At 34.9% G+C, this 71,684-nt stretch overlaps 1 protein-coding gene across 1 annotated transcript; it reads right to left on the reverse strand.

Annotated features, from left to right (window-relative positions):
- Positions 1-27,248: 27,248 nt before the first annotated feature.
- Positions 27,249-39,952, reverse strand: ETAA1 (ETAA1 activator of ATR kinase). Its single transcript, XM_008699932.2, is given in 7 exon segments — positions 27,249-27,747; positions 32,539-34,586; positions 34,840-34,952; positions 37,954-38,030; positions 38,299-38,427; positions 39,617-39,679; positions 39,682-39,952. Coding segments are annotated over 7 exon segments (2,682 nt in total). The 5' UTR covers positions 39,815-39,952; the 3' UTR covers positions 27,249-27,628.
- Positions 39,953-71,684: the final 31,732 nt, after the last annotated feature.

Below are 71,684 nucleotides of genomic sequence, written 5' to 3' on the forward strand. Positions count from 1 at the left end.
TGGACAAGTAATAGATATAAAACAGATGCTCAACTACTAATCAAAGCAATGTAAAATGAAATTACAAAATAATATGTTTTGCCTCTTGTAAAATGAATTGTTAGTAGTCTGAACTGAGCAGGGTGTGGGGGGAATGATAAACTCTCTTAGATGAGAAATGAGATTTTAAATTGGAACATTTTTAGAGGGTGATTTAATAAGATAAATAAGAAATTTAAATGTATAAATTTTGCCTCAGCAATTCTACTCTTAGAAATATATTCCAATGAAATAATTAGACAAGTACACAAAATTTGTGTGTACATATGTGGAAATTTCATAATAAGGAAATAATACAGATTAAAAATAACCTTAATGTTTATTGGTCAAGTTTGGTTAAAGAATGGTAGAGTTATAAAATGGAATATGGCAAAGCCTTCAAAAGGATAAAGTGATTATTATGTAGAGTTTTCCCTGAATGCAAGCATAGTTGGACCCTAGGAGATTGAGTAATGTAACTTTCTATATTAATATATGAAAAGACCATATATCTATAAATGTTTGTTATAGATTGAATAATGCCCCTCACAAAGGAGATTCAAGCAATGTGACCATGGAGGCATGGATTAGAAAGACACAGCCAAGATAGGATTATTATTCTACAGAGAAGCAAATTGAGCCTCAGAGAGGCCATGTAAATTTCCCAAGTTCATATAGTGACTAGTAAGTGACAGAACTGGATTCCAACCAGGTTGTCTGACTTCAGAGTGTCCTTGTTCATGGGCATAGGATAGTATGAGTTCAAGGTTCAACTGACTGACTTCTCTTTATTGAGGATCTATGTGTGGGTCATATACCAAGCAAGCCCTGCCCTTGGGAAAGGTAATCGTTTCTTAGATGCATATATATTAATATTGTATATTAACATATAATATATTTAAAAAGGAAATAGTTTTCCTTTTTAATTACTACATAGCATTTTTTTTTTGAACACTTACTTATGCCAGATGTTATGTTAGATGCTGGAATGTAGCAATGAACAAGAAAGGGAGCTCTGTACCTCTGGAGCTTAGAGGAGGAGATAGACAGTGAATCCCTAAATGACTTCAGCCAAGCAAAGAGGCAAGGTAAGAACATTCCAGGCAGTAGGAATAGCATGGGCATCAGGCAGGAAAGGTATGCATTTATCCAGCAAATCCCTGTAGATCACAGGGTTGTCTCCTTGAAGAGGAAACAGAGAAAGGAATTGAGTTCCCATAGAATTTAACGAAACTCCCACAAGTTCTTACTCAACATATCCCATTTTAATGATTAGCTTCATGAGGTCAATCTCTTAAGATAGAGGACTATAAAATATTCCTTTGTTAGAACACTATAGTTCTATACTGTCATCATGGGATTATTTTAATTAAAGTACTTGAATAAACCTTAATTGTTAAGTATTTAATTAAAGTATTTGATTCAAATCAAATCAGAGAAGTCAGATTTCTCTAATAGTCTTAAAATACATACACGCACACACACACACACATTCACACATTCACACTGATACATTCTCACATCCATACACAGGCAGTAACACACCCTTACACACATGATCACGGGCATTTCCTCATATACATTCACATACTCTCATGCATATTTACTTGCAGTAGAGCACCCTCATACTCATGTACAATCATATAAACACACACATGCTCACACACTCATCTCACATAAACCCACACATTCTAAGGGAAGGTGCACAATTCATTTATTCAATAGTTTAATGAATACTTATTATTCGTCTGCCAAGTGCCTAGAGATACAACAAAAAACAGGATTCATCTCTGCCCTCATGGGGCTGACCTTCTAGTGGGAGGTACGAAACTCAAGAAGACAACAAAAAATGTAGATTGTAATTCCAGGTTGTGATGAACACCATGGAGAAAATAAGTCAGGTGATGAGACAATAGTTACTGGAGGGTAGATGATTTAGGGAAGATGGAGAAGCCTTCTCTGGAAGACAGCATTTGAACTGAGGCCTGAATGACAATAATGAGCCAATCCTTCAGAGAAGGGGAGAGAAGACAGTGCAGGCTGAGAGAAGAACAAGTGCCTGGAGAAAGGGCTTGGTGTAGACAAGGAACCAGAATGTGGTCCTATGGCTGAACTTTAATGAGCAAAGAGGTAGTGAAATAAGAGCTAGGAAGGGACACAGAACTTAAATTAAGCCAGCTCTTATAAACCATGGGGCTGAATTGGGATTTATTCTAAGAACAAACAGAAATAATGGACAGAATACAAGCGTCCCCACTTGATAGGGTTTGTAGTTTTATTAAGTCCTCTCTGGCTACAATTTGAGGAATGTACTAGACAGGACAAGGGTAGAAGCTGGAGACCCCTGGGGAGGTGGAGGCAGTTGGCCAGGAGACAGTCATGATGGTGGTATGGGTATGAATGGTCACAGTGGAACTGAGGAGAAGGTCATAGATTTAGGATGTGTGTTGGAGGTAAGAAAGCCAGGACTTTGTCAAAGCTTTGATGAGGTGATGAGATAGGGTAGGGTTAAGGATGCCTTCCAGGTCTTCTGCTTGAGCATCTGAGAATATTGTAGTAGCTGGCCTTTATTTAATCACTGCCTGTGTCATAGTAATCGCTTCTATTTATCCAGTGCTTACTGTGTGCCGAGTATGTGCTTTATACGAATTATCTCATTTATTCTTTCCAGCATCTCTATAAAGTAGGCCCTATTTTTATCTGTGCTTGAAATGAGGAAACTAAGACTCAGTGACTTTCACTTCCTCAGTCCAAGGACTTGTATGTAAGTGTTGGAACCAGAATTTAAATGCAAAAACTCTGAACCCAGAGTCACCTCAGTGAGACATTGAGTAACCATTATTTCAGAAACCTATCACTTCACATTTGAATTGCCATGGTCTTTATTACTAGTTTCTCTTTTGTCCTCAAGTTGACTCAAATGGTGATCAGTTCACTACAATTTGTATCCTTGCCCTAGACACGGAAGAACAAGTGAAGTGCTAACCATTCATTTTTCTATTTATGCTGTATAAAAAGGTAGTACAGGTGGATTAGAATTATAAATGGAAATGAAGTTTGAGGATTATATTTGGATTATATTTTGTCTCTAATAAAATTGAGAGATTTAGTTATATAAAATTTTATCTATATCAAATGAAAAATTTCAGAGATGAGTGCTTTGCATATATTTTTCCCCATTACTAATTAGGGTTTGGGGCACACTGTTGGCAGGAATCAGAACCTGTTATTAAATATGATATTACTCTTGCTTAATTGGCTTATCCCTTTTCTGGTACTTCTAGGATGGTCCCCTTCCCCATTCAGCAATGTACATGTCCTTGACTTATGATCTTCTTTTCTTCACACTTTATCCTGATATCATCAGCTTCTGTGACTTCAATTCTCACCATCTGGCCAGTCCTGACCCTCTGCACCATTGACCTCTCTCAGAGCTCTGTGTAGCATTTCTTGTCCACTGGCTCCAGGCAGGAGGGAGAGAGAAGGAAGAGTGAACTCTAGAGAGCAGAGTGGGGAGAGATGATGAAGATGATGTTGATGACGATGATGATTATAAGGTGTAAGGGGAGACAAGCCAGATTCAAGGTCCTATTTAAGACATTTAAGGAAAATTCTATCTGCACTATTCATGTGGGCCCTATGAGCTTGGAGACAAATCTATACTCAGTTTCTGAACACTGAACTGTTACTGTTTATAGAGGACATCCACTGTTCTGTGCTCAAGTGAATATATGTAATTGCACAAACATTACATAGGGACAATAATCCCTATATCCAGCGCTCTAAATATAAACCCTAACCCTTGTATAATAAGAATGACAAGCATAATCCAACCAGAGACGGTCCTGGGAGGCCAGAGAAGCCACGGAGTTTGCTTGGCTAGATGGTATATAGGATAAAATGGGTATGTAACCCAGTACATACCGTTCAGATTTCTAAACAAAATAGGCTTAGGTGTTAATCTAACCTAGAGGAAAGAATTTGTTCTTTACACTGTGTCTGACCCTCCCAACTCCCACCCCTATACCATGATATCTTTCTTAGTGAATAAAACAGGCAGCAGAAACATGAGGTGAGATATACAGAGGGAGGTAAAAATAGGAGAGAGGGAGGAGGTGAAAGACACAGATCAATTAATCCTCCCATTTTTTTAAATCAGAAAAAACCTTGGCATTCAGTGATGATGAATCAATGCTGCTGACAGATACATCATGTTAGGATCTCAACAATCTAATTCTTCCATCAACAGAAAAGGCAGGTAATTACCACATTATCAAAAGGCTTAAAAAATACAGGAGGGAATGCCACACAAGTACTAGTGCTGCATTATCTGACTCATCCTGTTAAAGCACCATGTTCCAAACTGATCAGCACTCCTGGACAGTGGGGAGCAGAGTAGGTTAAAATCTTGCCAGGCAGTCCTTCTTAGGAGAGAAATGTCTTTTGGTTAGAAAAACAAACAAACAAAAAATATATGAAGCGTCATTTCAGTTGTGGAAAGACAGGCCTTAGGACATGGCCAGTTGGGAGATAAGGATACATAGAGAAAGCATTGCATTGTTCTTCATAATGAAATGGGAAGAATTTTTAATTTTCAGGGACATGTGAGAGGGACAGCTCATCTCTTGGACATTCCAGAGATGAAAGGAGAAGGAGGAAGATAACGTTCAAGGAAAAGTCACAAAATGACAAATTCTCAATAGCACAAATAGCCAAAGGACTTTCAAGAACATCAGTATCTAATATTAATCTTATCTGTTTTGCTATAACTCATTGTAACTACTCACCAGATCGACAATAAAAGTCTATTGCACGTAACTATCTTTGATAACTGCTTTGTTTGGATTGTGTTTTGGAGAATTTAAAAGGGGGTCTGATCTCTGTAGAGCCAACTAAAAAAAGAGAGCTTACACAAGAAGTCAGAGATAAATGAGTTAAAAATTCAGCAGAAGCCAAAAACTAGATGTGACTGTAAGAAATAAGTTTGAGAGGATCCTCAAGGAGACACACTGTGGTATACATTGAATTTTCCACTATAGGGAGATGGAATTTAACATTAAAACTCGTAAAGCTAGGGGCGCCTGGGTGGCTCAGTCAGTTAAGCCTCTGACTGTTGATTTCAGCTCAGGTCCTGATCTCAGGGTTGTGACCTTGAGCCCTGTGTTGTACTCAGCACTGAGCATGGAGCCTGCTTGGGATTCTCTCTCTCCCTATCCCTCTGACTCTCCCTCCTCCCTCTCTCCCTCTCTTAAAAAACAAAAACAAAAACAAAAAAACCCAACTTGAAACAACTTGTAAGGCTAGAAAACTGAGGCTTACATCTAAGTTATATTGCATACATCAAAAAATTGTTTAATCTGTCTCATTGTTTAGAATAGCTTGAAAGGGAAATAAATTAAATACCCAATAATAGATGATTAAGAAAAAATGATAATGTATCTGCTAGATGAAAAATTATGTAGTCAATAAAATAATATTTACAAAGGATTTAAAATAAAATAATAAGGTTTTGGTATGTTGTTTAAGATGAAAATAAGACGAAAATAAATGATATTCATTATGTATGCTGTATGATTGGAACTCTGCATTACCTAAATTCATCCTAGGAATACAGAGATGACTTAATGCTAAGAAATTTATTGATGTACTTTCACTAGTTAATACATCAAAGGGGAAAATGCATACTAAAATAAAAATAAGATATCTATTCTTTATTTTTATAATTCAGTAACATAATAACAGATGGATACTTCCTTAACATGATTTTCTACCTAAGGCCAAAGCCAGGATCTTGCTTAATGTTGAATAACTAGATACATTCCTATTAAAGTCTAGGAACTGTTTAATATTATTCGAGCTATACTAACTAGTCAGGCCAATAGGCTAGAAAACTAGCTAATACATATAACCTAGGTATATGTCAGTAAAGAACTGATCAAGTAAATGATAGAGCGCACATACAGTGGAATACCAGGGGCCATCTGCAAATAAAAGACTAATATCATATTGTTAAAATAAAAGTGAGAAGGTATAGAACACGTAAAACAATGTATATAGTGTGCTTCTGTTTGTGTAAGGGAAAAAAGCAAGTGTGTATATACACAGACTATTTAGAAAAGAAGATTTGAAATATGATAAGGGGAGGAGTAGGAATCTGGAAGTCTGAGATGTGAAGGAAATTTTTCATATAAATCCTTTTTTTTTGGATTTTTAAGTATTTTTTAACAGGAACTAAGAATTAAAAGAAAAAAACTTCATAAATCAAAATATAACAGGAAACTAAACATCCAATAATAGAAAAGTGCTTAAATAAACTATGGTAAATGCACTTTACGGGATTTAAGGCAGCCATTAAAAATTATATGTGTAAAATTAAAGTTAAATGAGAAAATATAGTATTTTGCTCAATAAATATTTGTTGAATGAATGAAATGATGAATCCCAAATGGGAGGAGAGATAGCATAAAAATTGTGGATACTGAATCATCATAATTATATAACACCACCACATATATATATAGATATATCAAGAGAGAGAGAAAGAGAAATGTGAGAAGAAAGAAAAATGTAATAGTGGTATCTTCTGCTTGGTGATATTATAGTGTACAATGAAAAACAATGTCTTCTATTTTTCTGAATTTCAGAAATTTGTATAATAAATGTGTATTGTTTTAAAATGAAAGCGTTTGTTTTAATTTAGGAAGCAGGACGCTCTATCTGCTTTTCTGAAGAAATGTGGATAATAGCAAATAAATTACCCCCAGAGGTGGTTCATGCAGACCCTGCAGTGTGGACACAATTCCCTTAATACTCACCTTAAACTCTACTGTTGATTTTGAGTTTTACTTGCAAAATAAACAGTGAGCCAAAAGCAAAACACTGATACAATTGAACTTGATCTGATTTATGCTAAAAGCAGAGACTTGCCTGAGGCAAAATTCTTTAGGAAAACGTTCCAACAAGTTAAGAGAAGGTTGTGAGCTTGTACTTAAACCAGGTGAATTTTCATTCATAAAATTATTTCCTGCTCCTATTACAGCATTGTAAAAAAATAAGTTAGAAACTGCTGCCCTTGGACTTTAAATTTAGTATGTATTTACTTTGTAGGAAAGAAATAAGTGGCTGTGTGAAAAATGTCTAAAGCACTCAGTTGATGTTAATGGTGATGTTTTAGTAAAACTATTTGAAGTCAGTTGGAATCATTATTGGAAATCAAGACTTAGTAAAGTAAGGGATTTTGTTGTCTCTCTAGCAGCTATTTAGATATTTTTGAACACCAGGCTATCGGTCTATGGTATACAAATTTGTTGTTAGTTTCAGTGGTTACTAGTAATTAATAAATGTTACGTCACATACCAAATCTCCTATTCTACTCAAACCCTTTGCCCACTTAAACATTTTTTACAAGAGTAGTGCTCATCTTTTTTTAAACAAGACAGCTAGTTTTTCTTTTGCTAATTTTCAAACAACAAAATATTTTCTCCCCTGCATTTGAATTATGATTTTTTTTTAAAGTAAGTTTCCAAAATTTTGAGAGGAGAAATAAAGCAAAAGCTCAATGGCTTCTTATTCCCTCACATTAACCATTTAGTATATCTTTCAATAACCTCAATAATCTATGTTTCCGCCAACACGCACATTATTTCCTGGGCAACATACCTGTGTCTCTTGCCAGAATACCACAGCGTACCGTTTCAGTTCCCCTTCATCTCTTTGCTCATCATGTTCTTCCCATTGCCTTGTCTTCTGCTCTTTTTTTCTTTTTCTTTTTTTTAAAAAAGATTTTATTTATTTATTTGATAGAGAGAGACAGCCAGCGAGAGAGGGAACACAAGCAGGGGGAGTGGGAGAGGAAGAAGCAGGCTCCCAGCGGAGGAGCCTGATGTGGGGCTTGATCCCAGAGTCCTGGGATCACAGCCTGAGCCCAAGGCAGACGCTTAACGACTGCACCACCCAGGTGCCCCTTGTCTTCTGCTCTTGGCCTGAAGTGTTCTGGTTCAGGCACTCATGAGGTGGCAAACTGTCAGCTGCTGCTGCTGTCATCTCAAGACTTGACTGAAATTAAAAAATCTTCTCATAAGCTCACTCACATGGTTGTTGTCTGTTAGGCAAGGCCTCCATTTCTCCCCACATGTACTTCTCCATAAACTGTCACTACCGGCTTCCTCCAGGGTTATTAATGAGAGAGAAGGAGAACAAGATAAAAGCCACAGGATGTGAATACCAGGAGTGGGGATTACTGGGAGTCATCTTGGAGTCTGGCTACCCTCAGAACTACCACACTTAGAAACCCAGACGAAGTCCCAGCTTTTCTTAGAAGCTTTCTTTAATCACTACTCTTCTATGATTTCTTTCTTCACAGAACACCTTTAGAAGTTCTCTACCATACTTAGCTCTTAATAACGTCGTTTTTGAAATTTTTTGTGTTTCATTTTAAGTAATTCTTCTCAGTGCAATGTAAACTCCTTAAGTACAGTAAGACTCAATATATTTGATAATTCCTATCTCAATTTCAGCAATACTGAGCTTAGTAAATATTGGGATGAGTCTGTTTGAGGATAGTGGTACTGAATACTTCATGCTGATTAAAATGGCCCGAGGAGCTTTTAAAAAATACCAGTGCTTAGGTGATATCCCCAGATGGACACTGGTATTCATTTAAATGCTTCTCAGGTGATTCCAATGAGCAGCCAGTAGCTTAGAATATTTCCTGCCTCAGATATAAAATTAAGAGGAACCTATTTTGAATTATATTTTGTTGTTGTTGTTCATCATCCTACAATTCCACCAAACAAAACTTTTGGCATTTTTTTTTAACATTTGCTATTTTTGATACAGTTCTCTTAATTAAGAAGATCAAGTAACCATAACTCCATTAGTGGTGAATCTAGTTTTTTCACATATATAGTTTTTACTTCATACTCTGTCCAAAATAGAAATATACATAATTGTTTTTCCAAAATGTGCAATTATCATGTGATCTAATAGAAAAATTAAATTACTAAATATAATAAAAAAAATTGCCCAAGAGTCACGACAATCAAATGAAATGGTTACAACTGCAGGTCATAAAATTATTTCCAATAGATAAAATTTATAGTCTGAAGATTGTTTTTAACCCAGCCATTTAAGATCTGTCAGGAAAGGCAGTGTCTATTTCACTTGAAGTCCTTACATTGTCTTTTCCCTTCTTTTACATTGTCCATGAGGCTTTTAAATTCTCTACCAGTTCTACTTCCAAAGTTCCCCACTAGGCATGGCTTCTGTGACTTAAGATGTCACAAGGAAGAGATTCTTTACTGCCTGGTTAGAAAAATCAACTGTTTTCAATTGCTTCTTTAATGGTATTAGCCTTAGTTCTTTTGCCACTCTAATTCCTATCCTCTAATTTGAAGAAATAAGTAGTGAGCTCATTTACCTCTTAAGAATGAGATGCTTCTGTGGTAGCAGAAGCTCTTTTGAAAAGGTTAACTAATTCAAATCAGAGGCTAAAGTTTAGGACAGTGATTCTCAAATGTGCACATCCTTTACATTTTTTTGTAAAGCACTTATCTGGGACCTATACCAGACCTAATCAGCATCTTACAATATAAAATCTGCACTGATGAACACTGAAAGAGGCAAAGACAGAATTAAGCTTTGCTCAACATCTTGGCACACAGGGGAATTTCTGAAATCCAGTGGCTTATCGATCTTATTTATTCTTTCAAAGAACCAGCTTCTAGGTCTGTTGATCTGCTCTTCTGTGCTCCTGGTTTCTAATTCATTGATCTCCGCTCTAATCTTGATCAACTGCTTTCTCGTGCATGGGTTAGCCTGTTCTTCTGTTCCAGCTCGAGCTTCTTGAGGTGAGAATATAAAAACTGCATTTTAGATTTTTCTATTCTTTTGAGTGAGGCTTGGATGGCTATGTATTTTCCCCTTAGGACCATCTCACTGTCCAGCATAAATAGATTAGACTAACAAATAAAAAGTACATGACTGTTGAAAGTAAAACAAGGGAAGGTAAGATTGCAACATTTGAAGGCAAAAGAAATTGTGGTTATCATGGCTGTTCCTGATTAATAGATGAAATAATGCAGAATTATAGAGGGTTTATAATAGTTTATAACAATAGACCAACACAGAACTGACCCAGAACCCTTTGTCCTACTATCACATAAAAAAAGAAATCAGATCCCCATGCTAAAAAGCATAAAAGCCAAATTTTACCCCATGAGTGAAAATGAACAGGACTTAACATATACTTTGTATCCTAACCTTATTGCTGGCTTCATGTCAAATTGTGTTGCAATTTCCTCTGATATTAGGCCACATTCTGTTGGTTGCAAGTTATAGAGAGCTTAATTTTTTTAAAAAAGGACTTTATATGCTTCCTCTAAAATAAAATTTTAGCAATTTCATTCTCTTTCTTCCCACTGAATTTATAAAATAGAACAATGTGCAATAAATTATTTACATAATTGTCCAAACATTGTTGCACAAGATCGCAATGGAGTCAAAATAAAACTATAGCCTGCAAACAGTTCCAGAAAAGAAGTGCTTTAATTGTTCATTCAACTGTTGAATGAAAATCTGAGTTGGGCAATAGAGTTCTAGAAGTGATGCAAAATATAAAAAAGTACATACTTTAAATCTGTACCCTGCAGAGACGTTTTTCCCCAAATAGTTGAAGTATAACTTGTTACCATTAAACATCACTACCATGTTACCTAAATTCATTTATTATGTATTTTAGGTCTAAACATTTGACTGGGTAAGAAAACTTAGAAGAAACAATTGTGACTGAAATAGTTAGAAGTCAGAGATATAACAGAGTTTCTTAAGCAGTCAAAAACAACTCAAATGGAGTTGTGTTTGAAAACTGTATTTCCTGAAATATGCTTTAATAATCTCTGTAAATTGGAACAGCCAAGAGAGGTAACCTCTATAGTGCTGAATATAATATCTCAAATGAACTGGCATCGAAGATGAAGATGATATTAAAATGTCAACATTTCCCCATTTTCTTCCTGTATATCACCCAAAGCAGCACAGAGAAGGATATAAAGTAACAGAAACTCCTTTTTTTGCAAAACGAGTACTAAACAATAAACTAAAAACTAAGTGTAGAGTTTCCCCATAATAATACAGGGATGTATGCATAAAGAACAAAGGGGAAGAATATTATAGCTTCAAACTTAAGGATTTAGCAAAACACACTTCTTAACAATAAGGGGCACTCTGAGATGCAAAATCCAATGCCTTGTTTACAACAATGGAAATAGGATCCATGTGCTAGAGGTAGGAACTACTCTGGATCCAGCTTACTTCTGGGAATCAAAAGGATGGCAACAAACAAGGCATCATGCAGATTGGCTGAATTTGCGGGAAGTATCTGCAGAAAGTGAGTGCAGAAATTTGGCATAGTGAAAAACCTCCATAGTGCCTATCCTCATTGACTTGGGAAAGTTAAAGAGAGACAAACTGATACACAAAATTCTGGGTCCTCAAGATAATTCTAGCTAACCTGGAATATAGTCATCAACTATCCCATACACTAGACTCCTGAAAATAATTTATCCTAGAGAAATTTATTTGCTTTAAAGATGAGTCATGAAAAAAAGAAAGTATCACTAGAGCCACACAAATATACAGCAAGAAAAAGAAGAAAAAAATAAGAATATCTTACAAAGAATATTAGGCAGAAAAATGATCTATTGTAGCAACAGTAATTTAAGAATCTCAAGCAAAACCTTCTCTGGAGAAGGAGCATGAAAAAGATATTCTAAAGCTCAGGGAAGAGATCACAAGACAATAGGAAGAAAAAAATTATAATGAAACTATAAAGTGAAAGAAAAAAATAACAAAACCATCCCCCAAATAAAGGCAAAATATAAAGCAGCACAATGGAGAAAAAATTGCAGAAAACAATTAAATAAATATAAGATAGATATAAGAAAAGGAAGGAAAATTAAATAAAGGGGTAAAATGGAAGAGGCAAACTGATTCAAGATTTGCATAGAGTCCAAAAAGAGAAAAAATGAAAAAGAACAAATAATTCACAATATAGTTTAAGTTTATTTCATGGAAATAAAAGATTTGGATTTACACAATGAAATAAAACCTTGTCCAAGAAATATATATATTCAAAATAATAAATAATAAAACATTTCCTAGCAAATGTATAGGATTTCAATGAAAAAGAAACAAGTACTTGGATAAACAGGCAATAAGCTCAAGTTACTTTTAAGGTATGGGGTATGGGTGGGGAATCAGGATGGTCTCTGAACTTTCTGTAGAAAAATTCAAAGCTAGAGATTCTGGAGAAATAATATAACATCCTCAAGAAAAGAGGAGGGGTGGGTAACACAGAATTTTATACCTAGCCAAACTATGATTTAAAAAGAAAGCGATATGCAAGAACTCAGGAAATACTGAAACTATAAGAACTCAGAAAATATTCCCATAGGTGCAGCTTAAGTAATCTACTAGAATAAGAAAAACTATGGGCAAAAGTATTAATGTTGAGCATTTATTCTATTAACATTGAAGAATGGAAAAAATGTAAGATTAGAGTTACAAGAGTATAAATGTCACAAGCCGTGACAGTATAGAAATAATGCAACCAACAAAAGATGGAAAGAGCATGAGCAAGGAAGGTGAGAATTCCCAATATCCTCATCTTTAATGGCTACAGATCAAAGCACATCACTAAAAGCCCACCAATCATTAATACAGATATAATTACATATATAGATGTTAATAGTATGAAAATAATATAATCAAGGAGAAGGCATGGAAAAGAAAAAGGAAATACAGTAACCATCAGTGCTTAAAGTAACAACTTAGGCATGTTTAAAGAAATGGAGAAATAGGGGATTAAGAAATTCATCCTATGTGATGTAATTGTTTTTTAAAAGATTATATTTATTTGAGAGAGAGAGTGAGCAAGTCAGAGAGAGAGCAAGTGAGCACGAGTAGGGGGAGAGGGAGAAGCAGACTCCCCAGGGAGCAGGGAGCCTGACACATGGCTGGATCCCAGGACCCAGGGATCATGACCTGAGTCAAAGGGAGATGCTTAACTGACTTAGCCACCAGGCACCCTGTGATGTAATGTTCTTATTAAAAAGGTATTCATAAGAACAAAAATATAAATCTCCTGATTATTAGAAAAAAATGAAAAATAGATGCATGGGAGGGGAAAAGGCTACATTTGAAAGGTTTTTTAAACAAGTATAAAAACAAAAAGCAAAACATAAAGTAATATGACAGCTAACCCAAATGTATTTATCATCATAATAAATATAAATAAGTTACCTCAACCATTAAGGGAAAGTGAAACCTAACTCTATATGAAAGACATTCCTGATTCAGAAGGGAAAACAGAAGCATGGGCAAAATTTTACCAAGAAAATACAAATAAACAAAAAGGAAGGTTACAATCTGGGGGGGTGGGGCACAAACTTATTAAAAGTATGAAAATAATATAATAGTATTATATTATATTGATCGAATTATAAGAATTATAAGATCGAATTCAGGCTCCAAATCACTAAATGAGACCAAAACGTTTACTTTATAAAACAAGAGAGTAAAATTGAAAATTAAAATATACTAGTTATGAATCTGTATTGTATACCAAAGAACTTGGATACACTATTTAAAGGACAGAAATTATTGAAAGGGAGTTTCACTTTTCTTTGGCATATAGGAAGTCACAAGAGAAAGTGTCTTCCATCCTAAAAATGATATAAAGCTGGATAACCCAAGAACAACAACACTTTTCTTGAACATATAAGAGAGCTGAGTTACAAGGCAACCTCCTGAACTGAATTTTAAGAAGTCACAAGTTCCTCTAAGGATTGGTGGAACACACGAACTACTTCTCCTTTGGCAGAGAACAAGAGGAAGATGTGGCTTCCATAAAAGAGGGTAAGAGAACATCTTGCTAATTGTGCTTTGTGTTACCTGTTCTTTGTTGTTGTTTTTCTTCTTTACCTGCTTTCTTTTGGATTAATTGGATATTTTATTAATGTTCATCTACCTTCACTATTGGCTTCTTAGTTTTACTTTTTTTACTTTTAGTTTTTCCTCTAGGTTTTGCAATATATATCTTTAACATCACATTTTACCTATATAACTTTGTATCAATTATGTATGTTGTAAGAAATTTATAATGGTATACTTAGATTTCTTCCCTTTTATACTATATATAACTGTTGAATTATATTTTAATTCTACATATTTCATAATCCTTACAACACCTTATTACTATTTTGCTTGAGACATTCAATTATCTTTTCATAAATTTTTCTAAAATTACCTGAGAAGAAAGAAAATCTAAATGACCAATTACCATAAAATGAATACAATTGTCAAGTAGCTATTTCTCCATAGTACCAAACTGTGAAGGTTTCAGAAATTAATTCTAAAAGAAAAAGATAAACCTATATTACTTAAATTATTCTGGAGTATTTAGTAAAAAAGACAATTTTCTAAATTCTTTTTGTAAGGTGGCCATGTCATTGATAACAATGTATAAAATAGATTTCACATACACAAAGGAAAACTAGTGGTCAACTAAACTGAAAAAAATCCTAAACGAAAAATTAGCAAAAAGAATCCATTAGCACATTTCAAGAATTATACAAGAATATAGCTGGAGTGGGGTTGGTTTATTTTAGTACTATAGGGATGATTTAAGATTAGGAAACCTAATAATTTAATATAAAATTGAAAACAGAAAAACAAGAGACAACTCACAGGGTCACTTTATTAAGTAGGTAATACATTCATTCACTGGCTATAAGAAATACTTCAAATAACAATGGCTTAAACTAAATGAAAATTTACTTCTCTTTTCTGGAATAGATCGAGCATAAGCAGTTTAGAAATGATATAGTGGCATCCTCATATTGGGGAGTTTATGGTCTCAACTAAAATTAGAGAATTAATAAATGAAGAAAGGTGGAATAGATATTGGGCAGTATCAAACAGTATCTGCCATAGTCGTCCCCATTAATGATGATAATAATACTTTTTTTTAAAGCAGCATTCCTTGATTTAAAAAAAAATAAGGTAAATAATAGGATAAAAATAATAAAAACTATTAGCAAGAAATGTGTCTCATTCTAAAAGCCTGAAATGTAGATATAAAAAATACTGGAAGCATTCTCATTAAAACCAGGAGTAAGGTAGGATACCCACAATGACCACAACTATTCAACTATTTTCTTACAGATATTATTACAAATAAAAATACATGAATGAGAGAAATAAAATTTGTAAAGGATGAAAAGACTTATCAGTTGTTTTGGTTATCTATCGATGCATGGAACCCACACCTAAAAATTATGGGCTTAAAATAAAGACATTTACTATCTCTCATGATTATGTGGCTTAATTAGGCAGTTCTTTACAGTAATTCGAACTTTGTGTTTTAAATCACCTAATTAGCAAACAATCTAATATAAGATTCTAATATTAGATAATGTTCAACTATTTGGAGAAAGATTTTCAGTACTGGGTAAATCTTATCTGTAGGTCTTTGAAAGTTTTGGCTCGCATGTTCCCTCTGACATGGTTCTCTAAGGAAGAAAAGTAGGACCAAAAAAAAAAAAGTAGGACAATATTTAGTTTGTCCTCTTTTAACTGAATGATGGATATGTTTCAAATCCAAGATTTCTGTGGTTAAGTTTTTAGACTGACTTTTTCAGCTTGTTTCACAAAGTAGCATTATGACTCACGCATATAGGGTTCCAGACAGAGTGCAGAAGCAGAAGCCTGATCAAGAGCCCAGCATCAGAGAAATAGAAAATGATATAAATGAATAACCAAGGTTGACATGGCAGGAGAAATATAGAGGTTCTATATGTGAACCTTCATTGGGAAGTTTCTGGGCACATTAAAATATTTTCTGGCAGTCACATGACACCATTTGAATTGACCGTTTGTTGTTATTTTAAGCTTAATTTATCAATTTTAGAACCTTTTCCAGACACATAGAACTGTTTCTATGTTTTATCCCATAAGTTGCTTAAAGTATTTGGTCTTCTTTGATGTGGACTCTATCCAACTTGGAAACTGAACTATGAGTTATATGAGATTTCAATAATACTTTCCTAAGGTAATCCACACCTTTCATCAGCAGTCTCCTGCCTTCTCTCAAATATAAAGACTATATCCAACATTTTAAAAAAGAGGCAACTGTGTTTGTGACATTATATAGTTGTCTGGTATTATTTCTTGCTGTCTCAGAAAGCAAAGGACAGTAAGTCTAGGATAATGATAAACAACATTTTTTGAGAGGAAAGGCCAACTCAAGAAAATAAAAATATGTTACTTTTTTTGTCTGTAAAAAAAAAAAAGTAACTTTTGGAAACTTCCCCTCTTGTATGTCACATGATTCTGATATGATTGTCAATTAAGGGGCCGCTTCCCTGCCCCAAAAGTTGTATATACACAAGCAGGGATAATCAGAGCTCTTGTTAGTGATTGAGATGGAAACTAGGAGATGGGGGGTACCTATCTCCTTGTATAGGTTGAGAAAAAGCATGTAAAAGGAATAAGATTCATTTTTCTCACTATATGGAGAGCTTGGCTAAAGATAGTCAACAGAGAGGGACACGCAGGGACACAGAAAGGGATACAGAGGTAAATGTAGAGTGACAGACTGACCCCAAGACAACTTTTACCTAAAGAATGGATTATCACAAAATAATTTAAATAATGGGGTACACTGTTTAATTTCATCAAACTATTTTCAACTGTTTTAGAAACAACTTATTTGCAGAATCCAGCTTTAAACCTAAAATGTTAAATACCACACATCAACAGTCTTTATACCTCTTTTTGTATACCACATTTATTAAAATTACATGTATGCACCTCCTGTTAGCATTACCATTCTTTTTTTCTTTTTTTAATAGAGGGAGGGGAAGAAGGAGAGGGAGAGAGAGAATCTTAAGCAGGCTCCATGCCTAGCATTGAGTCCTTCATGGGGCTTGATCTCACAACCCTGAAAGCATGACCTGAGCTGAAATCAAGAGTTGGTTGCTTAACTGACTGAGCCACATAGGTGCCCCTAGCATTACCATTCATATGAAATGGTGTTTGTGCAGTTATTTGAATATTTTAATATATTTTGCCCATATTTTACAAAATTGAGTGGAAAACTAATGAATGTGCTAATATTAATGGGTTTAGATAATTTTAAAGTTTGGAAACAAACCTCTTTTTAAGTTGGTTTAAATTTTCAGGACTTCAATTTTCACATATGTATAATCTTATACAACAAAGCTTATAGGTTATGCTACCTCAAATCATGGCAATAAATTATGGTTATTTCTTATATTTCTAACACAAAGCATATATCTGTAATCAGTTTTGTGTGTGTGAATGTACATTTACACAAAAGTTAAATTAGGAAGTGATTATTTTAACAAAAAGGACCTTAACTAAAGAATAATCCACACAATTCCGATAAATGATAGTCATCTGTTATGTACTATAAATATTATATAATACTAATTTATATGTAATCTTTCCGGGAACCATCTATTATATGAAGTTATATGATTAGAACCTCCTAATTAAAATTTTGATATTAAATTGAAGCATTATGATTTTCAAAGTATATTAATAATAATTGCACACAAACATAAAACCTACTCAAATAAACCTATTTCCTTTAGAAACATAGAACCTTGGGAGGATCTTAGATATCTAATTTAATCCCTTCATTTTCATATTGAGCACACAAATGTCCAGAGAAATTTAGTTGACAAATCATGACAAAACCAAGAGTAGAACCATGCTTTCCTAGCTAGTTTAGAAGTTGAAATATGGATTTCTGTATCTAAATGTTTTGTGTTAGCCTGGGTGGCTCATTCAGTTAAGCCCCTGCCTTCGGCTCAGGTCATGATCTCCAGGTCCTGGGATAAGCCCCGCATCAGGCTTCCTACTCAGCAGGGAGTCTGCTTCTCTCTCTCACTCTCCCTCTGCCCCTCCCCACTGCTCGTTCTCTTTCTCTCTCAGATAAATAAATAAAATCTTTGAAATAAAGTAAATGTTTTGTGTTATTTTGGCCTTGTGAAAATATGACATATTTATACTTAGATTGGGAGCTTCTCCTGAACAAAATCTGTATACTATTTCTTTTCTATTTCAAATATCTAAAATTGACAGTTCTTCCTTCAAATAAAAAAAAAAAAAAAATCTCCTAACAGACCATCTCCTTTCACCCTATAGGTAACAACTAAAAACTATGGACAGAATTAAAAGTTCAGCAACCTGAGGGCTCTAAAGAATTGACAAAAGCAGACAGATTTTAGAAGAAAACTAAAACTTGGAGGCAATAATATTCAGAAAGTGAATTTTCTCTGAGATTTTACTCTGAGGTCAAGCACAGTTGTAGCACAGTGCAAAGTGGTTAAAATGCTGAGAGAAAATCTGCTATCTTTTTGTTTAGAAGAACTAAGGGAAGGAGCTACAACAAGCAGAGTTGTGAGAGAGAAAACAGAAAGGAGAGAGCCAGATAAGGCAAATCCAAAAATTTGGGCAAACTCTGCCCAAATCGCTGGTTGGCCCTGGAACCAGAAATTAAGCAGTGAGCTGATTGAAGGCAGTGTGAATTGAGATCTGAGCTTCCACTCACCATAGGCAAGGCAGAGGTTTCTGTTTGAATATAACCAAACTAACCACTTGCCAAAACAAAAACATGAAGGCTCATCGGAAGAATATAACCAAATTCAGAGTCTCTACAACGTAACTGATATAATGTGCAGTATACAACCCAAAACCATTTGATATATGAAGATCCAGGAAATGTGATCCAATCTCTAGGGAAGAGATAATCAGCAGAGGCCAATTCTAAGATGATCACTATGTTAGAATAATCAGACAAGGATTTTAAAGCACCTATTAAAACTATGCTCAATAATACAAATGAAAATATGCTTTTAGTGAATAAAATGATAGGAAAATTAGCAGAGAAACTATTTTTAAAAAGAGCCAACTGGAAATTGTAGAACTAAAAAATGCATATCTGAAATTTTAGAAGTTCATATGATGGGTAAAAGAGCTATATGAAGTTGACAGTGGAAGAACTGTTAATTTGAATTCAGATCAATAAAAATTATTCAGTCGGAAGAAGAGAGAGGGGAAAAGGGTAGAAATAAAGTATAAAGAACCTCAGGTACCTGTAGTATAATATCAAAATGGTGGTTAGAGTTCCAGAAGGAAAGGAGAGAAAGAGAATGGGCAGAAGAAAATCTGAAGAAATAATGACCAAAAACTTCCCAAATTTAATGAAAGACAAAAATTTATAATCCAAGCATCTCGGTGAATCTGAAACAAGTTTGAAGAAAACCAAGCCTAGAGATATACTAGTCAAATTACTTAAGACTAAAATCAAAACACCCCCAAAGAGTTTTTGACCATACAAAGTTCTTAATAAATGTTATTAATTTAAAAAATAAATAATTCTGAAAATATAATTGAACAGAAAACTTTTTTTGTCCTGAGATTCCCACCACCCCCGAGTTTCTATTGTACATATTTATGTACAACTTTAGATAAGTTTAGGAAATTTCATTAAATAAGGTGTGCCAATAGAACTATTATAGAAAACTGAGGAAAAGTTTTAGTCATGAGCTTAAAGTAACAATGTACTAAAAGATACAGGAGTAAAAAGAAACTCATCAAAATTATTTTTATTTTAGTGGTTTTGGAACCTAGAATTTATTTTTCAGGCTTTTGAACATAGCCGAATTATTTACATTATTTTATTGCATATTTTAAGTAAATATATCTATTTATTTATTTTTTTAAGATTTTATTTATTTATTTGTCAGAGAGAGAAAGAACAAGCAGGGGGAGCTGCAGGCAGAGGTAGAAGCAGGCTCCCTGCTGAACAAGGAGCCCAATGTGGGACTCAACCCCAGGATCCTGGGATTATGACCTGAGCTGAAGGCAGACTTTTAACTGAGCCACCCAGGCATCTCTTAGTCAAATATATTTAAAAATAGACCCTTTAGCAGTGAAAATTCAACAACCTTATAGATGTATAAGCAATTTTGTATATTTCCTTACTCTAAACAGAAAATAGGTTCAGCCCTACAGGCATCATCCAGTGCAAAATTAAGTAGGATAAGGTTGGGAGGATCTGAGTTCTAGTACTGGTTCTAGCCATGAATGTAGCCTTGACTGAGTCACTTAGCCTCATTTGAGTTCAATTTCCTCATATATATGATGTGGATTTCACATTTTTTATGGGAAACAATAGAGTACTGATAAAGAGTGAATACTTGTTCCAGACTGGTTTGAATTCTGGCTCTCCCACATAAAGTTAACTACTTTATGTTTCCTTATATTTACATATTTCCGATATCTACAAAATGAAGCAATATCCTCTTCATAGGCATATTGAATTAAATGAAATAATGCATATTCTTATGTCAGTGCCCAACGAGTGTTAGCATTAGTTGTTTTTTAAAATGATCCTGAAATGTGAGGTACAAGTGAAAGTACTAATTAAGTGAATAATAAACACAATTCCTTTTTGCATATTAGAATTTTGAGGTAGGAACATACTAACGGTATGCTTAAGAAAACAGAGTAACTATAATGGAAACAAACAATGACAAATTAGATATTGTTTCATGTATAGGTGAAAATTCACAAAAATAAATCTTGAGACATTAAAAAATCAGTTAATATTTTATGTTTATTTTTGCTTCAAAGATACTTGGAAGTATTCAAATAACTAGTTGAGTACCTCTACCTGGTAGTTTTTTTTTCTCTACAATCATTTTGTTTTGCTTTGTTTTTTTATAATAATATTTTTTTATTATGTTAGTCACCATACAGTACATCCCTGGTTTTTGATGTAAAGTTCGATGATTCATTAGTTGCGTGTAACACCCAGTGCACCATGTAATACGTATCCTCCTTACTACCCATCACCAGCATATCCCATTCCCCCACCCCCTGCCCCTCTGAATACGATCATTTTGTTATAAATGAAAGTAAGCTATATTTCTTCAACTCCCTACCCCTCAAAATTACGTGTTTTTTTTTTTCTTTTGAATCACTAATAACACTTTCAACACCACAAAAAGTGCATTGGTAGAACCAAGTAAAAGGTGTAATTTATTAACATAAATCATTGAGTCTGTAAGTGTAGTACCACAGACTATAGAAAAATATTGTCAATTGAAATCTAAAGCAGAGGATTAACAGCTTGATGAATTACTTGAACAAGTTCATTAGTAAAAGCCATATCCACAAATGCTGAAAATGTCTAGAGTGCCAAGTACTGTGGTTCTCTTTCTAAGCACACTGTTAACAAGTTCTGGAAATGCTATTTCAATAGCTTTAGCAATAATTATAATTTAGAGATGTGGGGTTTTAATTCCCAAGAGTTTAAAGCACTATTGTCCCTATGGCTTAAATTTTCTTTTCTGTGTACTGGGATGTAGAGATAATGATTTGCATGTTTCATATCTTAAAGCTAAAAGATGCACATTTAAATGTGTATTTTTTCAGCTAGATGTAATATACTTTACTCAAATAGTTCACCTATTTTACTAGATGCCTTATTTCCTTTTCTTGGCATTTATTTTAAATATTGCTTGAAAAAATAAAAAAAATTACAATGCTAGGCAGTCAGGCAAGTAATTAGTTGGTGTTTTTACAACTAAATTTTAAAATATTCATAAGTGTCTTGTCATGTGAAAATACCCCTTATTGTAAAGCTCATTTTCATTGTTCTTCCCTTAACATTTTCTATTTCTTGCATGTCTTTGGGAGATTGCACAGCTGAAACTGCCCTAAACTAGAAAGAAATCTGAGGTTACTAAATAGTGTCCAGGATTGTTTTCTCCATCTGTTTCACTCTGCCTTACAGAGAATACTCCCAAACTATGTTATAAATGGAACAGGAGGGGTGCCTAGGTGGCTCAGTTGGTTAAGCGTCTGCTTTCGGCTCAGGTCATGATCCTAGGGTCCTGGGATTGAGCCCGCGTCAGGTTCCCTGCTCAGCAGGTACCTGCTTCTCCCTCTTCTCTCTCTGCCACTCCCCCTCCTTATGTTCCCTCTCTCTTAAATAAATAAAATCAATCTTAAAAAAAAAATAAATGGAACAGGAGCTCTTCAGCACTTAAACAATGTTGTCTATATCTGCATTTAGAATATACTACTAAATCCTTCATACCAAAGAAGGAAATGTTTTCCACTAAATTTAAAATCTTCATTCATTTAATATAAGTCCATTGTATTCAAAACAAAACAAAAACAAGAAGCCCTATATAACACCATAAACCAATCACAGCAAAAGAATGGATGAATTTACAAATAATGGTGAAGTGCCTGGGTGGCTCAGTCGGTTAACCACCCAACTCTTGGTCTTGGCTTAGGTCTCAATCTCAGGGTTATGAGTTCAAGCCCCATGTTGGGCTCCATGAGAATAATGGTGACTATCGAATATATAAAGTAGAAAATAATTATTGTGGAAAGACCATGAGATATGGAGTCAGCCTGAACTGGTCTTAAGACAGGGTATAGCTCAGAATAGAAAAACTGAACCCCCATCTCTTTAGCTCTTAAGTGGAAATAATGTCAACTGGGCAGTTGACACAATTAAATGACATGCTTGATCATGCATCATAATCCACATCTATTATTTATGTAGTGATTTGTGGACTGAGTTAGCTATAAGGTTTGTACTTTATCCAAGTATTCAGTTAATATACTGTATTAACAGAAATCTGAACTATGATGTTAGGAAACTTGTGTTATGTAACTGAAACCCATGCATGCCAAAATGTGCAAGACTAGGACTGTCTACTCTTTCTTTTTTTTTTTTTTCTTCTTACTGGCCTTTATGCTGCTGTCATGTTTAACTTTTATGTTATAAACCCCACAACATTGTTATTTTTGTATGAGTAATTATTGTGTAAAAGATTTAAATAATTTTTTAAAATCTTATATATTAACCCATGTGTTTATCGTTTCCAGTGTTCATCAGTCCCTCGTGTAAACCCATTTTCATTTAATATCATTTTCTGTCTGCTCGAAAGACATCCTTTAATATTTCTTGTAGTGCCAGTCATTCTTTCAGATTTTATGTCTGAAAGCAACTTTATCTCATGTTTGCCTTCAAAAGACATTTTGCTGGGTATAGAATTCTAGATAGGCGGGGGTTTTTCCTTTCAGTGCTTTAAAGATGTTTCTCCATTGTCTTCTATGATTGTTTCTGATGAAAATTCTGTTATATTCATCTTTGTTCCTTTGTTCTCATCTTTTTTTATTGCTTTTATGATTTTATACTGGCTATGATGTATCTCTTGTGCTTGGAGTTCATTGAATTTCTTTGTGGGTTAATAGTTTCCATAAACTCTGAAAATTGCTAGGTCATTATTTATTTCAAATATCCTGTATACTGTCCCCCCACTTCCTCCTTCAGAGACTCTAACCAACCATACACTAGGCTACTTAAAGTTGTACAACTCGCTGTTCATTAAATTTTTTTCAGTTTGAATAATTCCTATTGATATGTCAAGTTCACTAATTATTAATCTTCTGCAATGTGTAAATTGCCATTAATCCTACATAGTGTATTTTCACCTTAGAACACCATAGCTTTTATCTCTAAAAGTTTGAGTTCAGTCTTTTTAATATCCTTCATGTTTCTACGTAACTTTTTGAACACATGTACTAACTGTAGCTATTTTAATATAGCTAATCTGTTAATTTTAACATTTACATCAGGTACAGGTTTGTTTCAATTGATTCTTATTATAGGTTGTGTTTTTGGTTCTTTGCATGCCTAGTTATCTTTAATTAGACGGCAGTCATTGTTTTCACAGGTGCTGGGCATTTTTGTTTTCCTAGAAGCATTTTTACGCTTTGTTCTAGCATGCTGTTGTTATGTGGGAATGGTTTGATCCTTTTTGACCTTGCTTTTAGGTTTGTTTGGTGGGTCCAGAGCAGTGCAACCTAGGGCAAATCATTCCTCACTACTCAGGCAAGTTACTACCCAGTGACCTTGGTTGGTGAGAACTGGCATTGTTATTAGATGCTGTGAGCACCGGACAATGTTTGCTCCCTCTAATCCCTTTGGATGTCTTTTTCCAGCCTCCATTTCCTCACATATATGTCCTAATCAGTACTGCATTTAATTCTCAAGGGGGATATCTGCAGATCTCTGGACTTCAGTCTTCTCTTCTCACAGGTACTCCATCCTGTGAACTCTAGCTATCTTAGTCTCCCTAGACTCTCAGCTCCATTTTCTTGCTCATGATGTCTACTGGGCTCTTTTTCAGTTCTTCCTTGCATCATGGTCTGGAAACTCCCTCAAGGAAGTAAGCTGGGAAAATCGTAGGGCTCCATTGTTTCCTCATTCTCAGGTCTTGAAATCCACTTTTCCATGTAGTTTATTTGGTTCTTTCAGCAAGAAGGGTACATGCAGTCCTCATTATTCCATCTTGGCTGGAAACAGAAGGTAGAGCTGTCTTTTAAGAAACTACCACTTCTTGAGTTTTTGTGTAATATCAGAAAAGAATATCTATAGTTATCTGAAAACACTATTAAAATACTTTTCCTTTTCCCAACTACAATCTGTGTGAGCTTGGATTTAACAATAACATATCGTAACAAATTAAATGCAGAATACCACTCTTCTATATAGTGTGAATCTAACCAGAAACCTTGATTTTATTACTTGGATCAGAGTTTTACTAGCAGCTAGAGGTATGCCATTTCATCTTAGACTAGGCAATTAAGCTTTCCCTAACAGATTTAAAACCAGAACACCCAGAAGTTACTAAAATAGTGAAGTAAAATGAAGACATTTCAAATAGCTACACATTTTATGTATTTCTCTACTCTTTTGTTTAGTGGTTGAATGAAAAAGGAGAGATCTCTATGTGGATTCATATAATCAGTACACACCCAGCTGCCCATGTACACATAAAATTTAGGAGTCATCTGTAACAGCAACTGGGACTGTAAAAAAATTCTCCTGAGCTATACAGTTAAGCTATAGAATTCTAGTGAGTTTTTTTGGCACACTTGCCTGAAATGTAACAATTCTTTCCTGCACATATAATTTCCACAGATAAGTGTTTTTTATGAATAGTTTCCAAGAATGACAGTATGCTCAATAGTTAAGATCACAGTATTTGAAATTAGACTGCTTGGGTTCAAACTCTGGCTCCAATTACTTTCTAATTGTGTGACCTTGAGAATGTCACTTAATATGCTTACTTCAGCTTCTTTTCTTGTAAAATGGTGATAAAAGTGTTATTTACATAGTTGTTTTGAGAAGCAAATTAGTTAATGGTAATTTTTTAAAATCATGCATGGTAAATAAAACATTTAGCAACCTATAGAAGTTTAGCAATTACAGTTTCTTTTCAACCCTGTTGGCTATTATCCAAAGAACTTTAAAAGCACAACTATCTGAGATCTACCCCTAGATGTACTCATTTATGAAGTCTAAGAAGGCACAACACAAATTTGTTGTTTTGTTTTTGAGTCTCACAAGTAATTCTGATCATCATATTCTGGCAAGAATTGAAGATCATGGTTATTTAGATAAACTGTCACTTATACTAATCAGTATTAGGTTAAATTTAAATTGTTCCTAGAAACATTTTCTAATCCTGAATAGCTCAGGGAATCAGAGTCAAATTGCTTCAAGTAGGGGGAGGCAGAACTCTGCCATCAGAATGTATCTAAATTCATAAAATATTTAATAAGTAACTACTGAATATCAGTATTGGGTAGACAGAGATGAGTAAGGTGCCTCTGTTCTGAGGAATGTAAAAGTTAGTGATAATGGAGTATGATAAAGCATTGTTTCCCAAGGTGTGGTACATGCCTGCATACAACTGACTCTGTGTAATAAGCAACCCAAGTTTTCCCGGGATCAGGGTTGCCTGTCTGTAGCAAGCAAGAAAGAGTACTGATAGATGGGCTCTATTCTGCAGTAGACTTTCCTGCAATCATGGCATTATTAAGGTCAGTTTTTCTACAGCCATCCTGAGATGCATAAACGGCAGCTGAGCTTGAGCTGGAACAGAGCTGCCAGGCCTACCAACTGCTCCTTCTCTATGTAGAAACAGATTTCCTAGAGATTGGATGGCGCCAACCTAGAGAAACTATCCACACAGCCCTCTGTGTGTTCACTGAAGGGCCACTAACCCCTACTGTTTCCAATAATACCTAAAGGAAGAAGAATGTGTTACAGAATGCAGTTATCCACTGCATATATGAAAATACAATTTTCAGAGTGATATATCTCTATATAGCCATACCTTAAAATGCATTTAATTATTTTGATATTATCATAGCTGTAAGACACTGGAACAGTGGTGAATGCACTAATAAGTGTTTCACATCTATACCTTTCATCAGGTCTCCCAAAGTCATTTACGACAAATAAAGCATCCTTACTGCCCTTATGACCTCTGCTTAGATTTTCTGGCTTAGTGAATTCTAAACAGACGAAAAGAAAAAAAAATAGAGTAATAGAGATGATCAAGTTAGTAAAGTCAGAAAATTAATTAAGGGAAAATTAAATAGTTATAGGAAAACGAAAAGAGAAAGATTCTCTTTTTTATATCCTGGAATGAATTCTTTAATACAAGAAACAATGAGCATTATTATTAAACAGTCCTTAACATACTCTGAGTTACTATTTTTTTTATACTATGAAATAATTAATGCTCCTACAAACAAGTTATTTTATATACTAATTAATACTTGGAAGAAAATGGTACAATTGTCTAGGTATTCATTAGCATGAAAGCAATCATTCTAATCCCAGCACAGTTTTAACTTGCCTTGTGACTTTCAGAATAACAGTATTCATTTCTCACCCATACAATAAAGAAGTTGGACCAGATGATATCTAAAGGTTCTGACAGTTCTAAATGTTAATAATACTATATTACTTATATAGCCAGTCTTTCTTTTTTCTAAACTTAAATCAGCATTTTCCCTAAAAATAGTGGAAAGTTTCCAAAATACATCATGTTTTAGAAAACTAAAGTTTTCTAAGATCTATTTCAGACTAGGAACTGAAAATAGTGATTTCCTTACAAATAAATCGAAGTCCTTATTTCCCACCAACCATGTTCTTAAGAATATGAAAGTATATTTAAAATTCAGAAATGTATAAAAAACTTAGAAATAGTTATTGAATTGAAAGTAAAACTATAAAAAAAATAGTCCTATTTACTTAGTGAGTTGAAGCTTTGTATTAGGAAGTTATTACAATAAAAAAATTAGTAGATTACCTATTTTTGGAGGATCAACGATATTTAAAAATACAACTACTTTACTCTGTATAATTCTACAACATAATCGTTAATTCTCCTGAACTGCCAAAACTTATATGCAACTATTTTCACATACCTCTCCAAGGAAAGGTTTCATTGACCATTGCAAACATTGATTTATTAAATAAAATACAAGTCCATAAAAAAAAAAAAAAGAAGTCCATGCTTTATAAGTCAGCATTAAATTTCTCACAGAGAAATCAAGAAAAAATATTTCCTATCATAGATAGCTATTAACTGTCTTTGTTACATCTTACAACTAATATTTCATAAAAGAAATCAAGTTAAGTGGGAGCTGCCTTTACAGATGATGCTTGTGCTTTGGCCATTCTTCGAACCAATGCTTCTTGTTTTTTTCTTTGAATTTCTTCAGGAGAATACTTTTTATTTTTCTCTTCTTCCTCTAAAAATTAAACAAAATATAGATATTACATTTATAAAGTCATACTGAGTATGAATTTTAATTTTTACTTTTTTATTACCCAGACTTGTCATATTGGTATAACTATTAAATCACACTGAACTACTAAATATGATATTCCACATAGAGATACAGTGCTCTAGGCCAAAAGAAAATCAAGCACTGATCAATCTGTTCTTATTTTATATACCTTTTCACAGTGTGATAAAGTTCATTTGATTAAAACTGTACATTTTAACTTCCTAGCATATAATTCTTGTGAATAAGGACATCTAAAGTATATAATCGACAAATGAGTATTTTTTAAAACCTGGGATTTTAAATGTTATATAAACTTTAATAGAAAAGTAGTTGAAATATATATAATGAATTAAATACAAACATCTCAAATGTATTTTTACTATAAGCTATATTAATATTCACACCAACCTCTTTCCTCTATAGAGCTCCAAGATTTTCATTTTAGCCATTGAGGACAAATGTTTTAAAGTGTTCTAGTGAAATCTATCATGACAATAAGCATATAATTCACTGTCAAATGTTTTTATTTGGAGAATACATTTTATATAAACATTAGAAAATTATTTCAAAAAGAAGAATATCTGAATAAAATCTTCAATTTGAATGTCTTTTTAAGTATACAGAAATGTGAAGCGTTCTGACATATTCCGATGCAGCATATTGTAGTGTATACTTCAGGGAGATATACTATAAAATAAACAATGTGTTTTAAATTAATGAAAATAATTTTGATTTTAATAATACATCCAATTCTATCTCTGCAAAATACTGAGTTCTAATAAAATGAATTTAATTCCACAGTATAGTCACTTGGAGCTAAAAAATATTAGATTATCTATATAATGCTAATAAAAGTCAAACTTAAAAATTAGCAAATGTATTTTCTCATTTAAAGGATGTTTTAAAATTAAGACTATCACCTTAAATCGTATTTACATGCCCCTGTATTGGTAAAACTGTTTATGTTGTAAAATCTGCCTCTCATGGAGTAAGAATCTGTAGTACTATTGGCAGAGAAGTATCATTTACACTACCATCTAGACAAAGGTTCAGACTTTGTTGTAAGACATTTCCCTTGTTAACTAAGGGAGATTATTTGTCCAAAATAAATTATCTGTCTCCCCTTCCTTTCTTGGTATAATTGGAAATGGGAGAGGGTGTTCAGGGTAAGAGATAAATATTTCAGATAAACTCCCCAGATTACTCTGATGCCTTATTTATTTCCTAAACTAATTATCTCACAGACTTGTAGCTATTTTTCCTTACAGAAAGATGCTACAAGATACTTTATAATTAGCTTGACTAATTGTCTTACTATTTTAGTCTCAAAGCTGAGAAACATAAACTCAGAATACACACACACAGAATTGCATTGAATGGACCATAAGTCTGGAAGGAAAACAGGTTAATAATCCATGACAACAGAAAAGAACATAGCTCCCTAAAACTGGTTTTACAATTGGATTGGTGATATTCCTGGAAAATAATTTCAAATGACGTAAATAAGGTCACACCATGAAATTTTGATTTAGAGAGTCATCCATTTCTCCCATCAGCCCTTCCTTTAACTCAGTCTTCAATAAAAAACACGGCAAAGTCTCAAACTATTGCAAGGTACAAAGCAAGAGTGGCTCTTCTTAATCTTTATTCTCTTAAACGAGGTCAGCAAAAAGGAAAAAAAAAAATTCCGTAAAGGGCCAGAAAGTGAATACATTAAACTTTGAAGGTCATATGGTTTCTTGGTGCAACTGCTCAGCTGTTATTGTAGCATGAAAACAAGCAGATATGGACAATACAAATGATGTGACTGTGTTCAAATAAAACTTTGTTTAGGGACAATGAAATCTGAATTCCATATAAGTTTCAAAGGTCATGAAATATTACTCTTCTCCAGATTTTTTCAACTATTTAAAGTGTGAAGACCATCTAAGCATGCTGGCTGTACAAAAACAGGGTATGGGCTGGATTTGAATAGGCCATGGTTTGCCAAACCCTGCCTTAGAGCAATGAGGCAGTTAAATGGATTTTGTTTCAGAGATACTCCCTGGAGAGCAGCTTGATACTGTAACAAAGTAAAAGAAAGTAGAAACAGTAGAAAATACCAAGAAGATTAATGTTAATTAGAAGATTAGGTACTATCAGTAAACTTAGAAAAATTGGTAAGATAAACTGAAAGAGAGATTATCCACCCATAAAAAAATGCAGATGGATAGTAGTTTTGGGAAAACGCAAATATTACAGAGATGTAGTATTTAATATAGTTATAACTATATGTAACTAAATTCATGTTGAGAGTATGGTCCAATTAATTACACTTATTTAAATACAAATTTAAATATTTAAAATTATTATAGATTGACCACAATTTTTAAAGTTTCAAAATATCTAGGCTATAAGGTAGGGAAATATTCATCGTCAATGTTGATAAGAATATAAATTGATGTGACTTTTGGGGAAGATTTGGTGATATCCATCAAATTCAAAACATTCTCTTACATCAATATTTCAATAATTAACATATATGATCACACGAGAACAGAGAAATTTATGTAGAAGTATATTCACTGGAGGATTGTTTGTAATGCAAAACATGCAACCAAACTGAACTTTCCATCAATGGAGAAACAGTTAAATAAATCATGGTACATCCGTATAATGACATACTATGCAGTCACTAAAGGACTGAAGCAAAACTATACGAATAAGAGGGAAAGATAGCTATATTAAATGAAGGCAAAACCAAGTTGCCAAATAGAGGGTATACAGTATATAATTCCACCTGATTAAATAAATGTGTAGGTACACACATGATACATACAAACACGCATGCACGCTTTTATATGCAAAGAAAATACTACATGATGTATTTCAAACTGTTAACTGTGGTTTCCCTGAAGAATGGCTGTGAGAAAGAGAAATAGATAATTTAATTTTTCACTTCAAATTAATCTATTCTGTTTTCTTTCTTTCTTTTTAAACAACTAGCATATTACTGTTACAAGTTAAAAAAAAGGGGGTGGGATCACTTAAATAGGGAAGCTGTAGCAGTAATGCCAACAAAATCATCATCTAAAATCTAAACAGAAAACAATGAGCTAATGTTAAAAGAAGCTAGAAACTCCCTCACCTTATTAGCATTGATCTACATAATAGATAAGAATCCTAATGTTAGCCCCAAGTGAGGAAGACTGATTAAGAAAATCAATAATTACAAGCTAGCATAGTAAATGCTATAACAGAAGTTAACACTGGATATTGGAGAAACCCAGAGAAAGTGAAGCTAAATTATCTGGGGATAGAAACACTGTGTTTTAAAGGACAAATGGAAAATGGCCAGGCAGATCTGGTATTTGCATGTGGGGGCACTATGTTTCTGGGTGAAGGAAACAGCATCTGTAAAACCATGAGGCTGTGAGAAAGAACTGAGCATTAAGAAGTACAAGTAGTTACGCCAGACACAGTCCCTTTTAAAAAACATTACAGTATCAATGAGTCACAGATTTTCACATTATATTGCATGATATTCACTCAAATACTTACTAAACATCTTCTAAGTGGCAGATGCTGTGGTAGGTCTACTTATTCAGATAGGACAGACAATAATCAATACTTGCTTGCAAATTGTGATAAATGAAATGAAGGAAATAAGACAGGTGATGGAAAATAACAAAGAAAAGACCTATTTATAGATTGTTCAAGGAAGGTCTCTATAAGGAAGTCACACTTAAATTGAGACCTAAGAATAAAAAAGCACCAATCAAAAGATGGGAATGGGGGGGGGGTGTCAAATGCTGGGAAGTAGTAATTTTAGTTGGGAATAGCACAGTCAGAGCTCTTGAACTAGGAAAGAAACTATTCTGTTTGGGGAACCGAAAGATAGCTAGTGTAGTTGAAGCTTAGTAGGTGAGGTAAAAAAGCAGGCAGACGGAAAAGGAGTGATAACCCAGGGCCTTGTAGATCAGCCTAGAGTTGGAATTTTCTTTGAAAAACGATGGGCCATCACTGAAGGTTGTGGTTAAGCACAGGAATGCCATGTTTGCCTATTTGTTTTTAAAAGATTATTCTGTTTGGAGACTAGAATTGAAAAGGGACAGATAAAAGAACTACAATCTAGTTAAAAAATGTTGGCTTGGATAAGGGTGGTAGCAGTTAAGAGAGAAAAATGGACAATATTGAGATGTACTTTTTTGAAGTAGAAACAATGGAACTTGATAGAATTGTGGGAAAGGAATCAGAAGAATCCAAAACGACAAGTTGTACTAAGTAAATTACAGTTCTAACCATCACAACTAACATTTCTATATCAGATATTATAGTAGCAAATGTGTCTAATTAGAATGCTCTGAATTTTCAAATATTGTTCACCTCAATGTTCTGCAAAACATAGGAGTAAGATTATTCGAGTTTTAAAACAATGAGGTATTTCGTAAACACAATCTCGTAGCAATATATCTACCAAAAAGTATAATTTTCTAGGAAATAATTCAGAAAACATTCAACAAATATTTATTGAGTACCTACCAGATGCTAGTCATTGTATTAAAATATAAGAAAGACTCAAATGCAGTCCTCTGAAAACATAAATCACCCACACTTTGTATATTAGAGCTTATTTAGTTCTAAGAGTCACTTTAAGAATTCTAGTTAAGCATCATGATTTTTAAAAATTTGTTACACAAATTCAATATAACAAATAACTAGTTAGCTACTGTCCCAGGTGATAATTTTCGTAGAAAACTATTTTATACATACCTTTTGGAGGTTGTTTCAAAGATTCAGAACGTTTTGCCAAAGACTGCTGTTGAACAGTCTTCCCACAAAATGGGTTGACAGTTTTATTTTTCTCCAAACCCTGTGTAATTTTGGTATCAGAAATACTTGCTGGTATACAATTTTGACTAAGCTGGGAAAGTATTTGAGAATTTTTCATCTTTGTAAATGTATACTTAGGAAATCGAACTGGTCTGTTAAGATCACTCTTAGGTCCATCTGTTGTGCTCCTATGGGATAGATGCTGAGTACTTAATTTCTTCTTGTCAGTAGCAGTTTCTGTATTCCTATGATCTGACCTCACATTCAAACTTGAATTTCCTATAAGAACCGATTCAGTACTATTCACTTGTATTGGAACATCAGTGTTATTACAGGAATAATGTAGATTATTGATCTGACGATTTGAGTTCTTAGAGTATATTGTTAAATTAGTTGTAGCACCTAAAAAACTTGGAGAATTTCCACAAATTTCTCCTTTTTCCATCTTTACTGGTTTATTTAATTGTGAGCTATTTGTGAAAGATGTATACCCTGAAATGCTGCTCAGATTCAAATGCTTCGATTGCACCAATTGACTTTTTTGTTTAGCTGTAGTAAACATATTTTTGGCTCCATGTTTGGAACAATTATTGACCTCAAGTTTACTTTCTGATATCTTGCTGTCCTTTCTAATGTCTTGTTGCTGAGTTAGTCTTTCAATATCATCACATGCTTGGTATAATAAATCATCATCTACATCATCTGCTTCCCAGGTATCCTCTAATTGATGACATGCTTTAACAATTTCATTGGCAAATGATGGATCATTCCAGTCATCAAAGAAAGAACCTAACTTTGATGCATTAGTCTGATTTGGATTAGAAACACTGGTTTCATTGCCCAAAGTTGCAGAGCCAAAAGGATCTATATTAGCAGGTGCTTTAAAAGACTGATTATAAATGGACTTATTTTTTTGTTCATTAGAATATCCTGTGTTCAAAGCTGACTTTTCAGAAATATTTACATCAGAAGTAAATTTAGTGTGCATATCTTCTTTTACTTTTGTCAGATTAGACGCAACTGCGCCGTCTTGAATTTTGTCTTGAACAACAGTTTTACCGAAATATTTCTCAAATTTCGTTTTATTTCCAGTGGATGGTAATTTGCTTGGTTTATCGTTTGGATTTAGTGAAAACCCATATTTTCCAGAATCTATTGATTCCTTGTTATGTGTCTTTGAAGGGAGATCCTGTAAAATTTTTGAATCTCTTAACCTGGTATCTAGACTTGTATTCATTCTTGACTTATTTTTATCATTTTTATTGTTGAAGTTATAAATTCGCTTTTGATCAGCAATCTGGGCTGTTGTAGGAGCAGGGAAAGGTTCACACATTTTGACATTTTGCATAACAAAAGGTTCATTACTTAGTAAGTTTTCCCAATCATCCTCAAAATCACTGGTAGTAAATGCATCAAGGTATTTATGAAAAGCTTCTGGCTTCTCAGTGTAAGAAGTCACACATGATTTTGTCATTCCAGGAGTGTCTACTTGACAAAAAAGTGATCCTGGGGTTTTATCTGGCAGTTTTTCAGGGACCAGACTTTCATTCATAATTATTTTCTCCTCTTTTAAAGCGCTTTTCTTTTCAAAGGTGGTATTACTCATGTTTAAAAAAGCATCTGACAAATCTTGGCTGAACTGTCCACTACATTTCTGAGTAGAGCCATCAAAAATGGCATTAAAGGCTGCTTCAGCATTTTGGTCAAATAGCTTCTGAATGCTATTTTGATCATTTACCACAGACATTCTGGTGTTTTCTTTCATTGGCTTCTTTATTATAGAATTATCTACTTCAGGAATTATATCATGTAATAACTGCATCTGTACATTATCTTTAGAATTGCTTAAAGTCTCTGCTTCTGAAATTGTCTGGATAAAATCATGATTTCTTTTGTTTTGCTCTTGAATCACATCTAGCTCTTCCATATTTTTATCAAATTGCTTAGCCAATTTCATAAGTTCTTCCTCTTGATTTTGTGTTTTTAACCTATTGAAAAAATTTTAGAAATTGTAACTAGGAAAACTTCTAAGAGTCATTATAAATATTCAACTGTTACTTAGCTTTTAAAATATATTAAAACTGAAAATGTTAACATAATTATTTTAAGTCTAAAATTTTACATGTCAAAACTAAAAAAATATAATTTATAGCCATTTTGATACATTTACAAAACCAAAACAGTATTATTAAAAATATTTACTCCACTGAATGTCAGGAAAGCTGAAAAGTTTGAACTTACTTTGTGCAGCTGATTTTTGCTCTTGATTTTCCTTTTGCTACACTAGGAGTACAAGGAATAGCCGTTGCACCAATCCACACGCCTAGCATGGAGTTTGTTGTTGGTTTTTCATCCTTTGGCAGAAGGGAAAAAAAAGGGATTTACAGACTCCCCCGCCCCCCTCAAAAAAAAAGAAAACTTTAACTATACTGAATTATTTTCCTAAAACAATAAATTCTGGTAAGGTGGTAGTTACTAAACATATTCCAGAACAATGAGAAACTGGAGAATGGCAATAACAAGCTGTAAGAAGTGATCCATTTATGTTTCAGGAAATGAAAACATTCAGAATTGGTAATTTCTTATTTTCTAAAAAATAAAGTTTTAAGAATTTAATTAATTAACAAATGCATATTCAACAGTAAAAGCACATTTTTTTTCCAAGAAAAAACTGACTGACTTAAGAATGGAGAGATACATATGGAATTCTTTCTGTATCACCCGATTCTCCAAATTTTCCCTAGCCCCATTATAATCTTTATCTAAAGTTGGACAATCCACGTTGACCTGAATTGAGAACACTTAAAATTAAACTCAGAACGAGTCAAGAGCAAGGTTAGAACTGATGCTAAGAATAAGGCAGGGAGGGATAAGAACAAAAATTAGAAAAAGCAGCAAAAGAAGTTTAACCACTATAAAGGAAAAGAAGGGCCATTTTAATCCTGGATGTTCCTGCTACTCCTTTCAGTCAGTTGATCATGCAAAAAAATTAGAAAATGAGTTTATTCATTAGTTACAAACCAACAAATCAAATGGCTTAACCATTTTCTACTCTATTTTTGTACTTAGAATGAACATAGTACTTAGAATGAACATAAATATCATTCAATCTAAAAATAATCTTATTACTAGGTTATAGGATACTTGAAAGCATGGACTGATCTTATCATGAGCATCCAGCAAAATGCTAGGCATGGAGAAGTTATCAGTTTATATTTATTTATTAGGTTTAGGTGAAAATATCCCTACAACTTGGTACTTTAAAATCCTCAATCAACAAGCAGTTTTCTTAGATGTCCAGTTGAACCTAGATTTTAGCTTCACAAAATACTCCAGTAATCAGTAATTTTACTTTCAGACTCAATATTTATTTTCACTTTTGTGTCAATAACAACCTTGAATTTAGGGAAAATATTCTTAATGATTTAATTATGGACCCTTTGTCCATTTACCAAGTATTTTTAAATTCATTCACTTTTTAGAGAAGAAAGGTATGACAACTTTATATGCCCAATTTTATATATACAGGGGCCCTATGTATGTTTTTATACTATTTGTGTTATATTTTAAAAATGTCTTTAACAATAATTGCATATTTATTGATTTCCAACTACAATCCAGGTGCTATATAAGGTATCTGAACACAGTACTTCATTTAATCCTAAGGAGTATTCTGTGTAGTGTTGTATAAAAATGATGAAAAAATATACATCCTCAAACAACACTATATGAAAAGTATCCCTCAAGAAACTGAAATGATTGTCCAGGGAAAACGAAAGTGCGTATTAAAAAAAAAAATGCCATCTCTGAAAATATCAAGGTGCCTTGAATAACTACTTGAGGGGGTAACTCACCTAAAAATAAAAAACATGTACATGTCATTTTCAGAACATGACAATCTTATTCTACCAAAGATTTACATGCTTTAAAAGTATTAGTTGAAAAGAGTAACATTTAAAAGCAACTAATTTCACTGTATTTTTTTCTTATATACAAGTTACCACCTGCATATTGTTACCATTTCTTGTGAGCTATTATTTCCAGCCCACTTAGGTAAAGGGTCCAGTAATTTACTCAACTATCTTTTTATCACTATTTAAGCTGGCTAGTCCAAACACATTTTATTATGCTTCTTTCATGTGAAACCCACAATTAATGAAGATCTATTGTTAACTTATGAAGTAAATAGTATTATGGCATAAAAGCTATTTAACTAATGAACCATATGTAAAATGAATTTCTATGACATGCCAAACATGGAATGTAGAGCTAGTAGCAACAGAGTTGTTTTGACTGTGTTAATTGTAATTTTGGATATTTTATAGCCACTAAGAAAAACTTTATTTCCTGTCTCCTCCACCTGGATGATGGTAATTCCTTATAACCACAGTTTGGGACAATGCCATCTATTGTTTATGGTGAACATATAGTCACTATCCAAGGGTATGTCAAGGAAAAAATCCCTTATTTCCTACAGAGAGGACACTGAGCAAAAATTAGATGTTTTCTGAATTTAAATATTGTTAAGTAAGAAAAAAAGAGAGGACAGTAAAGAGGTTCAGAATACAGGTTGCCTTAAACTCGTATTTCTATTTCATTCAAGCAGTACAGGAATTGAAATAAAGAAAAGGAAACTTTTGAAGATGGTTCTATGACAGCAAATTATTTAACTATTATAATGAACTTTAAAATAATCTTACATTTATAGTGCTCTATGTTTACAAAGAATTTTTATTTAATTTAATCCTCGTGATAGTCCAATGGAGAGAGCAAGACAAGTAATTCCAGTTTATCGCCGAATGAACTAAAGTTCTGAGAGCTTAAGTGACTTGCTTATGGTCACCCGGTATAGGAGGTAGACTGAGAACTAAATTCAAATCCAGTGTTCTTTCCAATGTTTTGAGTGTTTCTCAATGATCGTATTAGTCTATGAGTATTAAGAAGAGCAATTTCAATGGGGAAAAGTGTGCTATACACAGTAAACAAATACCAATCACAAAAAACTTTAAAAAGTTTAAATTTTTATTGTCTGATTCTATTATTGTAGTAACTTTAAAAATAATGCCATATATTGTTAAACAATATTAAAAACAAAATAAATACAAAGCTCTAGTCAAAAATCATTACTCTAAAAAAATTAAAATATAAGATATAAGCTTAGGAAAATATATATTGCCAATTATACATTATGTTCCTTTTCTCAAAACATACATTTCAGTAGTACAAAAGGTAAAAGTAACCTCTGGTGCTCTATTTTCAGAAAAGAGAATTGTAAAAGACAAAACATTTTTCATACATGGGCCTAGTGACATAGTTTTCGGGTTTAAGATAAACTATAAAACTAGTGATATTTACCTGAGGAGCAATGCGATTAACAATATGTGAGATTTCATCACTATCTGTGGTGTAAATCTGTTTTTTTCTTCCTTTACCTAAAGAACAAAGACATTTCTATAAATGGTCAACAACTTAATTAAAAAACTTAATTTTTAAAAATAGCAGTCACTCCTTAGGAAACAATTGTAATTAGCATGGCTTAGATCACTACGCACTGACATCACACGCGTAACCTAACAATCACATAAGATTCTCAAAAAACATCTGTTGTATAGAAGTTCGATTACTCTACTGAAATTCTATAGTTAAATCCTAATCATTTACCAAATATCTACCCAGATAGAAATATTAATAGTAAATTACCTAACTGTTTTGTCATTGGAGAATTTTGATCCCAAAAGATATCATTCTGTCCATCTGGATCATTAGGAGAACTGAAGGCAGATGACAAGAAATCCATTTTCAGCACTCTCTTTGGTGTTTCATATCTTTCTACATAAAATAAAAAACAATTGTTGCATTTTACTTTACTTCCTAAAACCCCAATGTCACATATCCTTTAGATTACTTTTTATAGTCCAATTATAAAATTTTCTCCTAGAGATATTGCTTTAATAACGGAACTGTTTCACATAAAAATCCATGTAATACTTCACAAATTTGACACTGTAAATATCAATTATTTTAAGATAATCCAGTAGCTCTATGACTGTATAATACTGTATAATCTAGTCACTCCATCATTACCACTGGAACTTGGAGGCTTTGGGAACCACCTTAATTTATACATACATTTCGAAAATCAAAACGCTCCCAGCAGAAACTTCAGTAAGAGTCTGTTTAGCCCCCTTTTCATCAACTCTATCCAACTTACACTAATTACTTCAAAAACTTTTAGGGACCCATTTCCTGTTAAGTTTTGTCCAGTATCACTTTCAAATTTCTACAAACATTTGTTTTTGTTCATTCCAGAATTGCTTTATGGGAGTAAACTAAAGACAAGTAAGGTAACAAAAGTCGTTATTTTAAGAACACACTTTAAGAAAGAGCTTTTGTGTGAATTTCAGTTCCTACCAGGATTTATTAGAAATCTTTAAAAAAAAAGAGAACACCAAAAACTGACCAGAATGAAATATTCAGGGCCCCTTAGTTTCCTACTTTGAGGGACATCATACACAGGAACATCCGGTTTATTCATAATGAAGTGAGACATCCCCAAAACTCTGAGGATGATAGAGATAGCTATAGCTTTTTATACGATCCCTTCACTAAAGCAAGTCAGGGCAAAAAGTTTGGCGGGGGGGAGTGGAGGGGCCCGGGGAACAATTTTCCTGGGAATAAGAAGGCAGCAAGTCTTATCAGATAGTTTTCTTTGCTCTGCCACTGCTGATGACTGAGCAGTCTAGAAATAACTGCCCTCCTTCCCTCAAACAGGTAAATCACAGGGCCTATTCCTACAGCAAGACAAGTGGGTGGTCAGAACGTGGCAGAGCTCAAATTCGTAGACTAAAACCATGGGGGTAGTGGCGTCGTGTTCCTTTCGGACTCACGAGGGGAGAAGCCCAGAGAAAGAAAACACTTCGGACTCCACCCCCACCCGCACCCTAAGATTCCCCACTGCAAGCGGGGCTGTGGGGCTGCAGCGCTTAAGCCCGGAGAGGCCGCGTTGCCGACGTCTCACCCTCGGGGTTACTTTTACTGCACGAAGCGGCTGCTGGAGGCTGCTCTTGTTGCGGGCCCTGCGGGGCCCTGAGCCGCGGGCCGACCTCAGCCGCCTCTTCCCTGGCTCGACCATCGAGCTGCATTCCTCAGCCGCCGGAGCTTTGCGCGGCGTGTTCTTCAGGCCAGGGCTGTCCCCATGTTTCCTTCGCCGACTCATTGCCTCCAGCCCCCCTCCACCAGCCCCTTCTCCTTTCACATTTTGCAACGGGAGGAGTAAGGCAATGGAACTACAAGCAGGACTCGGCGCCAACGGCCGCCGCCATTTTGGCCGATGGGGCGCTCGAAAGAGGCGGCCGTTGATTGGCTGCGTCTGGACAAGGGGCGGAGCGATCACGGTGCCCGGGGCGGAGCGGTCAGGGCGCCACCGGTGCGCGCTTCCGCAGCCCGCGTCCAAGTTCGCCGGGCTCTGCTCAGACTCATCCGGATTGGAAGTGATAAGGGGGCTAGTGAGCTGGTGACAGTAGTTGAGTGAGAGTATGTGAGGTGGAAAGTAAATTGAATCCACTGGCATCTTTTTACTGAATTTACAGCTGCAGTTACACACTACTCGGATTTAGATAATTGTGGATTTTAGTATTTTAAAGAAGAAATAAACGGTATAGATTAGGAAGGAAAAATTCAGCTGTTTTTTCATAGATGATGTGTGCATGAAAATTAAAGCCATAATGTGATACTCTTCAACACCCATCAGAATGGCTAAAATTAAGAATGACAATAGGGGTATCAAGAGAACCAGAGATGAGACCACAGCCTCAGCCAATACCTTGATTGCAGCCTGTGAGGGACCCAGAGCCTGAAGACCCAAGCAGTGGGAATTGTCACATACTGCTGGTGAGAGTAACTTGGTACAACAATTTTGGAAAACCGTTTTTGGTCTAGCAATCCCACTGAGGAATATAACCAATGGAAATGCATGATGCACTTGTGCATCAAGATATATTTCATAAAAATGTTTTTAGCAGTAAAATTCAAAATTACCCCAAACACCCTTCAAGAGTACAGGGGTTAAAGATATTGAGCTATATTTGCTCAACAAAATGCTACAAAGCAACATAAAAGAAAAATTACAACTCCTTGCAACCACGCGGAAATCTCATAAAGTTGAGCAAAAGAGGCCAGACTCCCTGCCTCTTCCATCCCAAGAATACTATATGTAATTCCATTTACATGTAAACAGGCAAGGTGTTGTACAGGGTTGCAAGTTTAAGTGTTAAAATTATAAAGAATAATCAAGGAGTCAATTACCATGAAAAGTCAGGATAATGGTTACCTTGGGGAGGGGAGATGGGACAATGATTAGAAGGGAATGGGGGGGGTAGTAATTTGGTGTGTTGGCTTTGTTCTTTTTCTTGTTCTAGTTGTGATTTTATGATAATTCATTCAGCTGAATATGTTGTTTTGTGTACTTTTGCGTGTATACATTATATTTGTCAGGAAAAATATTTTAAAAACTTTTGTAAGGCAAAAATATTTGCTTCCACTGAGGAACTGAAATGTATTTCTTCTTTGTAATTTCCTCTGTTTGTCTAACAGAACTCCTACAACTAAATGTGAAGTTCAGTTCTAACACTTATATAAACCAATGTGACCAAATATTTCCCTTCTTTTTCCTCAGTCTTTGACTTTGTACTAATATTTCCTTTGCCATGATTGTTTTTAATCTCCATATTTTAAACCATTATTTAGCTTTACATATTTTTAACTGGATATGACTGCTTGGAAGGTGACGTCTCTTAACATTCACGTCAACTACTTGAAACTCCATTGTTTAAATTAATAGGAATAGTTATTTCTCTTGGGGATCTCTCCTACCTACCTATCAACTGACCAAGAATCGCAGAAGCAAAAAAAAAAAAAAAAAAGTTCATGTTCACTACAACACTTTATTACGTAGATGGCATCATAGCTGTCTAAAAGACTTAATTTACCCTAAAAAGAATCCACCTCACACTTAGAAAATCGTTGAAGGAATTTGAAGAATTTAATAATGCCTATAGGAGTAATAACCATGTGGCAATCCTTTAAAGCATATTAATGCTGCAAATAAAATAACAATAAATAATTTCCTGTAACTGTCCAAATTCTATAGTGCCTAAGTAACCCTTGTAAAAAGGAACGACTGGAGCCCAAAGAACGGCCATGTGTTGTTACCTTAGCATGCCCAGGATGGTTGTAATTGCAATCATTATGTGGTAGGAAGCTATCGTAAGTTTTAGCTTGGAAGTTACTTAATTCACACAATCTGTTACAGTTCTAAATGCAGTTCAAATTAACTGTACTTCCTAAATGTAGCTCTTGAAATCACTACAGTACAATTAACTCCTTGATAAAATGTTTTTAAAAAACAAAAGATAGGTGTCCTAGATATTTGAATGCGATATGATTCAAAATGCCAAAACTTAGCATTTCTAGGCATTTGGATACAATGTACATAGAAGTAAGGTTTAATACAACTAAAATTTTTTTGATAAACCAAAGTTAAAGTCTTACTTGTTTACTTGCAGGAATTATCCATAAGCTTGACAGTGATTATTAAACAAAAATTAATGGAGAGTCTGTTGATAAGGAGATTTTATGTAGATTGAGTGCCTTGTCACTTACATTACAATGATACTACCTGCTGGCTGGATGGCTAATTGTGAGAAGTCTCTTTTTCAAGAAAAAAAAATAATGAAAATCATAATGTGCTACATAATAGCACATTACAGAGCTCTGCCCCAGCTCCAAATATATCAATTGGCAATTATATTTTCAAATATATCAATTATCAATAAATACAATTGGCAGAATCAGAAAAGACAACAAAATGAGTGGAGAATTTTCTTTTTGCTATGTTCCTAAGATACCCCAAAATGAACGTGGGTAAGTATTGGGCCTATTTTTCCTCAGAGCTAGCCCACTAGCAATTGTAATTAAAATCACCTTCCATGCCCATCCCTCTTCTATGGGAACTGCTTCATCCAGAGCCTCTGCCTAGGTGACTTCAGTCCCATCAGGTAGTCCCAGTCAGGTAAAACTGATCGGACTAGAGTGGGCACTTGACTTTGGGAACCAATCCATAGGCTGACTCTCCACCTCTGACCATCACAAAAGATACATTGAGACAATCATATTTCTTGGAGATTTGAAGTAAGAATTTGCTAGACAAGGGGCGCCTGGGTAGCGCAGTCGTTAAAGCGTCTGCCTTCCGCTCAGGGCGTGATCCTGGCGTTTCGGGATCGAGTCCCACATCAGGCTCCTCCGCTATGAGCCTGCTTCTTCCTCTCCCACTCCCCCTGCTGTGTTCCCTCTCTCGCTGGCTGTCTCTCTGTCACATAAATAAATAAAATCTTAAAAAAAAAAAAAAAAAGAATTTGCTAGACGGCCTTGTGCAAAACCATGGTGGGTGCAAAACTTTGAGAAAGCTTGTAGGTAGTAGAACAGAAAAAAACTGCCCTGTTACCTGACAGGACAGTTGGAATGACTATGTAGATTTGATACCTGGAAACTGAACAGCCATTCAGCTCCAGTGTCCCAAGGCCAGGTTCTATTGTAATTCCAGTCCTTTTCTTTTTCAATCCAAGCCCTTAGAGTAAACTTCTTTCCTTGAGCTAGCTAATGCCAATTAGTCTATACTCCTTATATCCACAAAAGCTGAACTAAAACAAAGCTTAGGATCAACAGTTACAGTCTAATTGTTTCTCAGTTTTTATTAGAAGGCACGAATTGCCAGGAGAAATGGCAGCTGCTAAATGCTTTTACTTTAAATGCTGTTTGCGAAGCAGGATACCAAACTCATTCTCAAGGACAAGATGGTTGTTGCAAACTTTAGCAAAATCACACTTAATGATAAATGATTTAGGCAGTTTTTATAAGAACTTAAAGAGATATGATTTTGAAAAGTTCAAAATAGAATGTTACAGAATCCCATTTAAAGATAGAGTTGGGAGCTAAAATATTTTAGCGATTCATCTGAATCTGAGACAAATTACAGTAGACACTGGCTGTCATCTGAAATCACTTTATTTTTGTTTTTTTACATTTCTTGGCTCACTATTTTTATAAAGACCGAAAAGTTTAGAAAATACAGGCTGTGTTTGTTTGCCTTTCCAGCCCATACTCCAGGATGATGTTTCAACTTCTATTTTACCGCTTTCCACATTTACCTTACTTTCTCAACCTGCCAGTACACTTTCCTTGCTGGCCTCCAGCCTTGGATCAGTCATGCCACTTGCTTTCTCAGCTCCTACAAGTGAGCTATTGAGTAGGTTGGAGAGGTTTCCAACTGTGCCATCATGAAGCTATAGTCACCAGGTGAGCTTTCAGTGGCATGGGACAAAGTATCACTGACCAGCAGAACTCATGCTTCCATTCTCTAAAACAGAGATTCTAAATTTCTCTACCACTGTCTATATAAGAACAGATACCATGAGAAAAATGAAGGGTCTGATTACTAAGACTAGGCCTATTTAAATCTTACATAAAATTTCACAAGGAAATAAGATTTGGAATGTCTCAGCAATCATTCTGCAGTATCATATATACTTTCTGAAGTCTTTACTACAATCGAGATCATGAATATATCCATCACTCCTCAAGTTTCCTTGAACCCGTTTGTATTCCCTTTGTTTGCAATATGTAAGAGTATATAATTTACTTTTGATTAATGTCTGTGTTTAACAATTTGCTAGCCTAATTCCTAAAAATTTAACAATCAGCTCTTGAGACCTGGGATCAGCTGGCTATAGCACATCACTGATTTTCTTACCTCTCATTCTCCTTTCTCCAGTTTAAGTAACTTCAGTTCCTTCAACTTTTCCTCATCTTACTTATTTGTCAAAGCTTTCATCAGTTTTAAGCCTCTCAATTCAGCTATTGATCTGAGAACTGGACCAGAGAGTGCTACTCTATATGTTACAGGTCTAAAAATGAAACCAAGCTGTAAATGTTAAAGGAAAAGAGAGCCTGGGGCACTTACCTAGGGCTGAGAAATTAGGAGGTTGCCAGGAAAGGTAGCTCCAAGTAAGAAGGGACCCTTTCTAACTAAGCGGCCCTTGGGAGATCTCTCTGTAGATGTGGGTAGGAGGAAGGAAGCAAAGCAGGGTTACTCAGTTCTGGAGTGGGACATATTTTTTGCACACTGCGCTTTCTGCAGGCACCACTCAACAGCACCACTAATTGAATTCAATGCCACTGATTATTTCAATAGCAACCCCCATTGGGCCTATATCTACCCAGGAATAATGGTTGTGGGTGTCAAAGAGGTAATTTGGAAAGACATTTTTCTCTACTGCTTTAAGTGAAACCTTGGGGGGGGGGAACCTGAGCCGCCCCAAAATGTCTTATTCAGGGTTAAAACTTTCTTTTCCCTGGCTGTAATGGAATCTCATTGTCCTCTTTGAGTTTTTGCTTTTATGAATAACAGGAAGATGGCCTGATTTTAAAGATTGCCCTTGACTCTTTTTCAAGTAGCACAATCCAGATCATTCACTTTGTCACCATAATTTTAACTTAAAACACCCCTAAACCATACTTGAGACTATTACAAATTTGTTTATTTTGTAGTAAATAAAATAATAAAATCTTCTTAAAATTTTTACAACTGTTAATAGTGTTTAGGTTAGCTCAGCCAAATGCATGCTTGGGGATGCTTGAAGTGTCCTAAAAGCAAATGGTTCTTTTGGTGAATGGTTCATTTGTACAGGATACTCTGGCCAGAGCTGAAAATGGCTTTTGCTTGTTTAGGTGTAATTTTACAGCATTTAAAACATTAGAGTTTTAAATAACATTTTAGATCAATTTGAATGTAAAAGGATAGGAAAAAATTTGCAAAATTTATATTGCAAAGTAACTCTGCTCATATCAATCCAGTTCGCAGCATAAGAAAATTTTCCTTTCAACACGGCTTTTCCTGTCTTTCAGATTCCTGGAAAAAATGATGGTGTATTTCATATGAATGTAAAAGACTCTTTTGGCTTTGGTCTAGTATCAATAATCTGGGTAGCGGGGTTGGGGAAAATTGGGCCCTGAGGGTTGTCGTCTAATTGGCATGAAACATATGGAAAACACAGGTACATTTGTGCTGCTGTTGAACTATTTTCTTAAGCCAGTTACTATGGTTTCTGAGTGCATCAACAGACAGTCCCCTTTCCATGCTGCTCTTCACATTTCCAAATGCTCCCTGTCCTTAAAGTCATTGCTATTCAAATTGTAGTGTGCGGAAGAGCAAACTGGGTTTCACCTGGGAGCTTATTAGAAATGCAGAATCTTGAGCTTGTCCGAGACTGCTGAATCAGAATCTGCATGGTTACAAGATCCCCAAATCATTCACAACCACAGGAAAGTTTGAGAGCTGATCATATGCATGGACTTTCCCTAATAATTTTGACCATAGTGATAAACGCCTCTTTTCTCTGAACTCCCACCTTACCTTTTGTCCATTCTTCATATTAGCACTCTATTATATAATCAGTTTCTCACGAATTGTTGGACATATGCAAATATAATTTCCCTGACAATATTGTGAGCTCTTAGACCAGGGGTTGGCACAATTCTCTAAAAGGCCACATGGTAAATATTTTAGGCTTTGCAGGCCAGGTACTGTCTCAGTTGCATATTCTTTCTGGACTTGTTTACTCTTTATTTATTTTTTTTTAAAGATTTTATTTATTTATTCGACAGAGAGAGAGACAGCCAGCAAGAAAGGGAACACAAGCCGGGGGAGTGGGAGAGGAAGAAGCAGGCTCATAGCAGAGGAGCCTGATGCGGGGCTCGATCCCGGAATACCGGGATCACGCCCTGAGCTGAAGGCAGACGCTTAACCGCTGTGCCACCCAGGCACCCCTGGACTTGTTTACTCTTTAAAACTAAAATATACTAGGTAGAAAGCCATACAAAAACAGGCCCTAGTCTACATTTGGTTTGTGGGCAGTAGTTTGCCCGCCCCTGCCCTAGATGGCTAGGCCAGAGTTGTATGTTGGGCTTTTGGTACAGTGCTGTTATGGAGGTTTGCAATCAATGCTTATTATTCAGTGGATTGTTAAAAGTCATTTCATATTTCCTTCTGTCTTATGTTCTAAAACTTGTGAGGTAAGGTTTAGAAAAAGTTCTAAAAAATTCTATCTCAATAAAAGGACATATTTACATACTTTAAGAAGAAGCTATTAAAAAGAATGGAAGATTCCAAATGAACTCATACATACATGCATACATACATACTTTTCTTTTCTTATGGGTGCCAAGACAAAAATAAACCATGAATTTCCACTTGGCAAAAGAATATAATAATCCTTAATTTTTCATTAAGATCATATTGATAAAGAAATGTTGATATTTATTCTAGCCGAAAATGAGTACATCAATAGCAAAAAGAATGAAAGTAATATTCCACAGTAGCCGGTTTAAAATTTTTTATGGCACTATATTTTTTGTGACTTGACCGTAGTATTATTCTTTAGTCTCTTAGTGCTTGTTAAATTGTAACTTAATATTATTATGAGCCCTCTGTGGTGCGTGGTGTTTAAGGTATTTTATACATCAGGATTAATTTCTTGATTTTTGATTGCATTAATACTTAAAGAACTGAAACAGTGTTAGCAAGAGAGGAATGAAAAAATATCCGAGGAAAAGCAGCAGTATAACATATATATTGCACACGCACATACACACACACACGTGCACACGCACAGACACACACATGCATGCAAGCAAGCATGCTGACCTGTGTTATTGCCCCAGGCAATGTTAGGGAGAGAAATGTGTTTTCTGTTTAGACTGCTATTTTGTGGATTTTTTTTTTGACCCTTATAAGAAAACTAGTAATAAGCTTATTTTGAGACCAGAAAAAAAAAGTAGTTTTCCTGATAGGAAAGACCAAAAAACATTACTGTTATATTTCCTATAGATTCTTTCTTTCATTGGTATCAAAAGAACTAGACTGTGTTTAGAAATCTGAATTGAATGAAAAGCTGCATACTATTTAAAGTTGTGAAACCATTCGCTGTCAATATGATAATTTTTCTTAAGACATTGTTCATCTACAGAGAAAGAAATCATATAATATTCAAGATGTAAGAGCAGATTATTTGCATTTATATTTTTTAAGCTTCATATGTTCACAAGAATAGGGCTTTTAATTTTCATACGCTTTAAGAGAATAATTAAAAGCTAATCTATAAATATTTAAAATACCATTATTTTTGTTTGGTTCCCCCCAATATTATTTTTATGTTTCCATGGAAGGCTTACTGAGTTTTGTTTTATTTCCATGTCTTTTTTCCTGTCTGGAGTTATGTTTAATAATCAAACAACACTGCTCAACTGGATGTAGTTGACCTTACATCCCCAAAACATTATATAATCTTAATCGTTTTGAGGGGCTGCCCCTTTTGCAGGCATCCACTGGGTTTCCTGGGAGTGGAAGCTTGTACTTTTCCCAAATGACATAGAGAAACATACTGTGGAAAGTGTCCCAAGATTGTCAGGATGAGGTCTTCACAGGAAGTCGGGTCTAGGGAATCATTCATTCAAGATGATGATGTTTAGGTAGTGGAAATCAGTGAAGGTATCTTCAGAGGTCAAAAGGCATGACCGTATACTTTAATTAGTGGAGTTATGTTTGGAAAATTCCATGTTTCCCTTTTGGACATGCATGTGAATGTATAGATTCCTTGGAGATGTGTCTGTGCAGACGCAACCTCATAAGGTGGAGAAGAAGAGAGTAGATGCTGGTTTTGCACTGCTGCTATTTTGGGCCAACTCCTTTTATGGCAGAAACACAGCTTGCCTTAATTCCTGCTTGTATGTAGAACACATTCTTCTACATGAAGAGGGACCATATAAGTTAACACCCAAACTAGGACACTTCTGATGGTGCAAAAGGATGCTATTAACAATTCCAGCTGAAAGCAGATACACAGCAGGGACATTTGGCTAATGGATTAATGAGGAATGTTGAAGAGTGAATGGATACCATCCAAGATTTTATTAATGGGTTCTCAAAGGCCCTGGATCTCTGGGCTTGAGGAAGTGCTATGGCATAGCATTGGTTTTGGAAGTACACAGCTGATTCCCATCCTAGTTTATCACTTGCTGTCCACGTGACCTAGGGCATAATTGCTCTTTCAGTTTTCTGGTTATAAGTGGGAATAACAATCCTTACCACTCAAGGTTGTTTTAAGATTTAAAGGATGATGTATGTATAGTATTTAGCACGATGTTTGGCACAGAACAGTCACTCAGTAAGTAAATACTACACTTAATATCCCTACTTGACCAGAATCGAGTCCTATGAATATGAATAATGATATAACCACAGCAAGGTGGAAAAGAGTCTTTTTGACTTCTTGCTCTATACATTCTAACTCCAGTCCGATGTCTTCATGATTAGTCAGCAAGCTCCTGCCACGGGCTCCCCTCATGAACACTGACCTCTTGCAAATATTTAGACTGAACCATGAGGCCCGGGGCCTACTGTTTGAATAGGTTAGGGCTTATGCAGCCACAACGACCCAGATTTTTAGGACATTTCCCTAATGTTCTGTAATATATGACTTCTTCTTAGAAGAACACATTAGCAAGGTGGAAGATGTTCAGGCTACTTATGGATGCATATATTCCACAGTTCTCTTTTCTAGTAACACCGGAGAGCTGGGACTAACAATTTGCTCATGAAAAAACATTTCAGGAATTTTGACAGTCATTATTAAAAATTATGTAAACATTAACTAAATTATATTAAAAACAAGGTTAATAAATACTCAAAATTCACCAATTGCTAATTATTTCATTGCATTTAACTATTACCTATGCTTTTCAGCTTATTTATGTCCATTGTGTCTATAAGGTGAAATACTGTATAGTGGTCTGCTACTGTCATTGCACATCTGTTCTCAACTCCACATTGAGTGATGCTACTTTGGCAGCTTGAAATCAGCCATGATGGATATATTCACATCATGGAAGCAGATGAACACTACAAATCAAGGCTTGGTTAAATGTGTGTTGATTGTCTAGACTTCAGAAATTGATGGAGAAAATGCAGATTAAGCCTTTAGGTATGCCTTGACTGCAACCGGTGTAGTGTGAATAGCACACAAAATTGAGGAAATATTCTCTCAATATTTAAAAACAATTCTCTGATTGAGCAAAGAAGTCAGTGAGATCATTGAAAAACTGGTGAAGTTCCTACATATGTCTTCATTGTTCTACTTTCTCAGTAATGTAAAGGAATGCATCAACCAACATTCATAACAGAACTACACTTTTGCTCATCTATTGTAGTCATAGTTTGGCTATGAATACAAGAATTTAACAAAAAACTACAAAAGGATTCTGGGAGATTCAATTATCTACATAGAATTCACAGAAAAAAGTATTGTAAATTCTATTATTATTTGTAAATTGTGTGAGGTGAAATGTCCTCTATATCAGTAAAAATTTACAATAAATGTGTGTGTGTGTACCTAACTGTATTAATCTTAAATATATATATGCGTGTGTGTGTGTATATATATATAGATAGATAGATAGATAGATATTTATTTATTTATTTATATTATTTATTTATTTATTTATTTTGCAGAGGGAGCTTGTTGTTAAACATTTACTAGAACACCACTTGGGGGGACCTATGGAGCTACTCTGATCTGATGTCAGAACTGCCCCTGAGTTCAGAACTGCCCCTAAGGTCAGTATTTAAGTATGGGAACTTCAGGGCTTGGTCGCTGTTTGCACTGCTAGTCCATGGAAAGGCCAAATCAGTAGGGGTTAAAGTCAGAGAAGTGAAGCTTGAAGAGTGAGACTAGATGGTAGAGTGAATGGTGACTTAAACTAGAGGCACAGGCTTGAAAAAGGACACAGAAGAAATCTACGTGCAAAACAAGACAGCCAGAGAGAGAATGAGATCAAGGGTGGGGTTAGTTCCTATCCTGAATTCACTCATTTAAAGGCACTCATTTAAAGGATGTCTATTTTATGTGGGGGCCACGAGACTCTCCACTGTTCTGAGTATACACCTAGAAGCTCTGTGCTTTCTCAGAGAGTTCAGGGGCCTGTGAGGTTAGAGTGTTGGTGAGGTTGAAAGTGAAATTTGGTTTGGGTGAGCTTCAACTCAAGGAAATTGGGGAGAAATGATCGCCATTTCAGGAAACATATTTTTTTTAGTAGACTAGGATGGTAATTAGAAATGTTACAAATTTTATTTACTCTATTCTGCAGTTTTATGTAAGATTTCTTGGAAGCTCATTCTTGGCAATTAGACTCTTCAGTCCTCACATGGTACTTATTCTTATGCCTGTTATTTGCAACCGCAACATATGATATTTTTGCACATTTTTCTCTGATTTTAAAGGCAATCCATATTCATTGTAGAAAATTTGGAAGTCACAAAAAAATTGAAAAAATTGAAAAAATATTTAGTCAAATGCCACAATTCAGAGGTAACTATTAATACTGGAATATTTCCTTTAGAATATATGTGTATATATGCATATATGTGTATGTATGTGTAATATATATAATCATATATATGCATAATATATACATTTATATGTGTAGAGTCTTTTGATACTAACTACAGTATGTTATGAGCATTTTTATTTGTTCTTAAAGTTTTTTACTTATCTATACTACTGTTCATAGAGAAAGAATGTCAATCCTTTGTTATATTTTCTAAAAAAATTTATAAATATGTCATTTGCCTTTTAAATTTGATTGTTTTGTGTGTTCTTGCTTTAAAATTTATTCTAAAACTTTAGATAGTCAGATGTATTGATGTTTTTAATTGTGACTGGTTTTCCTTTTTATTCTTATAACATCTTTCTACAACTCAATGATAAAAATAGCCACAAAATGTCTTTGCAGGTACACACACACACACACATACACACACACACACACACATATATATATTTATGTATATATACACATACATGCATGAAAATATGTGTATTAAATATTGAATCCATCTGAAATTCAATTTTGTGTTTAAAGGAATTCAAAAGGAACTATCTGACAACCTTTTTTTTCTGAAAGCCTGGTGAATTTTCTCAGAATGCTCATCAGCAGAATATATTTTTAGTTAAAATATATTTTTAATTAAAATGCTTTAGTTAAAGCATTTGGCTTTTAGAGAGACCTGAACGACAATGGCTTAAATCAGAGGTTCTCAGACTTTATTTAAAACAAGCATCAGAATCCCCTGGAAGGCTTGTCAAAACACAGATTGCTGGGAATTTTCTCCATAGTTTTGAGACAGTAGGCTGGGATAAGGTCCAAGAATTTGGATTTCTAACAAGTTCACAGGTGATATTGATGCTGCTGGTCCAGGGGCCACACTCAGAGTAACTGGTTTAAACAACTAAGGGATTGATGACTATCAGTGGATCAGGGATTGATGGTCTGTCTAAAGCTAGGCCTCCCAGGCCTGGTACCTTGGTTATGTGATGCCTTTGGAAACCTAGGCTCCTTGAATTTTTCTTTTCCTTAATCCTTAAATTGGGGCTTTAGGCTTTATGGTCCTGTGATTGCTCCTGCAACTCCATGTTCCCTCCAATAATATTAGGAACAGGCTTCACCTGTACTTTCAACCCCCTACCTCTTCTTCCTCTTTGCTGCCCCCCCAAGCTGGACCTAGAGATTTCTGCTTACACCTTTTTTAGCTAGAACTGTGTCACACAGCAACTTTTACCTATAATGGCAATTTAGACACATAGATCTTTTTTTTTAAGCTAGCTACACTGCCACCCTGAACTAAACTGGATATGGAAGGCATTTGTGTATTGTGGCAATGTTTCTTTCCAGTGTTTCATTATTAAGATGTTGTTGGCTTATCATATTAAGGAGTTATCTTACTTTCCTTCCTCACTTACAAGGTGCTACCAGGCATATGATCTTTAAATGTGAAAGTATGTTTTTCTTAATTGGTATATTGATGTAGCTGGACTCATTGCAACAGCACATGTCCTAATACTAAATCGTCATTGCACTTATGCCTGATTATTCTCTAATAGTCTATTGAATTTGATTGCATATATTGTATTTAGATTTTTACATTATTTCTCGTTGACTAAATCAGTATGTTGTTGACTTTAGAGCTATATTTAACAAGTTTTTATATCAGGGTTATTCTAGCTTTAAAAACAAACTTGTGCACTGTGTCCCTGGGAAATAGCTAAGCTGAGGTTTACATGAATTTAAATGTTATAGACACTTCATGAGGTTCATACCTTAACTATTCCCATTTTACAGAGGAGGAATGTGAGTTTGAGAGCCGTTATCTAAGGTCATCGATCTAGGAGATTCTAAGCCCCTTCTTCCTTAGACTAATTCTTAATTTATTCGGTACACTGGGAAGCCTTCCATCTTTTGTTATGTTGTAGAATAGTTTATGTTGTGTGAGAATTATTAATTCCTCAAAAGATTAAAATAATTTCTCCATAAAATAAATTCAGATAATCATTTCTGATTCTGTAGTCTTTTGGGAAAATTATTTCATGATAACTTAAAATTTTCCTTACAGTTGATTTAGATTTTTAATTTCTTCCGTGTCGTTTAGATTGTCAAATTTATTAGCATACAATTGAACACAGTGTACACAGATGAAAATTATCTCTGTGTTTGTCACAATCTCTTTTGATTAGATTTATTAAAGAATGATAATTGCATTATGTTTTCTCAAAGAACTAGACCTTGGCTTATCTCTCAACTTTCTCTTTCTGTTTTATAATTCACTGTCCTATAAACATCACCATCATTCCTTTCTACCCCTCCTTTCCTTAGAACATTATTACAGTTGTTTCTTTCCCAATGTCTTAAAGTAAATGATTAGTGTATTTTCTCTACTTACTTTGTTATTTTAAAAAATTAACACAAGCTTTTGACTTTATTAATTTGTTTTTAAATATAGCTTTAGGTTAAATCCCTTACCTTTTTATACATGTCATTTCATTTTGCATTTGATTTTATGTTTAGCCAACAGTTATTTAGGAGAAATTATTTTAACTACCAGAGGATTATAAATATATGTCTGTTCTTTTTACTATTAATTTTCAGTGGTTTTGTATTTTTTGTTACATTTTGTTTTGTTTCATTTTGATCAGAGAGAGTAGCCAGTATAATTTTCATTTTTTGAGGATTACCGGGATGTTGATTGTTCCTAGAAAATAATCAAATTATATTTTCAAAGGCATTTTAAAGTAAAATACTATATATGTTTGTCATAGATAAAAATATATTTCATATAATTCATCTTTCTTAATTAATTTGTCATCAATTAAATCTCTTATTTGATGCTTCATAGACTAATAGTGGTTTATGAAATATCCCACTATAAACATATTTCTGTCCATTTCTTCTATTTTCATCAATACAAACTTTTTATATTTTTATAACCTGACACATAATTCTTGTGTCTCCTTTTAATCTTGTAAATTCACTCCTTTTATATCACATATGCTTTTCTTTTTCTTGGGTATTTTCTTGCCTATATAAATATCACTGCCTCTGCTTTATTTTTTTTTTAACATTTGTTAGAAATATTGTTGACCATCTCATTCTCTTTAAGCTTTTTGTTTAATTTTGTTTTACATATTTTTCTTGTAAGCAGCAGTTGGATTTTCATAAAACTAAATCTAAATATTTTCCTTTCTTAATAAGGAATTTTAAACCAATATTCATTAAGGGGTATAATCAATGTTTTAGATCTACTTTTGGAATTTTATTTTTCTAAGTTTATAATTCTTGTTTCTTTTCTTATTACCTGCCTTTTACTACATACACTGTGTATTTTTTCATTTGTATTTCTTTCAGAGATTTGGAAGATACAATCCTGCTTTCAATTCTATTTAGGCACTATTTTTGGTTAAAAAATACAGAAATTTATCAATCTTTTTTTTTTAAGATTTTATTTATTTACTTGACAGACAGAGAGACAGCCAGCGAGAGAGGGAACACAAGCAAGGGGAGTGGGAAAGGAAGGAGCAGGCTCGCAGCCGAGGAGCCTGATGCGGGGCTCGATCCCAGGACCCTGGGATCACGCCCTGAGCCAAACGCAGATGCTTAACGACTGAGCCACCCAGGCGCCCCAGAAATTTATCAGTCTTTAATTATTCATTCATCAAGCATTTTTTTGTAAGTTTTGTAAGGTAGGCACTATTCTATACCATAGGTTACCATAGTTAGCAAATAAATACATACATAAATAAAAACGGTATAGTCTCTGCCTTTATGAATTTTATACTCCAGAGAGTAAGACATTTATTTGCCAAAGAATCACACAACACTGTTATAAAACTTAGGGTTCAACTAGAGATGTAGAACCAGTAGAAGGTATATATTAAGAAATGTATTGCAAGGATTTGACTTAGTCGTGTGTGCTGACTAAGCAAGTCTGAAATTGTAGGGCAGGTTATCAGAAAGAGTGAGCTAGGATCTCTTAGTCAAGGGCTGAAGCTACTGTCCACACACAAATTTCTTCTTCTTTAGGGACACCCCAGCTTTGATTTTAAGGTCTTTCAACTGAGCGAATCAGCTCTACCAAGATTATCTCGAAAAATCTCCCTTGCTTAAAGTCAACTGATTATGAACTTTAATCACACATACAAAATACCTTCATAGCAACACCCTGGTTGGTATTTGATTGACTCACTGGGGATTATAACCAAGTTGACATATCAAAAAGATAATTAAAAATGTAAAATTACAATTGTGAGAAGTATAATAAGGAAGAGGAACATAGTATTATAAAATTGAACATAAAGGAAAAAAGCTGACTTAGAATGGAGGCTAGGTAGGCCTTGGCCCCTTCATGGTCCATCTTGTTGCTTGGTCCAATACTTTATAAGTATTTGGGAGTCATGGGCCTCGTTGATTTTGCAGGTTGGCTAAGACTTCATAGCCACTACATGCTGACCATTATCTTAAAGGGAATTATTTACCTCATTTATATGGGCCGAAATTATTTTCCAGATGAGCCAGACCAAAAGAATCTCCCTCTTAAATGGTTCTCAGACTGTTCATTGCTTTAAAATGTAAACATAAGCAAGCAAATACTTCACCATCATCAACAAAAAACATATCCAGCCTTTAAGCATTTTAAGACTTTTCTTTTTTTTTAATTATGTTATGTTAGTCACCATACAGTATATCATAAGTTTTTGATGTAGTGTTTCATGATTCATTGTTCGCATATAACACCCAGTGCTCCATGCAATACATGCCCTCCTTAATACCCATCACCGGCCTATCCCAATCCCCCACCCTCTCCCCTCTGAAGCCCTCAGTTTGTTTCCCAGAGTCCATAGTCTCTCATGGTTCATTCCCCCTTCTGTTTACCCCCCCTTCATTCTTCCCTTCCTTCTACTACCGATCTCCCTGCTGTTTCTTATCTTCCATAAATGAGTGAAACCATATGATAATTGTCTTTCTCTGCTTGACTTATTTCACTTTGCACAATTTCCTCCAGTCCCGTCCATGTTGCTGCAAATGTTGGATAATCATTCTTTCTGATGGCTGAGTATCAATATTCCATTGTATATATGGACCACATCTTCTTTATCCATTTGTCTGTTGAAGGGCATCTCGCCTCCTTCCACCGTTTAGCTATCGTGGACAATGCTGCTATGAACATTGGGGTGCATATGGCCCTTCTCTTCACTACGTCTGTATCTTTGGGGTAAATACCCAGTAGTGCAATTGCTGGATCATAGGGTAGCTCTATTTTTAACTTTTTGAGGGACCTCCACACTGTTTTCCAAAGTGGCTGTACCAACTTGCATTCCCACCAACAGTGTAAGAGGGTTCCCTTTTCTCCACATCCTCTCCAACATTTGTTGTTTCTTGCCTTGTCCATTTTTGCCATTCTAACTGGTATAAAGTGGTATCTCAATGTGGTTTTGATTTGAATTTCCCTGATGGCTAATGATTTTGAACATTTTTTCATGTGTCTGTTAGCCATTTCTATGTCTTCATTGGAAAAGTGTCTGTTCATATCTTCTGCCCATTTTTCGATTTGGTTATTTGTTTCTCGTGTATTGAGTTTGAGAAGTTCTTTATAGATCTTGGATACCAGCCTTTTATCTGTAGTATCATTTGCAAATATTGTCTCCCATTCCGTGGGTTGCCTCTTTGTTTTGATGACTGTTTCCTTTGCTGTGCAGAAGCTTTTTATCTTGATGAAGTCCCACAAGTTCATTTTATCTTTTGTTTCTCTTGCCTTTGGAGATGTGTCATGGAAAAAGTTGCTGTGGCCGATGTCAAAGAAGTTACAGCCTCTGTTCTCCTCTATGATTTTGATGGATTCCTGTCTCACATGGAGGTTTTTCATCCATTTGGAGTTTATCTTTGTGTATGGTGTGAGAGAGTGGTCAAGTGCATTTTAAGACTTTTTTGAAATCTAATGAACATTTGTATAATTAAGAACTTAATATTTTACCTTTAGTTCTTGACAAAACCTCTTGAAAGGGTAATAAATTTATCTATCTCTTGAATTGACAAAATGACTTTCATTGTGGAAGATAATCTTCATATATGATGTATATGGCCCCTTAGTGCCAGCGTAGTCTAGTGGAGAACATAATGTGCCTCAGTACTGTGTGAATAGCTTCCATCTTCATCATAGAAGCAAAAATAAATGTGTGCTTAATCATTGCAGGCACTCCATCTGCACTCTGGGTACCCAGATGTTTTGTCCAATGGAAGTTTAGCTCAGCAAATAAGCTTTTTCCTTTCTTTTCTCTCTTTCTTTCCTTCTCTCTTTCTTTCCTTCTTTCTTTCTTTCCTTCTTTCTTTCTTTCTTTCTTTCTTTCTTTCTTTCTTTCTTTCTTTCTTCCTTCCTTCCTTCCTTCCTTCCTTCCTTCCTTCCTTCCTTCCTTCTTCCTTTTTTAGCATTTCAAAGGTGCTGGTAGACTTCAGAGTTTCCAAAAGGTGTTCATATACTACAAAGTTTTCTTGGGTGACATCAGTGTGTGTATACCAGATAAAAACCGGGAGCTGCTTGGAGAAAGATGTCAGGATCAAATTGCGTCCTGAATATAAAAAGAATGACTGTCAATTCATCCACACCTTGCTTCAAAATATTAGAAGGCCAGCAGTTCTGGAGTGAATGCAATCATTTGCCAAAGGCACTGCCTCACTTGTCACCTCTTCTCTAAGACACAACCAATCCTATCATTTCCAGGGCTCATGGCTTTACCATGGTCTCTGTAGCAGTGAAAGACTTCTTTTCCTTGGACTGGATTTGAGATACGCAAATTTGGAGGATGCCTCTGACAAGCATTGTGTGTCAGAACTAATCCAAGTTTTGGTAAAGTTCTTGCCTTTGTACATTGAACTTCTTTTTAAGGCAAAGATCCATACTGATGTATAGTTAGGATGGATGGTTGTAAATTTTTGCATCAGCCTTATAATCCTTATGTTTCTGTAATGAGAATGTGAGGTGATTCCTTGAGTACCCTTTGCTTTGGTCTTCAAATTGCCTTGAGGCCAGAATCAGCAATTTATCCTTTCCAAAAGAATTTATCCTATCCAAAAGAATCCTATCCTATCCAACTTAATATTATTAAAGAAAGACTATTTCTGAGTCTTTTTCTTCTTCTCACTCTATTTTCCCTAGCAATTAGGCTATTTACTTAAAATTGCATTTTCCACTTCACAAAACCACAACAAAAAATTCTACCTAATCTGAGGTGAAGCATTCAGAGCAGTGTTACAACAGAAGAAGGCATATTGAAGGTTGCCATCACCATTTCATTTGAAGAGCAGTACCTTTAGCACAAAATTAATAAAAGCTCTACTGGAGACTATGTTCCACCAAAAACAAGGGAATAAACAAAAAAGAGAAAGTCTTGAGATTCAGGAGACATAATCTAAATCAGGAGACAGATGAAGGGAATTCCTAGGATAATTAGGAAGTGATATCTTAAGATATTACTGGTGTAATTAATTTATACTCTACATAAAAGCAGAATGGAAGTTCTCAGGTCTTTAAAAGTAAAACATTGAAGGGGAGATTTCTTTCTGGTGAAAAATTATTTTGACTATTGGCATGTGTGTGGACAATTAACAATAAATATAAGGAAAAGCTAAATAAATGAAAACACAGATATCTGGGATGCCAGGTGGCCTGGGAGGGAGATTTCTAATTATGGCAAAGTGAAAAGTATGGCAAATCCTCTTGCCTCAAAATAAACATAAAACTTGATAAATTTTTGAAAAAAAATTCAGGGCTCTAGAAATCAAAGGCAAAGAACAAATTAAGAAGAATTTATTACTAAAAGATTTGTTGAACTTCGGATAAGAACAGTGGAAATCATTGCTATTCTTGGCTGTTCCTATTCAGTCCTTTAGCTCACATGGTGGGGCTAGCCATAAACCAGCAGCTTTTTTTTTTTTTGGACTATTACACAATTATGCTGGTATTTTATTAATTCAAAAGCACTTTACAAGAAAATGTAAGTATGGTTTCCAGTAGGAATGTTATACTGGGACTTGATACCAAGCTCACGGATTTTAGTTTTACAAGGAAAAACAGGCTTTCAGGTTAAACAATAATTTGTAACCAAAACCTTAATCCCAAGGATTCTCACAAACATATTACAAATGACAGCATGAAAAAAAATCTTGCACAGTAAACCTCTTTACTCCTGCCCAGCTAAAGTGTAACATTTAATATTATGAAAACAAAACTGCAAAAATTGAGCTAAGATTTTTTTCCATAGCTGAGATATAGTATGTAGCTGTAGTTGAACAAGCAGTCTTTAAAAGCTGCTGTGAAAACCAGCAGCTTTGCTGTTGAAGGGGCTCACATGATTCGGAGCAGAGGGCTGAAAAATCCCACATCTAGCAGTATTGCCAGCACTCACAGCAATCTTAATGGGAGAAGAATAATGAAAGCATCAGCCCTGTGAATGAAGCCTGAGGTTGTAATCCTGTTTCGAATGAGTTGCAGACCCGTAGATTCCAAAATAATTAAAAAGCCATAGAAAAACTAGCTAGCAAAGGTCCTTGCACTTCACTGGCTGACTGGGAGGCCATGTATTTATGCAGAAAAGACCTGAAAGAGCGTGACTGAGTAAGCAGGGTCAAATGCCTGAAATTTGGATGTGCTCCCAATCAACAAACAGATCTATGAGTAGGATGTAAACCTTCCTGACTCCAGGTGTTTCAGTTTAACATCTGGCCAATCATGGGCTGGCCACCAAGCTATCCATACTATGTTGACCTCTGATCTAGTCTGACCAAGAAAAAAGAGAGAAGACACAAATTAGGGAATTAAAGAATGAAAGAGAGGACATCACTGCCAACTCTGAGAAATTAAAAGAGTTATAAGGAAATATTAATAATATTATGTCAACCAACTAAAAACTCAGATGAAATGGACAATTTCCTACATAAACTACAGAAACTGATTTAGGAAGAAATAGAAAATCAGAATAGACCAATGAATAAAAAAATTGAATTAGTAATTAAAAATCCACAGGGGCACCTGGGTGACTCCATCCGTTAAGCATCCCACTCTTGATTTCGGCTCAAGTCATGATCTCTGGGCAGTGAGATTGAGCCTTGCCTTGGGCTCCGGGCTCAGCGGGGAGTCTGTTTCTCTCCCTCCCTCTCTTCCCCTAACCTCACTCATGCTCTCTCTCTAAAATAAACAAATCTTTAAAAAAAAAAATCCACCCAGAAAAACCCAGGTTCCAAATATCTTCACTATTCTGCAAATGTTTAGGTAAGAAATAGGGGCACCTGGGTGGCTCGTGGGTTAAGCATCCAACTCTTGATTTCTGCTCAGGTCATGCATGATCTCAGGGTTGTGAGATCGAGCCCTACGTTGGACTCTGAGCTCCGCAGAATGTCTGCTTGAGATTCTCTCCTCTCCCTCTGCCCCCCCCCCGTTCTTTGCACACTCATGCTTGCTCTCTCGCTCTCTCTCTAAAATTAACAAATCTTTAAGTGAGAAAAAAATACCAACTCTTCTCAAATTCTGTCAGAAAATAGAGGAAAAAGGGATACTTCTCAATGCTATGAGGCTAGTATTATCCTTATATTAAAGCCACTTAAAGGGTACCTTTAATTTAATCTCAAGGAGAGAAAACTACATATTAGTATTTCTTTGACTATAGATGCAAAAACCTCAAAAAATTAGCAAATAAAATCTAGTAACATATAAAAAAGACACACAATGGCCAAGTGGGATTTATCACAGAAATGGAAGACTGTTTTAACATCTGAAAACAAATCAGTGTAATATGTCATATTAATAAAAGCAGATAAAACCACATGATTATCTCAACAAACACAGAAAAACATTTGAAAAAAATCTAGCAATCATGAATGATAAAAACCTTCAACAAATTGGGAATAGTAGGGAACTTTTTCAATGTGATAAAAGGCATCTGCAAAAATATATAGCTAACATTATACTTAACTGTGAAAGATTTAGTGCTTTGTCCCTCAGATCAGGAACAAGGCAAAGATGTTCATTTTCACCTGTGGTATTCAACATTGTACCAGAGACTCTAGCCAGTATAATAAGAAAAGACAAAGAAATTAAAACCATATGGATTAAAAAAGAAGTAAACTGCCTTTTTTAAGACAACATGATCCTGAATGTAGAAACTCCCAATGAATATAAAAAACATACTGAAACTAATAAATGAGTTCAAGGTTACAAAATACAAAAGAAGTATGCAAAAATAAATTATTTTTCTATAGTATAGCAATGATCAATTGGAAAATGAAATTTTATTCCTAATAGCATCAAAAAGAATAAAATATTGACAATAAAGACAATAAACATGACCAAAGTAGTACAGTCTTGTTCACAGAAAACTATGAAACACTGCTGAAAGAAATTAAGGTTAAGGGGTGCCTGGCTGGTTCAGTTGGTAGAGCATGCAACTCTTGATCGCAGGGTTGTGAGTTAAAAGCTCTGTGTTATATGTACAGCTTACTTAAAAAAAAAATTAAGATTGAAATAAATGGAGAGACATTTTATGTTCTAGACTGAAAGACTCAATATTGTTAAAATGGCTATTCTTTATAGATTTAATATAATCTCTATCAAAATCCCAGGAAGCTTTTTTTGGTAGAAATTGACAAGCTACTCTTATAATTATATGGAAACACAAAAAATCTGGACTAGCCAATGAAACTTTGAAAAAGGACAAATTTGGAGGAAGTGGAATTCCCAATTATACAATGTCCTATAGATCTGTAGTAATCAAGACAGTGGAGTATTTGAGTAAGTATAAACATATGGATCAATGAATTTACTATCTGTCCTTTTACAAAAAATGCTTGCAACTGTCTGATAGACCTGCTGAAGAACTTGTATCTAGAGTATATAAGGCACTTTTACAGCTTATTAATAAGGAGAAAAACAATCCACTTAAAAAGAAGAGAAGGAATTCAGGTAGCATTTAGATGCAAAGATTAGCCCCTGGATGACAGCACCAAAGAGAGATTACAACCAAAAGGAACTGAGTTTGGCCAATAGCCTGAATGGGCTTGAAAGAGGATTCTTTTCCAGAGCATCCAGTAAAGAACATATCCTGCTGATACTGAATTTCAGTCTTGTGAGACCTTAAGAGGAAGACCCAGCTGAGCCCAACTGGGCTTCTCACCTACAAAAACAGATAATAAATGCATATTATTTTAAGCAGCCATATTTGTGGCAATTAGATGTAGCAGCAATAAAAATCTAATGCAGAGGACAACAGAGGTACATAGACATTTCATCAAAAAAGATTACAGGCTAATAAACCCATGAAAAGATGCTCAAAATAATTAGTCATCAGGGAAATGCAAATTAAAATGAGATACTGCTGTATACCTACTGAAATGGCTTTAAAGAAAAGACTGACAATTTCAAGTGTAAGTGTTGATATGGAGTAATGGGAGCTCTCAGACATTGTTTGTGTGAATGTAAAATGAGACAGCTACTTTGGAAAACAGTTAGCAGTTTCTTAAAAAGTTAAAAGTACACTTCCTATACATTTCAGCAATCTTATGCCTAGGTATTTATCAAAGGGAAATGAAAATATAAGTCTACACAAAGACTTGCACATGTATGTTCGCAGCAACATTATTTATAGTAGAAACGAAAAAAGTGGAAACAACCCAAATATCATCAAGTGATGAGTAGATTAACAGAGTATTCTTTATCCATAAAATAGAATACTATTGATTGATAAAAAGAACAAACTACAAATACATGCTACAACATAATGAATCTCAAAAGTATTATGCTAAGTCAAAGAAGCCAGGCAGAAAGCGTTACATATTGCATGATTCCATTTAAATGAAGTTTCCAGAAAAGGCAAATTTACAGAGACAGAAAACAGATGAGTGGTTGCCCGGGGCTGGGAGCAGAAGCAGGCGCTGACTGCAAACAGACGCAAAAGAGTTTTTGGGGTGATGGAAATGTTCCAAAATGATAGTTGCACAACTCTGTAACTTTACTAAAATTCATGGAATTGTATGTTGAATTGTAATGGTAGGTGTGTAAAATTTAAATTTAAAATTTATGGTATGTAAATTGTACCTCAGTTTTTAAAAATGGTAATAATTAACTTTGGCAAAAATGTAAGAAGAGAAATGTAATCATAGTACAGTGCTCTGCTGTGAGTAATATTTACATAGACATAACTGGATATTGATTTAATCTACAAAAATGAATACGGCTACATTGGAATCACAGAGCAGGGAAAGCAGAAGGTAAGGGAGCATAAGAGAGTAAAATATTCAACTACCATAACAGGAAGTAAGTAGATTATGTACAAAATTTATGTGTCTAAACATACCAAAATATGCATATTATTTAAACATACGAAGCTAGGCAACTGCCAACAAAAACAGCTTAAAGGTCAGGTGATTGTCTCTGAAGTCATCAAGAAAGGAGTAGGAAAAAGTGGGTAAAGAAACTGATCATTTTTTATTATAAGCCTTTCCATACAATTTTCTTTGTTTTTTATTAAAGATTTTATTTATTCATTTGAGAGAGAGAGAGAGAAAGACAGAGAGAGCACAAGCAGGGGGAGAGGCAGAGGGAGAGGGAGAAGCAGACTCCCTGATATGACATGAGCCCAAGGCAGATGCTTAACCATCTGAGCTACCCAGGCGCCCTGACAATTTTTAATAACATGTACATTTACTTATTAAATGAAAATCACAAAGAATTTAAATCAAATGCCATGCTCCCTTGTTTTTTTCCTCTTCTATTTTCTATTTCCTTCATTTTTTCTCTTCTCTCTGGGAAATTTCCTAATTTTTCCTATATATTTTTTTCTAATAAGTCTATTGAGTTTTTTAAAAATATGCTCTCATATTTAAAATTTCATGATCTTTTTTGTTCTTTGAATCTTCTTCTTTATAGTGTTTCATTAACAACTGCTCTTCTCTATGATTATTGAGTTTCTCTCAAGCTTTCTTTACCCTGCTGAAATTTTGCTTCCTCCAGGTGGTGTTGTTTTTTTTTCCTGTTTGCTTGATCTCAGTTATTCCTATTATAAAGTTTCCTTGGCTGTCTGGAAATCTTGGTAGCCCACTTATGTCTAAGAGCGTCAGACAAAGCTGAATTGCCAGAGAACGAACTGCTGGTCTTCCGTCTGGTGATTTGGGAGAATTTGCTCAGCTTCACAGAGTAGAAGGGGGGCTGTAGTCTCTAGCTGCTTCTTAAACTGCTCTTCACCAACTTTCTTTATGTTAACAACCCCTTTCTGAAAGTACTTAGTACTTCCAATACCTGAACCTTTGGAGGATTCTATGCATATATTTAGGCTTTCCTCATTTGCCAGATTAGGATTCATCTTTTTCCAGTCCTCTAAGTTACTTATTGTCCTGTCTGCTTTCCCTTTTCCAAAATGTTGAGGTTGTATTCTCCACTTGGGGATCTATGTCTATAAAAGCAAAAATCCCTCTATTGCCATATTAATGGAAAGAAGCAAAATGAGAGAAATGTACTGGATCTGCCCCTACATGAGTTACGTAGATATTTTGAGTGCAGGGTCATTTTTAATGTTGTGTAAACAAAGAAACCACTATATTTTCAGTTTTTAAGAAAAATTTCTAAGGATGTTTGGAATGGATATGCCTACCCTAGACCAGAGTGCCCCAACTCCAGGGAAATCATGAAGTAGAGAGAGGTTAAGTCGAAGGGTGAGGGAGCTTTGGAATGGGGTGGAGTTGGTGCAGATGGTGAAGATGAGGTGCGTATTAGGTAACATCCAGAAGAAAGCTGCATAGAACCTAGAATTAGGTGTCTTCTCTATCACAGGCTTTTTTCAGAACCATGCTGAGCAAAATGTGTGCTCATTCTCTGAGAACTCACTTGTATCCTACATGGTATGCATATCAAATCCTCTCATTTCTCTCTTAAAATAAGATAGTCGCACTCATTTAATTTTAGATAATACATGCATTTGTCAACTTAATGATGATACATATTTTACCATTGAAAGATGTAAACAAACCCTCTGCTTTTGATAGAATTCTTGATTATGATTCCCAACTCAGAGTTTGAGCAATTCAGGAATGCATTTCTTTTTTTTTTTTTTAATTTTTTTAATTATATTATGTTAGTCACCATACAGTACATCCCTGGTTTCTGATGTAAAGTTCGATGATTCATTAGTTGCATATAACACCCAGTGCACCATGCAATTCGTGCCCTCCTTACTACCCAACACCAGCCTATCCCATTCCCCCACAGCCCCCCTGAAGCCCTCAGTTTGTTAATTTATCCCTATTGATGATATAAATAAGGAATGTCCCCCAAATGGAAGGTATCTTCTTTTTGCCTTCAGTCAGGAGTGTTATCAATTTGTTACATATAGTTTTAATTTTGGTTTGGTATTTATTATAAAATGGATATAAGAAAAGGGATATTTATGTTATATCAGGTGGTCTTATCCTCAGCTCCAGATTACATGGGATACTCTCAATATTTCTTTCCATCAGTTCTTTTAGTATTCAATATTATACATACATTTAATTGGATACTTTAGGCTATTGCATAACAGTGATTTAGGGGCTGTTGACATACCCTCAGAGGCTAACTCAGTTATAACACTTAAAAATTATTATTATTAGTTCTAAAATGAATATGTCCTTAGAAGAAATTCATGTCATATCAAAAATGAAAAAGTAGAAGGTGAAAGTCTCCCTTGATTGGAATGGTTGAGTTATGTCTACTAAGCATCTTACTTGCTAAAGTAATAATATGCTAGTTACAAAGCAATGATTTTACATTCTGGCAGACTAATTTAGATATTAAAACAACCAGGACAACAGTCACATTGGCCATTATAATGTGAACAACAAGTCTGCCTCAAATTATGCTGTCCTATTGATTCCTGTACTGTTGCATCCTGAGAGGAATGGTATCTGAATGCAAATGGAAAAAGAGAAGCTTTGGACATGGTGAAGGAGGAGAGAGATGCTGCTGGATTAGAAGATAATTCCTTTGGGGATGAGAGGTGGGTTTCTGGTAAATGCAACCAGGCATCTTTGAGTTTGGTGTGGTTAGTGATGTGAGTCAACGCCTTTTCTACCTTCCAGGTACCCCTCCTTAATGTTCTGACCACGACTAGAGTTCGAGCAATTCAGGAATGCGTTCCTTAATATATCTTTATTGTTTATGGAGATAGTGGAAATTTCTCTGAACTCCAAGATTTGTTTTTGGCTTCAGTCTGCGTAGTTGCCTGTTTGGTCTTTCTGTGGATTTTCATAAGTATTATAATTAGAAGTCTGAAGAAGGTGAATTAGGTACTTCTAGTCTGGTTGCTATGATAACAAAGAAGGCCTTAAATATTTTATAAATCTTTGTCATGGAGACTAAGACCAGAATTTAAATGGAAACTTGTAGGATAGGTATACAGACAGGAGGTTGAAACACACCACGCTTGTTTTATTTCTACTCTCATTTATAGTCTACAGCTTCCATGTGCTAATTCATTATGACATAGAAAACATGGGGCTACAGTTTTCAAAGCAAGATTTTATAGGACTGTGCTGTTTCTATTTGGGAGGATGAGGTGGTTCAAAGAAAAAAGCACTGGACTTGAATATAGAAGATATGAATTTGAGTCTTAGTCTATCGGTTACTAGTTGTGTGCAACAAAGACAAATTAGTTAAATTCAGAGCTTCAGTTTCCTTATCTGCAAAATGAGATAAGTAGTATCTACCTCCTGGGGTTGTTGTGAGACTTAAAGAGACACTATTTAGGAAATTACAACACGATAATGGCAAACAAAGACAATGTGTTCCTTGCCCTGGGAGAGCTGGCTGTCAAGAAGCACAGTCAGTAATCAGATAGTCAATATCACTAATGAATGTAAAATTGCACCTGGGACAGGTGCTATGAAGAAGAAACTCTTTTTCTGATACCCTGTATCCAATCATCCAAAAAAATCTTTTGTGTCTGCCTTCAAAATGCGGGCCATCCCCACTCTGTGGTTCTGAAGGCATGAATTTCCATTCTGAAGGTTTAATTTAGTACCAGTTCTCCAATAGCATGGTTCAAATTTCAGTTACTGCAGTATCAGAACTATGAGTAATTACATAAAGTACAAACTTTACTATTAGGTTTTCAGTCCACAAATCCCCACATAAATAACAGATGCACATCATAATCTATGACCAATCACGTCACCTCATTGAATGCCTGTGGGCAACTGGTCACTGCATAGCTGTTATTCAGTTCATGCACAGACAGCAAAGTGTGTAATTATGACACCTCTTTGTCTCTTAGTGATAAACCCATTTGACATTTTGCAAAAGTGGATAATTAAAAGAAAGAATGAGCCACAAAGATGAACATGCTGTAAAGAAATGAAAAATGATAATGCTGGAAAATGAAATTCAAATCCAATATAAATGGAGTTACAGAAGAAATACCTGCCTGCAGGAACACTGGCATAGCCATATTTCAATCGACTCTAGATTTTTAGCCAGCAGGACTTAAGGTACACTTATCAACATAACTGTAGAAGTGGTTGTGACAATGGAGATGTTCCAGAGGACATGATGCTGACAAATAAGTTCTCATTAAAGGCACTCTCAGGAGTATTTTAAGACATTGAAAGTGCAAAGAATAAACCATTAGAAGTTGATCCAGACTTAGAAAGTAGTAGTTCACCAAGGCGTAGAGAGATGTTTCCTCAGTATTGTAAGTAAGACAAGAGGAAAAAGGCAAATTTTGTTCAAATTTCACTTGATAAATTTTTTATGGAGAAAAACATGAAATCTCAATGTTTCTAATGTTTTAAGTTACAGTGTTCTAAATGAATAATAGTTGTGCTATTTTTTCATTTACCGATATGTTTATAACTGACAGTAGAGAGTTTTTAAAGCTTTGGAAAATTTTTTAAAGGTTGGGGAACAAATGTAATTTTTCCCACTGATTACTAAGATTGATTATTAAGATGAATGTTTTCAGTTGGCATGGACATATATACAGTTCTGCAGTCCATTCAAAGCAAGGACTACCTGGGTATAAAGAAATTCACCTACCACAACTGCTGCCACTTTGATCTGAACCACCATCGTCTTTTGCCTGGATTATTGCTATAATCACTTACCTGTTCTTTTATTTTTGTTTTCTCTGCTCCTGGCCTTGGTCTTCTGCATCTTATTCTCAGTACAAAACCAGAGAGATCCTGAACAGCATATGACATATCATTTTATGTTTCTGCTAATGGCTTCCCGTATTATTCCGAGTGCAACCCACAGTCCTTACTTTTACAATGCCTCTTGTGATTTAAGTTCTTGGTACTGTTCTGGCCTCACTTTTTGTTTTCTTCTTAGTTTCTCTCTGCTCTAGCCAAAGAGGGCAACTGCTGTTTCTCAACTCATCAGGCATGCTTCTGCCTCAGGTTCTTTGCACTCTCTGTTCCCTCTCTGGAATGCTCGTGTTCTGATAGGCTTTATTCAGAGGATCTTCTCTCCATGATTACTTCCCTGGGAACGTTCTCTAAAATTCAGCCCCTCACCGAACATTTCTCATCTCATCTTCCCTTCTTTATTATTTATTTATTTATTTATTTATTTATTTATTTATTTATTTATTTATTTACCTTAGCAAGCATCAGTAACACTATATATTTTACTTTTTCATCTCATTTATTTTTTGTTATACTCACTACAGTGTAAGCACAGAGAAGACAGAAGTTTTATTCTCCACCTTATGTCACCAGTGCCCACAGTAGTGCCTGACATGTGCTGGGTGGCCTCAAAATACCTGGTAAATTAATACTGAGTACATGATTGAGAGCCTACAGTTTTTAACATTTTACAGAAATAAAATTATTTCCGGATCATAAAGGAATTACTTTATGTGATTTGACAAGTCTTTTTTCTGCCTGAATATTAAATTCTACCAGAAGATCAAAACAACTAAATATTGCTTTGCCTTCAATGATAGATATATTATCATTTAGTTTACTATTAATCTTCTGTTTGTGTATGTTGATGACAGTTCTACCTGACTCCATTACAAATCTGGCACCATAATTTTAATTAATTCTATTATTCCTTTGCTGCCTTCAATGCCTCAGTTCACCAGATGCTGTAGGCTCTAGATCACAGTGTGTCATATTATGTACTGAGCGTGTCCTTAACAATATAAAATGGTGATTGGATTTCAGTGGACTGAAAAAATGGCTATATTTTGGTAGGGTGCAAAATATTCCATAACCACTTGGTGATAAACAAATAAATCTCCATTATCTACTCTTGCCCCAACACTGCAATCTTCAATAATTACTTCTGTAGCTCTCATTTGCTTTTTGACTAAGAAGAGGTATTCAAACTCTAAGCATTTATTCCTTGAGATTTTATACATTGTACATTAACATTTTACTTTGAAATAATTTCAGATTACAGAAAAGTAAAAATAGTAAAAAGAATTTTTATATATCTACCACCCATGTTTTCTAAATGTTAACATATTACCATGTCTGCCTTATCGTTCTTCCTATCTATATATGTATATATACATACAAGTATTGTTATTATTCCTAAACCATTTGAAAGGAAGTTCCAGACATATGCCCCTTTAGCCCTAAATATTTCAGTGAGTATTGCTAAAAACAAGGACATATTCTTAGATAATCTCAGTATAATGATCAAAACCAAGGAATTCGTACATTTACTTTCAGACACAGCATTTCTAAAACTGTTTGTATTGGTAACTGATACCATCCTGATTATTATTATGTCTATAATTTAATCTGCTTTCAAAGGAAGCACTATGTCACTGTTGCCTTTTGTTCTTAATTTATAAATTTTGCTTCAAATGATGTCAAAATGAAGCTTATTGCATCCTGACAATTGTTATATCACACTGTTTCTTCCTTGTGAATTTAAAGCAGCAGATCAAAAGTTATTCTGAGACCTCCCAGAAATAACACATCTGTCTCAGTTTTTAGAGTTACTATTTTTGGTCTGGTAAAATTAGAGAAGACCCTTGGGATTCAAAGGTTTGCGATGAGTGCTTTTGAATGTTCACAGAGCCGTTTCTCCCCACAAATTATGATGCGCTTTTGTTACTGTGAGGTCACAGTAGTGCCCCTCCCTCCCTCCAAGCACTGTATCACATCAACTTTTGTGGTGTAATGAACACGTGATGGTTTCTTTTCCTCTTCTGTTCTTTTGGTTTTTTTCTTCCCATCCCAATGGCTGCTAAAAAATTTCCTACAAGTTCTTTTTTTTAATTTTTTTTATTATGTTAGTCACCATACAGTACATCCCTGGGTTTTGATGTAAAGTTCGATGATTCGTAGTTGCATATAATACCCAATGCACCATACAATACATGCCCTCCTCAATACCCATCACCAGCCTATCCCATTCCCCCACCCCCCTCCCCCCTGAAGCCCTCAGCTTGTTTCCCAGAGTCCATAGTCTCTCATGCTTCATTCCCCCTTCTGATTACCCCCTTTCTTTATCCCTTCTTTCTCCCACCGATCTTCCTAGTTCCTATGTTCCATAGATGAGAGAAACCATATGATGATTGTCTTTCTCTGCTTGACTTGTTTCACTTAGCATGATCTCCTCCAGTGCCGTCCATGTTGCAGCAAATGTTGAGAAATCGTTCTTTCTGATAGCTGAGTAATATTCCATTGTATATATGGACCACAACTTCTTAATCCAGTCATCTGTTGAAGAGCATCTCGGTTCCTTCCACGATTTAGCTATTGTGGACAATGCTGCTATGAACATTGGGGTGCATATGGCCCTTCTCTTCACTACGTCTGTATCTTTGGGGTAAATACCCAGTAGTGCAATGGCTGGGTCATAGGGTAGCTCAATTTTTAACGTTTTAAGGGACTTCCACACTGTTTTCCAGAGTGGCTGTACCAACTTGCATTCCCACCAACAATGTAGGAGGGATCCCCTTTCTCCACATCCTCTCCAGCAATTGTTGTTTCTTGCCTTGTCTATTTTTGCCATTGTAACTGACATAAAGTGGTATCTTAGTGTGGTTTTGATTTGAATTTCCCTGATGGCTAATGATTTTGAACATTTTTTCATGTGTCTGTTAGCCATTTGTATGTCATCATTGGAAAAGTGTCTGTTCATATCTTCTGCCCATTTTATGATTTGTTTATTTGTTTCTCGTGTATTGAGTTTGAGAAGTTCTTTGTAGATCTTGGATACCAGTCTTTTATCTGTAGTATCATTAGCAAATATATTCTCCCATTCCATGGGCTGCCTGTTAGTTTTTTGACTGTTTCCTTGGATGTGCAGAAGCTTTTTATCTTGATGAAGTCCCACAAGTTCATTTTATCTTTTGTTTCTCTTGCCTTTGGAGATGTGTCATGGAAAAAGTTGCTTTGGCCAATGTCATAGAGGTTGCTGCCTATGTTCTCCTCCAGGATTTTGATGGATTCCTGTCTCATATTGAGCTCTTTCATCCATTTGGAGTATGGTGTGAGAGAGTGGTCAAGTTTCATTCTTTTGCATGTAGTTGTCCAGTTTTCCCAGCACCATTTATTGAAGAGCCTGTCTTTTTTCCACCAGATGTTTTTTCCTGCTTTATCAAAGATTAGTT

This window comes from Ursus maritimus, unplaced genomic scaffold (assembly GCF_017311325.1).
Source record: "Ursus maritimus isolate PB19 unplaced genomic scaffold, ASM1731132v1 scaffold_6, whole genome shotgun sequence".
NCBI lineage: Eukaryota > Metazoa > Chordata > Mammalia > Carnivora > Ursidae > Ursus > Ursus maritimus.